The 71,736-nt window shown below is 44.7% G+C and overlaps 4 protein-coding genes and 1 long non-coding RNA gene across 6 annotated transcripts; 3 read left to right on the top strand and 2 right to left on the bottom strand.

The window, feature by feature from the left end:
* Window positions 1-31,918: 31,918 nt before the first annotated feature.
* LOC127305673 (alpha-aminoadipic semialdehyde synthase) lies at window positions 31,919-42,750 on the top strand. The gene is made up of 26 exons (XM_051336183.2): window positions 31,919-32,065; window positions 33,170-33,243; window positions 33,338-33,601; window positions 33,704-33,790; window positions 33,884-34,013; window positions 34,236-34,409; window positions 34,630-34,709; window positions 34,883-34,999; window positions 35,463-35,538; window positions 35,837-36,008; window positions 36,219-36,315; window positions 36,412-36,575; window positions 37,225-37,279; window positions 37,438-37,578; window positions 38,615-38,926; window positions 39,097-39,177; window positions 39,500-39,565; window positions 39,648-39,765; window positions 40,005-40,134; window positions 40,255-40,334; window positions 40,831-40,989; window positions 41,066-41,324; window positions 41,537-41,645; window positions 42,096-42,257; window positions 42,345-42,414; window positions 42,532-42,750. The coding sequence occupies exons 2-26, from the start codon at window positions 33,223-33,225 to the stop codon at window positions 42,585-42,587; spliced, it is 3,180 nt and encodes a 1,059-aa protein (XP_051192143.1). The 5' UTR covers window positions 31,919-32,065; window positions 33,170-33,222; the 3' UTR covers window positions 42,588-42,750.
* On the bottom strand, window positions 36,531-42,597 carry LOC127305674 (uncharacterized). 2 transcript variants are annotated; one of them, XR_007854063.2, is made up of 4 exons: window positions 42,460-42,597; window positions 42,078-42,291; window positions 38,022-38,253; window positions 36,531-36,668 (listed from the first exon to the last, which is right to left on the bottom strand). It is a non-coding gene; the product is annotated as an uncharacterized lncRNA (long non-coding RNA). The 2 variants fall into 2 exon arrangements; XR_007854062.2 differs by lacking the exon at window positions 36,531-36,668 and having other exon boundaries at window positions 37,578-38,253.
* A 12,335-nt stretch (window positions 42,751-55,085) lies between the features above and the next one.
* Window positions 55,086-55,803, top strand: LOC127309913 (very-long-chain 3-oxoacyl-CoA reductase 1-like). Its single transcript, XM_051340624.2, has one exon. It carries the CDS (start codon window positions 55,198-55,200, stop codon window positions 55,801-55,803), a length of 606 nt encoding a protein of 201 aa, XP_051196584.2. The 5' UTR covers window positions 55,086-55,197.
* A 943-nt stretch (window positions 55,804-56,746) lies between these two features.
* Window positions 56,747-58,035, top strand: LOC139832672 (uncharacterized). Its single transcript, XM_071822485.1, has 2 exons — window positions 56,747-57,188; window positions 58,007-58,035. Exons 1-2 carry the CDS (start codon window positions 56,747-56,749, stop codon window positions 58,033-58,035), a joined length of 471 nt encoding a protein of 156 aa, XP_071678586.1.
* Window positions 58,036-66,331: 8,296 nt separating this feature from the next.
* Window positions 66,332-67,318, bottom strand: LOC139832673 (uncharacterized). The gene is made up of 2 exons (XM_071822486.1): window positions 67,167-67,318; window positions 66,332-67,095 (listed from the first exon to the last, which is right to left on the bottom strand). The coding sequence occupies exon 2, from the start codon at window positions 67,091-67,093 to the stop codon at window positions 66,332-66,334; it is 762 nt and encodes a 253-aa protein (XP_071678587.1). The 5' UTR covers window positions 67,094-67,095; window positions 67,167-67,318.
* Between the last annotated feature and the right edge of the window lie 4,418 nt (window positions 67,319-71,736).

Genomic DNA, 71,736 nt, shown 5'->3' on the forward strand with positions numbered 1-71,736 from the left:
CAGTGCGGCCCAAGCGCACCCGTGGCTTGTTGGGCTGTGCAGTGAAGTTAAATCCCGTTTCGGCCCAGTAACTCTTCCCGCCTAAGCCCACGAATTCAAATATGGATTTATTCATATTTCAAATGTGCTGCAGATGGTTTAGTAAATTTTGAATAGTTTGAAATCTGCCAAACCAAATTTAGCAAACTTTATACCGTTGGAAAGCCCATGAAATTATCTAACTAATGCCACTGGTCCCACCTCTATTTTCCAAGTAGAATTAATCTGATAAAAATAACAAGACATGGACTTTTGTACATTCAAACTTCATTTAAAATTCAACCATAATAGCTTTTGAATTGATTCCAACTCTAATAAATCACAAATGATGTCCTCAAATTGATTATGCAATAATATAGATATGTTATTTGTATGATCATGGACTAGATCAAATAAAATAGCTATGTAGTCAATACTAGTGAAACTAATCTTGGAATTCAAACTCAACAAATAATATGAGAGCTACCCTCTCATTTAAATCTTGATCCTAAGTGATATAACCAGGGGGAATGACTTAGTCTAACGAACCCTAGATAAGTATTACTTAGAGATTTTAATTCATTTAATGTTGGTATAAAACTATGTGAAGTATAGCACTTCTATTCAAAATTACTCACATGTAATAGATATGGAATGTTGACTTTAGTCAACCTATATTTCATACCTGATTATTATATGAAGAGATTAAATCTTATTAAGATGTAATGAGAAGAAATTAATTTCTCTAAGGATCTAAATAGCAAATTAGAGAAATAGGAATAATGAGAGGAAATTATTTTTCTCTTAAATAAGAACTAATCAAATAATCTACCATGCCATGTTTGATTGATGATAGGATTAGTGTGTGAACTCTTTTGAGTGTTTCTAGTTTAGTATGTGAGCTTGGTTTAGTATTTATACCTCGTATTCGTATATAGACGCTAGTAACGAGGAATACCAAGAGGAGGAGGCCTACTCTCAGGAAGAAGAAGAGAACTTCGATAACTACTCAGCTCAAGGCAAGCTAACCCTTGCTAAACACAAGTGCTTAGCTCTACAAGAGCAAAGGCACCATCACACTTTATTTTATGTCTTACCTATCCCATGTTTTTACTTACATTTACTTTTGCTTATTATTTCAAAGTACGTTTTGATTTATGATTCACTTGGTCTAGAGTAGAACAATACTGGAAGTTAGATTAGCACAACTCAAAGCTAGATAGCACCCCTCATATAGTTGCTAGTGCTAATCAATTAAAATTGACTACTCTAGATGGGAACATGGTGAAGTGAAATGGCTTTGAAAGAAAGTAAAGTGGAGGTGGATTTGAACAAGAGAAGATGGTGATTTTTGATAAAATTGATGATTGGGTTTGAATGCGATACCCTTCCAATTATACAAGTACCCCCACAATACCTGATTATGGATAGGGCTTAACTAGAAACTTGTGTATTTTAGTATGAGTTCCCTCTAAACAAGCATCATAGGGGTTACGCCGAGGCTGCCTCCGTTAAGTGTGGAATGATGTTAATATGAGGTGAATGTACGGCCCAAGCCCTGTGCAGTTCCCGGGTTGACTGCGGTTCTCACCGGGAGGCCAAGCTCATGGGGAGAGGTGCTCATACTAGCATATATAAGTGAAAGGTTATGGTTGATGATCCGCGTACTGTGTTACGAGGATTCGGGGTTATCCTCGACGGATGTACTCAAAAGTTGTGGCACAAGAGTACAACCTCTACAGAGTGTTAAACCTATTCGAATAGCCGTGTCCACGGTTACGGACGATTGGAAAGGCCATACTACCTCCGTTATCGTAAGTTTTGATCTTAAAAAGGAATGGTGAATTGAAAGGTGGTATTAAGGTGAACCGTAATGAGTGGTGGGAATGACACTAATGTTCCCACTTGAGTTAGTCTAGCACATGATAAGGCTTTACTAAATGTTTATCAAACTAAAACTTGGCTTTATGCAAATAAACCTAGAGCTTAGCACCCCCCTTACTACACTTAATAAGTAATTACTCTAGTGTTAGTTTGCGAGTACTTTAAAGTACTCATGGCTTTGCCCTGGCTATTCAAATGCCAGACTATGAAGGAGAGCACCAGTATCAGGATGACGGACAACAGGACGTCTACGATAACTAGGATCGTCTTCTAAACGTCAAGCGTTGCCTGTGGAATAGATAGTCCACTACTATTTCGCTTCCGCTACTATTTGTGATGTTGAACAATATATTCGTGTAATATTGGATCATGTGATCTATGGTTGTAAGACAATATGTGTTGTAATAAATGATGACTCTATGCTACTTACTATTATGTCTCGCAAAAACATTATTCCTGGGATTGCGATGTACGGCATAATAGGCACCTGGACTTAAAAATCCGGGTGTTGACAAGTTGGTATCAGAGCCATTGTTTGACCTTAGGAGACCCTAGTTAGAATGGACGTTAAAAAACTTAGCTTCAAATTCCATGAATTGACTAGTTACGAAAACTTTACTCACCCTCTTACCTTGAAGAGTCTTTGGCAAACTTTAAATTCATGCTCTTTCTTATGAGTGAATTAAAATTTGGAACACTTGCACTCTCTAACTTAATCATCTAATCCCTCTACAGATGGATCACGTCGTCGATGCGCAGCCCTTCCTCCAGACTGAGTTCTATCAGTTAGGGAATGGTGGAGAGATGATTTTCGAGAGGGATCTCTTCTCCCTCTCGGAATTCCTCGGACGCCCACCACCGGAGATCTTTGGTGGAATGGTGAATGACCAGCCCGGTGGTCAACTCCAATGGGTCATCATGGTTGACCTCTGTGGAAGGTTCACCCTCCCGATGAGCCAGAGGATCCAGTTCTCCTTCCGGGAGAACAACTGGGCGGATGGTCTCGCCCGTGGACTTCAGGAGGGGCTCGCACGTCTGTGCGGGCAAAACTTCATGGACCTCGAGGGTAGTCGCTTTGCGCACTATGCAAGGCACAACTCTCTTGGGGTGCCCATGAACCTGCCGTCGCACCCGCAACTGCGCCACCATGTGGAGCATCTCGACTTTGTGTTGAATGAGACCCGCATCGACTTGGACAACTCCCGTGAGTATGCCAATCACACCCACCTTCAGTTGGCGCAGCAGGCAGAGACCATCAAGGTCATCGCCGGGGAGCGCAGGGCTCTCCGCCGTGCCAACCAGAAGAAGGACTACGCCATCAACCGCCTCAAGGCCAGGATCGCCACACTGAAGGCAACCATCGCCACCCAAGCAGAGCAGATCCAGGAGCTGGAGGGCGAAGGCGAAGGAGAGAACATCCAGGGGACGGCTGCCATCGCTACGTCGACGCGGACGACTACGAGGAGGAGGAAGACGACGACCTGGAGTTCCACCCTTACGAGGATGGCCACGAGCACCTTGCTGCCGGGGTAGACAACGTCTACCCGATCAACGTCGATGGCGAGTAGTCCCGTCTGAGCACTTGCGTCCCGTGACATGTATCGGTCCCTTGTATCCGCCCCATGTATCGTAGATTGTTGAAAGGGTTCTTCAAACCCTCCGGATTGTTGGCTTGTAATATTTGCTACCTCCATGACTATGTTTGTGTGTGTAATATGATTATTATTTTATGAATCAAGTTTTAAATTGTGTGAAATTTTATCCCCAAAATGAGCCATAGAAATTTCCCTCCCATCTCATGATCCCTATCCCTGTTCAGATGGCACCCCCAACCCGCAACATGACTCAGGAGGCAATGCTGCAGATGCTGCAACAGATGCTGGCAGATAGAGAAGTTGAGAGAGCTGAACGGCAAGCCAACCTAGCTGCACTTCAACAGATTGCTCAGGGCAATCCAGGCCACGGAAACCACGACCACCCAGGGTCGAAGCTGAAGAACTTCCAAAACACCAACCCACCGGTGTTCAGCAAGACGGAGGAACCCCTCGATGCTGATGATTGGCTCCAAACCATGGAGAACAATCTCGAGGTTGCCGGAGTGGAGGACAACGAGAAGGTGTTGTTCACCACCCACTATCTGGCTGGACCTGCACGTGCCTGGTGTACAAGTGCTCGCGCATTGAATGCGGGGCAAATGATGACTTGGGAAGATTTCAAACTCAAGTTTAGCAAGTATCATGTGCCCCCGGGCCTGATCAAGAAGATGAGGGACGAGTTCAGGGAACTGAAACAGGGCAGAATGACCGTGGTAGAATACCGCGACAAATTCCTCACTTTGTCAAGGTACGCCCCGGATGAGACGGATACCGTCGAGAAAAGGAAGGAGAGGTTTCTGAATGGACTGCATGATGAGATGCAGACGGTGCTGATCAATATCCCCTTTGCTGATTTAGAAGCCCTCGTTGACTCCGCCATTCAAAAGGAGGGGAAGATACACCAAGCCAATGAGAATCGCAAGCGCCGCATGATGAACCAGAGTGGGCCCATCAATAACCACAAGTATCGCCCCAGCTCAAGTGGAGGGTTCGCCCCAAGAAACAACAAGCCCCCAATGCAGAATCCACGTCCGAGTTATCAGAATCGGAGTGGAGGAAACCCCAGGCCAGGAGGCCACAACAACTACCACAACAACAACAACAACTTCAACCGCGCTCCACCCCGCGCCCCCAACAACAACTCCAACACCGCTCCAAGGACTGGGAGCAATGCTGTTCCCATCACCCCCAAGGACAAGTCCACCTACAACTGCTACGAGTGCGGAGTGGCGGGGCACTTCTCCTATGAGTGCCCCAAGAAGCTCGCCAAGACTGCCGCCAACACCTCGGGCCCTGCTCAGCAGCAACGCCGTGTCACCACCAACAAGAAGTTCGCCCCCAACAACCCGAACAATCGCAATGGCCGCCTCTACCACATGAATGCAGAAGAAGCTCAGGAAGCCCCAGATGTTGTGATGGGTATGTTCTCTGTTAACTCAATACCTGCAAGAGTGTTGTTTGATTCTGGAGCATCGCATTCCTTTGTTACCGAAGATTTTGCATGCACTAGTAAGATTCAACCCATCAGTTTGAAGCATGTCATGATAGTTCAAATACCTGGATCAACAACTAAAGCTAGAAAAATTTGCAAAGATGTTCCTATCAGAATTCATGAAATAGAATTTTATGCAAATTTGATTGTTCTGGGAGCCAAAGGTTTGGAAGTAGTCCTGGGTATGGACTGGATGGCGAAACATCATGGACTGATTGATTGTGCCAAGAAGGCCATCACCATGACTAGTAGCACCGGGATAATAGTCGAACACATATCTGAAAAGATGCCCAGAAAGTTTACCTGCAACCAAAGTCTAGCCAAACCCACCTTGGATCAGATCAGGGTCGTTTGTCGATATCCTGATGTGTTTCCGGATGATCTACCCGGTATGCCCCCAGATCGGGATATCGAGTTTATCATCGAGTTAATCCCTGGAACCGGACCTATAGCCCAGAGAGCCTATAGCATGAACCCGGCAGAGTTAGTGGAACTGAAGAAGCAACTGGATGATATGCTATTCAAAGGTTTGATTCAACCAAGTGCGTCGCCTTGGAGATCCCCAGTTTTGTTTGTGGACAAGAAGGATGGTGCAAATCGTTTATGTACGGATTACCGTAAGCTTAACGATGTCACTATCAAGAACAAGTATCCATTGCCCAAGATAGAAGATCTGTTTGACCAGCTGACCGGAGCCCAAGTATTCTCGAAGATTGATCTGTGGACAGGATACCATCAGCTGAAGATTCGTGCCACCGATATCCCCAAAACTGCCTTTACCACCAGATATGGATTGTACGAGTACAATGTCATGTCATTTGGATTGACCAATGCCCCCGCTTACTTCATGAATCTCATGAATAAGATCTTTATGAACTTCCTAGACAAGTTTGTCGTTGTCTTCATCGACGACATCCTCATCTACTCCAAGTCCGAAGAATAGCACGAGCAACATTTGGAAGTGGTCCTAGATACCCTTCGGGAGCATCAGTTGTATGCCAAGTTCAGCAAGTGTGAGTTTTGGTTGAAGGAAGTAGGATTCTTGGGCCATATCTTGTCAGCCGGAGGAATTGCCGTTGACCCCGCAAAAATCAAGACTGTTGAAGAATGGAAAGCCCCAACCACTCAGACCGAAGTCCGTGCATTTCTCGGATTGGCGGGATATTACCGCCGATTCGTTGAAGGATTCTCGAGCATAGCAAGACCGATGACTCAATTGTTGAAAAAGGACAGGAAGTTCGAATGGACCGCCAAGTGTGAAGAGAGCTTTCAACAGCTCAAGAGCAGATTGACATCAGCCCCAATACTGGTTATGCCGGACATTACCAAGCCATTTGATGTATACTGTGACGCCTCCAAGATTGGTCTTGGATGTGTGCTGATGCAAGAAGGCAAAGTGATATCTTACCTGTCAAGACAGCTGAAGCAGCATGAACAGAACTATCCAACCCATGACTTAGAGCTAGCAGTCGTGGTTTTAGCACTGAAAGTATGGCGTCATTACCTCATGGGTAATCGATGCGAGATTTACTCGGATCACAAGAGCCTGAAGTATATCTTCACGCAGAAGGAGCTGAATATGAGGCATCGCAGATGGATAGAGTTAATCAAGGATTACGACATGGAAATCCACTATCACCCCGGCAAGGCCAATGTGGTAGCGGATGCTCTGAGTAGACTGCCGTGTCAGTTAAACTCCATGATAGCAATTGGGCAACCCAGCCTGTTTGAAGAGTTTGAACAGTTTAGACTGGAACTGGTTAGCGAAGGATACCTCGCCAGCATTGAACTCCAACCCACCTTGATTAGCCAGATCAAGGAAGCTCAGAAAGGGAATGCTAGTATTGAGGGGATCAAGAGCCAAATAGCTGCCGGAAAAGCACCGGGATTCACCGTAGATGAAGAAGGAGTACTATGGTATAACAAGCGCCTTTGCGTGCCGTCAGACTCAGAGTTAAAGCAAGTTATTCTGAAAGAAGCTCACGACACCCTATACTCCATTCACCCCGGAGGAACCAAGATGTACCAGGATTTGAAGGAACAATTCTGGTGGCATGGAATGAAGAGAGAAATTGGAAGCTACATCGCCAAGTGTGACATCTGTCAAAGAGTGAAAGCAGAACATCAACGCCCCGCAGGACTGTTGCAACCCCTACAGATTCCCGAATGGAAGTGGGATTCCGTAGGAATGGACTTCATCACCGGACTGCCCAACTCAAGTAAAGGGAATGATTCCATCTGGGTAGTGGTCGACAGGTTGACCAAAGTCGCCCACTTCATCCCCGTCAAGACCACCTATCAAGGACCGAGACTCGCAGAGTTATATATCTCAAGGATAGTTAGCTTGCACGGAACCCCGAAGTCGATAGTATCCGATAGAGGATCCCAATTCACCTCCAGATTCTGGCAGAAAGTACATGAAGGACTCGGAACTCGCCTGAATTTCAGCACAGCCTATCACCCGCAGATGGATGGACAGACTGAACGAGTCAACCAGATACTAGAAGATATGTTGAGAGCCTGTGTGCTAGAGTATGGATCTAAGTGGGAAGACTGCTTGCCGTACGCAGAATTCTCGTACAACAACAGCTATCAAGCCAGCTTGCAGATGGCCCCCTTCGAAGCACTGTACGGAAGGAAGTGCCGTACCCCTCTGAATTGGTCGGAAGTAGGAGAGAGTCAAGTCTTTGGACCAGATATTCTCCGGGAAGCGGAAGAGAAGGTTCACAAGATCCACGAGTACCTCAAGACAGCCCAATCAAGACAGAAGAGCTACGCCGACAAGAGACGTCGAGAGATGACATTCGAGATCGGAGATTTCGTATATCTCAAAGTGTCCCCCCTTAAAGGAATGCAGAGATTCCAGCTTAGAGGAAAGCTTGCACCCCGATATGTCGGACCCTTCAAAGTCCTGAGCCGCCGAGGAGAAGTATCTTATCAACTGGAGTTACCGGAAGAAATGTCAGCGGTACACAATGTGTTTCACATCTCGTTACTCCGGAAGTGCTTAGAGGTACCTGAGAAGACAGAGGTTTTCAAGAACATCGATCACCGAGCTGTGGATATCAACTCAGATCTGACATACCGCGAAGTACCTATTCGCATCCTGGAAGAAGCCTTCAGAACCACTCGTACCAGGAGTATCAAGTTTCTGAAGATCCAATGGAGTAACCACACCGAAGAAGAAGCCACTTGGGAGAGAGAAGACTTCATGAGGACTGAGTACCCAGATCTCTTTAGTACATAGTTTTCCCGCAGATCTCGGGACGAGATCTTTTGTAAGGGGGAAGGGTTTGTAACATCCCAAGTTTCAACAATATTAAATAAGAAAGAAAATTTCCCAAACTCAAAATTTGCAATTAACAAAAAACTTTTTATATGCATATAATGCCACATATAGTTTCTTGCATTTGAGTGATTTCCTTTTGTGCAATTGACATGATGAGTGTTAGTATGTTGAACAATTGCTAAGGAACCCTAAACCAAGATCATCAAACCCTAGTTTGAAAAGAAATGAAGAAAATGGGAAAAACCCATATTTCACTTACATACACTTTATGCCAAATTGCAAATCTCCACCCTAGGCCATAATTGCTTGCTCCCTTGCTTGTAAAATACTTAGATATGATAAACTAACACAATTGCACCCTTGGATCAAGAATCAAACCAAAGGAATGCTCAAAATCTTCACACATATGATAATGGTCATTTGGCCCCAAAATATTTTCTTCACTACTTTACCCCTCTGGTTTTCTCTATTCCTAAACTAAACTTGGTCAACCAAAGCCATTTCATCCAAGACCATGTCAAGGTGAGTAACTTTCATGTTGACCACCATGGCTAGAGTTGACTAGGTTGACCAGTATGTTTGTGACAAGTAGTGATGTTGAAATAGAGAGAAGATCATGTCACTTTTGCCATTTTGCAAAACAACTCCAAATTGAGCAAAACCACCACCAATCCAACACATTAATTATATAAATGAGATCCACCAAAAAGAAAACCAAAATTCCAACAAAAGTTTCATGCGGCCATTTAATCAAACACTTGGCAGGCATGATTTCCATTTGGTGTTACATGCTTTTATCCATTGGTTTCTTGCCTAAACCAACTTTCTCTGGTGATCATTAGCTACCTCTATGATCCCTGCATCGAGCTTGGTACTTGCTAGGGATGGGGAAAGTGGAAAAGTGAGAGAAATGTCCCATGCCAATGCACACCCGGCCACCTTTGGCATCCCTCCCTCTGGCCACCATCTCGACGCATCTCCTTGTCCCAGAGCATCTCTGCATCACGAGGCACCTCACTGTACACGCCCCAGCAACGCCGAGCCACGGCATTGGCCAGAACGCGCGCGCCCAAAGCATGCCAGGACGTGCCAGCACGCGCGCTCACCGCGCTCTGGCCGCGCCAGTACGTCGCGCGCTCAAGCGACGTCGTCCTTCCCCTGCATCCCTACCACTGCACGAGCATCTCCTCCCCGCCCTCTACACGCTAGACACTCGCCCAGGCCTGCCCCTGCTCCGTCGCCGTCGTCCTCCTCACTTTTCTGCCGCACGCCTCGCCGCAGACATTGGATGTGATCGAGCTGTCTCTTCACGCTTTGGCATCGCCAGCTACACGTTGAGCATCGCCAGGACACCAGCTAGCCCTAGCCGTCCTCGCCTTGCCCTTTCGCTCGCCCCAGAAGCCACGCCATGGCCGTTCCTTCTCAGCACCCGCGGCCACCTCCCTCCCTCTATAAATAGCGACGATCGGCACCTCCTCTCTTCACACAATCCACTCCCCTCTCCTCACTGAGCCTCCTCCCCCAATCAATTTCACCACTCGCCGCCGGAGCCTCTCGAATCGCGAGCTCAAGTCCGCCGGAGCTCGCGGAAGATCTGCTTTGCCTGGAGCCTCCCCGAGCGCCGCCGCTGCACCAGGCTCTTCCCCATCGACTACCACTTCTCCGCGCACCCTGCCAGACACCTGCAACGGCCTGGTACGCCCTCCCACCCCCTAGGCTCGCCGCCAGGGAGCTCGCTGCTCGTCGGAGACGACGACGTGCACACGCCGTCGATCTCCATTCTAATCCTGCGGTCTAGATTTAAAATACCGTTTCGCTGTGTTAAAACACATTGACGGGTGGCCCCCACCTCGTCAGTGCGGCCCAAGCGCACCCGTGGATTGTTGGGCTGCGCAGTGAAGTTAAATACCGTTTCGGCCCAGTAACTCTTCCCGCCTAAGCCCACGAATTCAAATATGGATTTATTCATATTTCAAATGTGCTGCAGATGGTTTAGTAAATTTTGAATAGTTTGAAATCTGCCAAACCAAATTTAGCAAACTTTATACCGTTGGAAATCCCATGAAATTATCTAACTAATGCCACTGGTCCCACCTCTATTTTCCAAGTAGAATTAATCTGATAAAAATAACAAGACAGGGACTTTTGTACATTCAAACTTCATTTAAAATTCAACCATAATAGATTTGGAATTGATTCCAACTCTAATAAATCACAAATGATGTCCTCAAATTGATTATGCAATAATATAGATATGTTATTTGTATGATCATGGACTAGATCAAATAAAATAGCTATGTAGTCAATACTAGTGAAACTAATCTTGGAATTCAAACTCAACAAATAATATGAGAGCTACCCTCTCATTTAAATCTTGATCCTAAGTGATATAACCAGGGGAATGACTTAGTCTAAGGAACCCTAGATAAGTATTACTTAGAGATTTTAATTCATTTAATGTTGGTATAAAACTATGTGAAGTATAGCACTTCTATTCAAAATTACTCACATGTAATAGATATGGAATGTTGACTTTAGTCAACCTATATTTCATACCTGATTATTATATGAAGAGATTAAATCTTATTAAGATGTAATGAGAAGAAATTAATTTCTCTAAGGATCTAAATAGCAAATTAGAGAAATAGGAATAATGAGAGGAAATTATTTTTCTCTTAAATAAGAACTAATCAAATAATCTACCATGCCATGTTTGATTGATGATAGGATTAGTGTGTGAACTCTTTTGAGTGTTTCTAGTTTAGTATGTGAGCTTGGTTTAGTATTTATACCTCGTATTCGTATATAGACGCTAGTAACGAGGAATACCAAGAGGAGGAGGCCTACTCTCAGGAAGAAGAAGAGAACTTCGATAACTACTCAGCTCAAGGCAAGCTAACCCTTGCTAAACACAAGTGCTTAGCTCTACAAGAGCAAAGGCACCATCACACTTTATTTTATGTCTTACCTATCCCATGTTTTTACTTACATTTACTTTTGCTTATTATTTCAAAGTACGTTTTGATTTATGATTCACTTGGTCTAGAATAGAACAATACTGGAAGTTAGATTAGCACAACTCAAAGCTAGATAGCACCCCTCATATAGTTGCTAGTGCTAATCAATTAAAATTGACTACTCTAGATGGGAACATGGTGAAGTGAAATGGCTTTGAAAGAAAGTAAAGTGGAGGTGGATTTGAACAAGAGAAGATGGTGATTTTTGATAAAATTGATGATTGGGTTTGAATGCGATACCCTTCCAATTATACAAGTACCCCCACAATACCTGATTATGGGTAGGGCTTAACTAGAAACTTGTGTATTTTAGTATGGGTTCCCTCTAAACAAGCATCATAGGGGTTACGCCGAGGCTGCCTCCGTTAAGTGTGGAATGATGTTAATATGAGGTGAATGTACGGCCCAAGCCCTGTGCAGTTCCCGGGTTGACTGCGGTTCTCACCGGGAGGCCAAGCTCATGGGGAGAGGTGCTTATACTAGCATATATAAGTGAAAGGTTATGGTTGATGATCCGCGTACTGTGTTACGAGGATTCGGGGTTATCCTCGACGGATGTAATCAAAAGTTGTGGCATAAGAGTACAACCTCTGCAGAGTGTTAAACCTATTCGAATAGCCGTGTCCACGGTTACAGACGATTGGAAAGGCCATACTACCTCCGTTATCGTAAGTTTTGATCTTAAAAAGGAATGGTGAATTGAAAGGTGGTATTAAGGTGAACCGTAATGAGTGGTGGGAATGACACTAATGTTCCCACTTGAGTTAGTCTAGCACATGATAAGGCTTTACTAAATGTTTATCAAACTAAAACTTGGCTTTATTGAAATAAACCTAGAGCTTAGCACCCCCCCCCTTACTACACTTAATAAGTAATTACTCTAGTGTTAGTTTGCGAGTACTTTAAAGTACTCATGGCTTTGCCCTGGCTATTCAAATGCCAGACTATGAAGGAGAGCACCAGTATCAGGATGACGGACAACAGGACGTCTACGATAACTAGGATCGTCTTCTAAACGTCAATCGTTGCCTGTGGAATAGATAGTCCACTACTATTTCGCTTCCGCTACTATTTGTGATGTTGAACAATATATTCGTGTAATATTGGATCATGTGATCTATGGTTGTAAGACAATATGTGTTGTAATAAATGATGACTCTATGCTACTTACTATTATGTCTCGCAAAAACATTATTCCTGGGATTGCGATGTACGGCATAATAGGCATCTGGACTTAAAAATCCGGGTGTTGACACAACTGCTCTTTACTTATTATACAACTACTATTCCTGGGTGTGTATGATTGTTATTATGCATTTTACCACCTGCTTATGATTCTAAAACAACACAACCCTAAATAAGAACCTTGTTTGTGAATCACTCTAAAAGTGCAACACACCCTGAATTAATCATTACCACTCACTAATCCTAAATCATCAGGGTTAGGTCACGCTTAGAGCGATTGCATCTCATACTTATGCATTATTGCATCCTTGCCAATCTTTTAAACATCGTCCTTACCAGACGATGATGCTATTTCAGAGTTTGGAGTTATTGCGTATCGAAGACCTTGCCTGCATAATCTTGCAGTCAAGAAAGGCAAGTTCATCGCTTGCTCATGTCATTTGAGTATTTTTACCAAATTACTTGCAAAGTACTATGTTTATCACTATTGGATAAAAAGCAAAACCACTATTTTCATAACTATGAATATGACTATGTGGTGGGCAATGGAACCATGGATTGTGTTGATATGGTGGAGGTTCCATTGCAAGGGTTTATATCCATCTAGGATTAAACAACAAATGTCGTCCAGTGATTCTTGTGCCGTAAAACTCGTGTTAACCATAAGATCTGGAATGGGACAGACTAGTCAATCGTATTTCCACCTCTTGTACATCAACGGATGCGCTTACCGTAGCGGTTGTATCTTGCGGAGCAACTTGAGGGTGGGGATCCCACTCTAATTCCCCACGGTTATGTTGTGCATACCGTAGCAGTTGCGGCTTGCGGAACAACTTGAGGGTGGGGATCCCACTCTAATTCCCCACGGTAATGTGGTCTATGATGGGTTGCAGCTACCGGCGAAGGAGTTTGGTTCGATCCCAGACTGTCGTCGTGGTCGGGGTCCATCCTTAATTGGTATAAGAGGACCGTCGAGGACCCAGGGTCGGGGTATGCAACAAAGGGTGGGTGTGCGAGGTAGCGGAGGAATACGATTGGCTATGACCTTATACCGGGCCTCACACCAAAGGAAGTGTGGACGGGAAGATCACCCGGTTGGCACCAAGGTTAAGATCTCTTATGGGTAAAGCAACACACCTCTGCAGAGTGTAATGAATCGTGACCTGTCACTCCCTGTTCCGGGATATGGAACTGCGAACGCTGCCGGAAAGGAACTCCATGAAGTTCTAGTAAACCGGTGAAGGCTGACGGACATAGTTCTTCTGAATAAAAGCAACATTTTAAAGAAATGGTTATGAAAACCTGCATTGGTATTAGACTTTCTGGTCTAATGCTGTAGCTAGTACATTAAACACCTCTTTCCTATAATGAACTTGTTGAGTACGCTCGTACTCATCCCACTCTTAAATCCCGTTCTTAGATATGGAGGCATCAAAGGAGGATCTACAGTGCAACTCGAAGACCGAGGAGTCAACAACTACTTCAAGGGACAGGAACCTGTCAGAAGAGTCAAACACCACATCCAACAAGGATAAAACCTAGCTTAGCAATAGAAAGAAACTAGTTTCCTAAACCTAGCTCCTATTTAGCTAGAATCTATTCATAGCCTCTATAGCTAGTTAAATACTCTATAAATAGAGTTCGTGAAATACTCTATAAATAGAGTTCGTGATAAGACTTCTGGAGTTTATTTGCAGTTTTACCTCATTGTAAAGTAGGAGGCTGTGATGATCTTATGTAACAGAGTCAAAGTTGTAATTCTATAGACATGCCTTGGACCCGCATATGTTTCTGTTGTACCACTCTGAGCGATATAATACTAGTGTAACGGTGTTTCATTGGTGTTATACCAGACTTGCATACTACACCATGCAGTGGTATGCCGGGTCACCACACCAGCCCCAGACGCAAACGGACAAGCGACCATTTCCGCGTCCGTCAGGCGACGCAAACGGATACCCGCGGACATTTTGGGTGTCCGAAATGCGTCGCGCTGCTGGAGATGCCCTAACACCACATCCAGCGAAAATAGGCAACTGTGTCCTACGGGACCATAACATTGTCTCTCTCCTCCCAAAGGGCCAAAAAAGCCAAAATGGAGGCGGTGACTTGGTCCATACTCTCTCCTATAATCAACCCCTCACCCCCACCGCCCCCGCCCCGCCCCCACCAATACGACCAAACGTTGGATCCGTATGGGGGTTTCAAGTGTTGATGCTCTAAATCCTAAACTTGTACTTGTTTGACAAAATAAATCCTCGTTTGTACCCTGAACTTACAAATCTTGGTGTAGATCGCCCTTCTGAAGCCGGCAACATGTGCAGCTCGCGACCACCACCGCTCATGTGGCCGCGGACAGCAAAGGCGCGTGGAGCTGCTCGCTTTGGCTCACTAGGACCGAATGGCAGGGCGGTGTGGTGGTGAAGCGGTGGGACAACTAGCCGCTCCCATTGCCGCGGAGGAGCGTGACCTCCGCGTCCGCGACCAAGGAGCGTGTCTAGGTGCCAGTGAGGAGGAGCGCCTTCCGGGAGGACAAGGTCAACACAGGTTGAACCCTGGCGGTGCAGCCAAGAAGGGCTGATTTGGTGGTGAAGTAAACATAGAGAAATCAGGGGAAGAAGATCAACAAGACACACATGGGACCCACTGTTGGTGAGAGTAGCTTCCTATCCGGAGTTAGGATTATCTACAAGCCCACCTTGGTACTATCTCTTCTTGAACGGCAATCTTCTGAGATCGTGGTCACCTACACCTTTTGGTCTACGTCGATGACTTCTCAGCCGCTTCTACGTTGGAGGCCTAGAGACAACATCGATCTTTGCTCCCACTGCGTCGTCGAGTGGTGTAGAAGGAAGAAGGTGCTAATTTTTTCAAAAACTTGTGTTTTATTTTCATTTCTTGTAATTTATTGTGTGTGTAAAGGCTGGTTTCATCTAAGGGTATCTCCAACATCCGTTTGCGTCTGCGCGGACAAAAAATGCGTTCCAGCGGCTAGATGCAAAATGACCGCAGCGTCCGTTCTGACGCAAACGTGGACCAAATATGCGTCAAAAATGCGTTTGCGCGGATGCATTCGAGCGTCCGTTTGCATTCGTTTGGCTTACATGCCTTCCTCTCTCTCCTTTTTTAATGCAGGACAGACACATGTGCTGGCCACTCTTGTCCACACAAATGAAATTTTTTTCTCTCTCCTCCTAATTAATGCATGGCATACCCTTGCGGTTAAAAAAATACGTTTATACCGTTGGAGAAGCGACAGACGCATGCGAATATGTAACCATTTTTATGTCCATTCCCAATATACGAACATAAATTGTGTCCAAAATAGGTCGCCCGTTGGAGATGACCTGATATAAGAGTCTTTTTTCCAAACGAAACAGGAACCAGCACAGGTTTGGGTTTAAAATATATTTTCCAATTTGTTTATGTACTGCGTAGCTACTTTTGCCAACTCGGTACGTTACGATACGGATCATGCGCCACGCAGCATGGTGCCCACATTGTCTTCTCTCCTTAGCTGGACCATCGATCACTTTGAGAGTACGTGATAAGTGATAAGGGCATCTCCAACCGCGTGACCCAAACGGACGCGCTGGGCTGTCCGTTTTGGGCCGTTTGAGTGGCCGGACGTGCGGACGGAGCCCCGCGTCCGCGCGTCCATTTGGGTCGCGCCCTGCGCCCAACGCGGCAGGTTTGGGTCGCGGCCACGTACAGTACTTTTTCTTGTAAATCCACTATAAAAACACAAAATAAATTGTAGAAAATATATAAAATAGTTCAAATGCTCAAAATTTATTACACATTACATTGTCCACGTAATGAAGGATAAAGTATTATTCAAAAAAAATGAAAAAACAATACAAATGATCTAGGCTTCCGGATTTCCTTCATCATCGTTGTTTGCAGCATTGTTGCCTACATCTTTGCCCAGGGCCGTGCTCGATCAAATCTGCCTGCAGCTGGTTGTGTACAGCTAGATCTCGAATTTCATGGTGTGCATGAAGAACTTCCTGGAATGATGCCGGGCCACGTTGAGGAGTAACCAACTCTCCCTGGCCCTCCCAGTCATTATCATAGAGTGAATCATCCCGCTCTACCTCAACAATCATGTTATGCATGATTACACATGCGGTCATCACCTCCCACAGAGTTTGCACATCCCAGGCTCGCGGGGTGTCGACGATAGCCCAACGAGCTTGGAGGATGCCAAACGCCCGCTCGACATCTTTCCGGGCTGCCTCCTGCTCTTTGGCAAACCTTGCCTCCTGCACTGAGTTGGGTTTTCGGATTGTCTTCACGAGTGTAGCCCAAGGTGGATAGATACCATCAGCAAGGTAGTACCCCTTGGTGTAGTGGTGGCCATTGATCTCAAAATCCACATCAGGGGACTGACCGTACGCTAGCCTATCAAACACCGGAGAGCGCTGAAGCACGTTGATGTCATTGTGCGAGCCAGCCATTCCGAAGAATGAGTGCCAAATCCATGTATCCTGTGAAGCTACAGCTTCAAGAATGACTGTGCACCCCTCAGAATGGCCACTGTATGCCCCCTGCCAACCAAAGGGGCAGTTCTTCCACTCCCAGTGCATGCAGTCTATGCTGCCAAGCATCCCAGGAAACCCCTTGGAAGCGTTGATTGACAACAGACGAGCTGTGTCCTCTGCAGTAGGTTGCCGGAGGTACTGTTCTCCGAACGAACCGATCACAGCTCTGCAAAACCTGTACATCGCTTCCAATCCGGTAGACTCACTCATGCGCGTGTACTCATCTACGAAATCACCGGCAACGCCATATGCAAGCATCCTAATCGCTGCCGTGCATTTCTGGTACGAAGAGAGGCCTACCTTGCCAATTGCATCCACTTTCGCGTGGAAGTAGTCGTCGTAGAGCTTGACGTCATCCATTATCCGGCGGAACAACGGTCTGGACATCCGAAAACGACGGCGAAACATGGCCGGCGTGTACAATGCCTTGGGGTGGAAGTAATCGGTGAAGAGCTGGTCGTGGCCGCGTTCTCTTTTGCGGTCCAAGGCGGCGGCGCGCCCCGGCAAGGACCCCCGGTGCACGGGGATCTGCGAGACAATGTGATCATGGATGATCAGCGCAGCATCCGTGAAAAATTCGTCGTCCGAGTCCTCGTCGGACGACGTGTCGATGAAGTTCTTGAAGAAGTAGTCGTCGTCGCTGTCCACCATGATCTACAGATGAAAAGAGACAAATTTTAGTATGCCCATTTCATCGAACACGTCGCACGCGGAGGCCATCCGGTGCGTCCGTAGGGACCTGCTGGCCATGGCCGTCTCGGCCGACTTGCGGTCTGCAAACACGGTGCACGAGAGCTCACCTCCGGCGGCAACGGCGCAGCTGCGAACGGCGGGAGGTCTCGCGACAGTGGGAGGACAGCGGCGACGGCGACGGCGTCCTCCGACTCTGCTACGACGCGGCGAAAGCAGCGCGGGGCCGCGACCTATGCTTCCGCCCTGCTTGCCAGCGTGTCGACGACGGTGGCCGGCGTCGACGCCTCTCCCAAATCGCCGGTCCTTGGCTGGCGGCGGAGCGCCGGGAGATGTGTGCGAGGGGTTTGTGTTTTGGGAGACAGACAGGCGAGCCAGGGGCGGACAAGGGGACGACGCGAGCGACCAGCATCCGGCGTCCGCGGCCACGCAAACTCGTCCTAGATTTGGGCCGGGTTTGGGTCGTCCCGGACGCCGCGGCCATCCGTTTTAGGGATAGATCCGCGCGCTGGGACGCGTTTTTGGCTCGATCCAAACAGACGCACGGGCGCGGTTTAGATCGCGCGGTTGGAGATGCCCTAACACACAAATAATGCCACGGCGCGGCCGTGTCGCACGTGAGCGGCTATCATGGTTATCTTCCACGTCAGCAGGAACGTCCCGTTCTGACTTCTGAAGCTTCCCGCCATGTCACGGATCTGATCCTCTGAACTAGTTCTGCATGGAGACGAAACGTGGGAAACGCCAACGTGTGCGTCATCGGTTTTTCCTTTGGTGTTGGACGCGTGCAACTATCGACGGAAAGATCCTCCTTCGAGGTTGACTCTATCATGAATAATCATTTTGCCGAAGAACCACGTCAGAGTTTCACGAACTCAACTCATTCTACCTAGCATAGCAAAGGACGATCGCGAAGGCTAATCTGATAAAAATAATTTGAGGTGCTCATAAGAAAATTAGAAGTTGCCATTATCTTCAATAGCTCCCCTACACATTAGGATGGAGCAAAGTAGTATAAAAACAAAGCAGCTCAAGAGATAAGATGGTTAGGAGGAAAATGACACCTACAACCTACCTACCAGAGTTTCAACTCTAGGTTTGACATTCTCGTATCTCGTAAAAGTAGAATATTCTTTTAGTGAGAGGTGAGGTTTCCATCAATAGCAAAACTTTTGTGATGATTTTGGTAATCTCAAGAACCGCCAAATCAGTTTTTTCAACTTAGCCTCTCAAAAATGCTCAATAGGGATGAAATGTGCGTATGTAAATTTATAGGATGTATATGTATTTATAAGCATCTACATATGTATTGTGTATCACACAAAAAAAACTAGAGCTTTCGCAAAAAAAAAAAAAAAAAAAAAAAACTAGAGATAGTCGTATCCCAAACGTGGATTTTCTTTGTGCTACTAGTTATTACTAATGCTAATGTTTACTAGCACATCGTTCGTGAGATCAACTCTTTGCAAGGAGATGCCCACAAACCATCGATGCGGATATGATGACTAGCTTTTTTTTTTTTTTTTTTTTGAAATGGGAGCATTGCCCCAGCCTCTACATCCAAAGTATAACTTTTATTTATTAGATTATTCACAAAACCTTATAAGTGGAATACAAAGATCAATTTGAAGCCACCTTTCTAGCGACAACTCGCTAAACCTATAAGAACGGTGAAGGGGGTGTCCAAGAACAGAGCTAGTACCCTGACCTCACACCAACGTACATCATCTAAAAACCGAGTGTCTGCCCAAGCCGTCCATTGGTGGGTGAGAAGCACAATCAGTCTAGCAGACCCTCGGCGCACACCATTGCATACACCATAGAATCACCACCACCGTCTTCCGCGAACCCATCTCCAAGAGAGATCAACGCATTGACCTTGTCAGACCTGCCATCGACGTCGCCACGGCGCTAGACCACACCGCCATCCTGCGCGCGTCTATCACATTGCGTCCGTCTCTGGGACTCCACTGACCATGCCGCCGAGACTCGACGACGCCGGCACAGCAGAAACACACCGCTCCACCTCAACACCACCACCACCGTCTGTTGTCTTCTCAAAAAAAAAATGCCCCCAACATGTAGAACGATGATGCGCGCCGCCATCGTCCGATCCGAGACACCCGGATCTGGGGTTTCCCCCGAAGCAGCCCAGGGGAGCAGAAAACGCAGACGACAGAGACAATGCATTCAACAAGGTAGCGACGAACAGACGCTGCCATCGTCCGCCATGACCGAAGTCAGGGTCGGCTTTCACCGGCAGCCACGCCTCGCCGTCGGGAACTAGATGACGGATCGCGAGACCCGCCAAAATAGCCACAAACTAGCTAATCCCCTCCGGCGAAAGAGGAGACCACCACCGCCATGGATTCATCATGCCTCAGGCTGACCACCTCCGGCGGAGGAGATGGACACCGCCACTTCGGAACCCGGCCATCCTCAGTGATGCAGAGGTAGCCATGGAGAAACTCCGCGCCGCCGATGGAGAAAGAAGGAGACAGCCTGCCTGTCCAGGCCCAAACGGACCCAGATCGGGGCTAAACTCGTGCCACCCACACGTATGCATGAAACTAGAAAGTACATAACTGATGTAAAAGAACAAAGTATTAAGTATATAAGGAATAATGCAATGGCCCGGATTTGTACCATGCAAACAATAGAAGGGTCCATTTTCTCTTCTCGTTTGTAGTCCACATACCATTTTATTTTATTTGAACCTTTTCAGAAGTAAGTATCAAAGCAGTATGCTTGCACACGTGATTTATTCCAAAAAAAATTGAAACCTCCATCTATGATTTATGAGTTTTTCTAAATATCGGCCTGTCTGTACCCGTGTTCTACTCAGTATTTTCGCTGCCTCCATGTCCTTTCTGTTTCAGCTAAGGACCCATCAAACTAATGATTAATAAATATAGTCTTTTTCCTTGCAAAAATAGACGTTGGGTTTCTAGTTTCATGGAATTTCATTAGACGGTCAACATGGCATCTTGACAGGACTGGTTAGCTTCACAATTTTCCAAGCTCCAGGTCAGATTCATTTCATAGTTATGGATAGTACGTACCACTTAGGGCATCTCCAACGCGGCGATCCAAACGCGCTGGACCGTTCGTTTTGGGCCGTTTAGGTGGCCGCACGGACACCCGGACAGCGGCCCGCGTCTGCGTGTCCGTGTCGCACGCTGCGCCCAACACGGCGACCAAAAAAGGCGCCACGTGGTTCATCTTCAACGCGTGGCGTTGCGTCATGGCAGGCCTCGACATGACAACAATGGCGGGCGGGAGAACGCGCCGGAAAGTTCCCGCGCGCACCAGGGTTCCCGCGCGCGCGAAAAGGTCATGGGAGCGCTCTCGCGCACAAGTTTCCCGCCAAAGTCGCCGGCTATAAAAGACGGCGCCAGCCTTGCAGACTCACACCCGCTCTCCGTCCTCTACCTTCTCTGGCGCCATCTCCACCTCCATCGCCATGCAGCGCTCCCTGCAGGCCACGTGGGCCAAGCTCTCCCTCGCTGCCCGGGCCAGGTTCCGCGGATGGAGGAGGAGGAGCGGTAGGACGCGCGTTGGGTCGCCGACGACGAGGCCATCCGCGTCGCGGCCGAGGGGGCGGCGAAGAAGGAAGAGGATGCGGAGCTGGTGGAGGCGGCCGCGAACGGCTGGCACGAGGCCGCAGACGGCTGGTACGAGGCCGCGGAGGAGGAGGCGGAGCCCGCCGCGGAGGAGGAGCCCGTCGACCCGGAGGACTTCTTCGATGACCTCGCGATGGCGAACATCAACGCCGCCATCGAGGAGCGTCTCGCCGACCTCACGTGCGTGACGAAGGAGCACGAGGCCACCTGGCGGGCCGGCCACCGCCGTTTAGGCGACCTCCTCGGCCAAAAGAACCAGCTCCTCGCTATGCGAGAAACCCGCGAACTCATCCAGCTGCCCTCGCCCGAGCGGTGCTTATGACGGCAAAGCACACGTCCGTTGGGAACCCCAAGAGGAAGGTATGATGAGTACAGCAGCGAGTTTTCCCTCAGTAAGAAACCAAGGTTATCGAACCAGTAGGAGATGAAGATCACGTGAAGGTTGTTGGTGACGGAGTGTAGTGCGGCGCAACACCAGGGATTCCAGTGCCAACGTGGAACCTGCACAACACAATCAAATTACTTTGCCCCAACTTAACAGTGAGGTTGTCAATCTCACCGGCTTGCTGAAAACAAAGGATTAAACGTATGGTGTGGAAAATGATGTTTGCTTGCAGAAAACAAAAAAGAACAATAATTGCAGTAGGTTGTATTTCAGATATAAAAGAATGGACCGGGGTCCACAGTTCACTAGTGGTGTCTCTCCAATAAGATAAATAACATGTTGGGTAAACAAATTACAGTTGGGCAATTGACAAATAGAGAGATCATAACAATGCACATACATATCATGATGACTACTGTGAGATTTACTTAGGGCATTACGACAAAGAACATAGACCGCCATCCAGCATGCATCTATGCCTAAAAGGTCCACCTTCGGGTTAGCATCCGCACCCCTTCCAGTATTAAGTTACAAACAACAGACAATTGCATTAAGTACTGTATGTAATGTAAACAATACAAATATCCTTAGACAAAACATTAATGTTTTATCCCTAGTGGCAACAGCACATCCACAACCTTAGGGGTTGCTGTCACTCCCCCAGATTCAATGGAGACATGAACCCACTATCTAGCATAAATACTCCCTCTTGGAGTTACAAGTATCAACTTGGCCAGAGCCTCTACTAGCAACGGAGATCATGCAAGATCATAAACAACACATATATGATAGATCAATAATCAACTTGACATAGTATTCCATATTCATCGGATCCTATCAAACACAACATGTAGCATTACAATAAGATGATCTTGATCATGATAGGCAGTTCACAATATCTAAACATGATGGCACAAGAGGAGAAGACAACCATCTAGCTACTGCTATGGACCCATAGTCCAAGGATGAACTACTCACGCATCAGTCCGGAGGCGGGCATGGTGATGTAGAGCCCTCCGGTGATGATTCCCCTCTCCGGCAGGGTGCCGGAGGAGATCTTCTGAACCCCCCGAGTTAGGGTTGACGGCGGTGGCGTCTCTGGAACTGTTCTGGTGTTTTGGCTCTCGGTGCTAGGGTTTTCGCGGACGAAGGAATAAATAGGCGAAGGGGCAGAGTCGGGGGAGCCAGGGGGCTCCCTCCCCACATGGCGGCGCGGCAGTGGGGCCCCCCGCGCCGCCCTATGGTGTGGGCCCCCTGCTGGCCTTCCTCGACTCTTCTTCGGTCTTCTGGAACCCTCCGTGGAAAATAGGGCCGTGGGCTTTTGTTTCGTCCAATTCTGAGAATATTTGTAAACTAACTTTTCTGAAATCAAAAACAGCAGAAAACAGGAACTGACACTGTGGCATCTTGTTAATAGGTTAGTCCCAGAAAATGCATAAAAACATTATAAAGTGTGAATAAAACATGTAGGTATTGTCATAAAACTAGCATGGAACATAAGAAATTATAGATACGTTGGAGACGTATCAAGCATCCTCAAGCTTAGTTCCTACTCGCTCTCGAGTAGGTAAACGATAAAAAGAATAATTTCTGAAGTGACATGCTACCAACATAATCTTGATCAATACTATTGTAAAGCATATGAGATGAATGAAGCGACTCAAAGCAATGGTCTATAGTTTGCTAACAAAAAGATAATGACTAAACAACTGAATCATATAGCAAAAACTTTTCATGAATAGTACTTTCAAGACAAGCATCAAAAAGTCTTGCATAAGAGTTAACTCATAAAGCAATAGATTCTTAATGAAAGGTTTTGAAGCAACACAAAGGAAGATTTAAGTTTCAGCAATTGCTTTCAACTTTTAACATGTATATCTCATGGATAATTGTCAACACAAAGTAATATAATAAGTGAAATAAGCAAGCATGTAAGAATCAATGCACACAGTTGACACAAGTGTTTGCTTCTAAGATAGAAAGAAGTAGGTAAACTGACTCAACATAAAGTAAAAGAAAGGCCCTTCGCAGAGGGAAGCAGGGATTAAATCATGTGCTAGAGCTTTTCAATTTTTGAAATCATATAGAGAGCATAACAATAAAGTTTTGAGAGGTGTTTGTTGTTGTCAACGAATGGTAGTGGGCACTCTAACCCCCTTGTCAAACAGACTTTCAAAGAGCGGCTCCCATGAAGGACGTTATCTATCTCTACCAACAAGGTAGATCATCCCTCTTCTCTTTTGTTTACACATGTATTTTAGTTTTATTTATAGATGACACTCCTCCCAACCTTTTGCTTTCACAAGCCATGGCTAACCGAATTCTCGGGTGCCTTCCAACATTTCACATACCATGGAGGAGTGTCTATTGCAAAATTAAGTTGCTTACTGATAAATCAGGGCAAAACATGTGAAGAGAATTATTAATGAAAGTTAATTAATTGGGGTTGGGCACCCCGTTGCCAGCTCTTTTTGCAAAATTATTGGATAAGCGGATGTATATGCCACTAGTCCATTGGTGAAAGTCTGCCCAACAAGATTGAAAGATAAAACACCACATACTTCCTCATGAGCTATAAAACATTGACACAAATAAGGAGTAATAAAGTTTTGAATTGTTTAAAGGTAGCACATGAAGTATTTACTTGGAATGGCAGAAAAATACCACGTAGTAGGTAGTTATGGTGGACACAAATGGCATAGGTTTTGGCTCAAGGTTTTGGATGCACGAGAAGCATTCCCTCTCAGTACAAGGCTTTGGCTAGCAAGGTTGTTTGAAGCAAACACAAGTATAAACCGGTACATCAAAACTTACATAAGAACATATTGCAAGCATTATAAGACTCTACACTGTCTTCCTTGTTGCTCAAACACTTTTACCAGAAAATATCTAGATCTTAGAGAGACCAATCATGCAAACCAAATTTCAACAAGCTCTACGGTAGTTCTCCACTAATAGGTTTAAACTACATGATGCAAGAGCTTAAACATGATCTACTTGAGAGCTCAAAACAATTGCCAAGTATCAAATTATTCAAGACAGTATACCAACTACCACATGAAGCATTTTCTGTTTCCAACCAAATAGCAATAAGTGCAGCGGCTTTCAGCTTTTGCCATGAACATTAAAAGTAAAACAAAGAACACCAGTGTTCAAATGAAAAAGCGGAGCGTGTCTCACTCCCACACAAGCATGTTAGAATCCGATTTATTAAGAAAATGAAAATAACAAAACGAAAATAAAAGCACACAGACGCTCCAAGTAAAGCACATAAGATGTGACGAAATTAAAATATAGTTTCACTAGAGGTGACCTGATAAGTTGTTGATGAAGAAGGGGATGCCTTGGACATCCCCAAGCTTAGACGCTTGAATCTTCTTGAAATATGCAGGGATGAACCACGGGGGCATCCCCAAGCTTATACTTTTCACTCTTCTTGATCATATTATATCATCCTCCTCTCTTGATCCTTGAAAACTTCCTTCACACCAAACTCAAAGCAATCTCATTAGAGGGTTAGTGCATAATCAAAAATTCACATGTTCAGTAGGGACACAATCATTCCCAACACTTCTGGACATTACCCAAGACTACTGAAATTTAATGGAGCAAAGAAATCCACTCAAACACAGTAAAAGAGCCAATGCGAAATAAAAGGCAGAATCTGTAAAAAACAGAACAGTCTGTAAAGACGAATTTTTTTGAGGCACTTAACATGCTCAGATGGAAAAGCTCCAGTTGAATGAAAGTTTCGTACATATCTGAGGACTACTCGTGAATTGTTTCAGAATTTTTAGATTCTTCTACAGAGAGAAAAACTCAAATTCGTGACAGCTAAAAATCTGTTTCTGCGCAGAAATCCAAATCTAGTATCAACTTTCTATCAAAGACTTTACTTGGCACAACAATGCAAGAAAATAAAGATACAAACGTATTGCTACAGTAGTAACAAGCACCTTGACTAAAAAATAAAACAAAAATTGCAGAAATAAAATAATGGGTTGTCTTTCATAAGCGCTTTTCTTTAACGCCTTTCAGCTAGGCGCAGAAAGTGAAAATCAAGTAACATCAAGAGAAGAAACATCAACAGAGGAGTTGGGAGTATTCTCAACGATGCATTGTATCTTATCTATGTAAGTTTCAGAAGCTCTTCTTCCATTACTTTTAGGCTCACTATCCTCCTCAAATAAATTTTCAGGAACAATCCAATCAAAATTCTTTTCTAGTGCCTCATGCATTCCTATGAGCTTATAAGATATTGGTACTTTAGTCTCCCCCCTCACAATTGGCTTCATTAGTGTACTTTAGCCTATCTTTTTCCATCCTTTCAAGGACATTTGCAACATTGATATAAAAGCCAAGCATCTTATGTTTAATAAAGATTTTCCTAGCTTCACTAGCTACATCACCAAATTCTTTAAGAAGGGTTTCTAAAACAAAATCTTTCTTCTATCCTTCTTCTATATCACGGAGTGTAAGAAACATATGTTGCATTATAGGATTAAGATTAACAAATCTAGCTTCCAACATGTGCACTAAAGAGGCAGTAGCAATTTCATAATTAGGAGCAAGTTCTACCAAGGATCTATCTTCAAAATCTTCAACCTTACTAACATGATTGAAAAATTCTTCTATATTATCTCTTCCAATGATAGACCCACTCCCTACCGATATATCTTTCAAAGTGAACTTAGGGAGAAGCATGGTGAAATAAACAAGGGTAAACCGATAAATAAAGTAAATACGAGTAACTAATTTTTTTTTGTATTTTTCATATAAAGAAAGCAAACAAGACAGAAAATAAAATAAAGCAAGATAATAAACAAAGTAAAGAGATTGGGTGTGAGAGACTCCCCTTGCAGCGTGTCTTGATCTCCCCGGAAACGGCGCCAGAAAATTAGCTGCTTGTGACGGTAAAGCACACGTCCGTTGGGAACCCCAACAGGAAGGTATGATGAGTACATCAGCGAGTTTTCCCTCAGTAAGAAACCAAGGTTATCGAACCAGTAGGAGATGAAGATCACGAGAAGGTTGTTGGTGAAGGAGTGTAGTGCGGCGCAACACCAGGGATTCCAGTGCCAACGTGGAACCTGCACAACACAATCAAACTACTTTGCCCCAACTTAACAGTGAGGTTGTCAATCTCACCGGCTTGCTGAAAACAAAGGATTAAACGTATGGTGTGGAAAATGATGTTTGCTTGCAGAAAACAAAAGAGAACAATGATTGCAGTAGGTTGTATTTCAGATATAAAAGAATGGACCGGGGTCCACAGTTCACTAGTGGTGTCTCTCCAATAAGATAAATAACATGTTGGGTAAACAAATTACAGTTGGGCAATTGACAAATAGAGAGGGCATAACAATGCACATACATATCATGATGACTACTGTGAGATTTACTTAGGGCATTACGACAAAGAACATAGACCGCCATCCAGCATGCATCTATGCCTAAAAACTCCACATTCGGGTTAGCATCCGCACCCCTTCCAGTATTAAGTTGCAAATAACAGACAATTGCATTAAGTACTGTGTGTAATATAAACAATACAAATATCCTTAGACAAAGCATTGATGTTTTATCCCTAGTGGCAACAGCACATCCACAACCTTAGGGGTTGCTGTCACTCCCCCAGATTTAATGGAGACATGAACCCACTATCTAGCATAAATACTCCCTCTTGGAGTTACAAGTATCAACTTGGCCAGAGCCTCTACTAGCAACGGAGATCATGCAAGATCATAAACAACACATATATGATAGATCAATAATCTACTTGACATAGTATTCCATATTCATCGGATCCCATCAAACACAACATGTAGCATTACAATAAGATGATCTTGATCATGATAGGCAGCTCACAAGATCTAAACATGATGGCACAAGAGGAGAAGACAACCATCTAGCTACTGCTATGGACCCATAGTCCAAGGATGAACTACTCACGCATCAGTCCGGAGGCGGGCATGGTGATGTAGAGCCCTCCGGTGATGATTCCCCTCTCCGGCAGGGTGTCGGAGGAGATCTTCTGAACCCCCCGAGTTAGGGTTGACGGCGGTGGCGTCTCTGGAACTGTTCTGGTGTTTTGGCTCTCGGTGCTAGGGTTTTCGCGGACGAAGGAATAAATAGGCGAAGGGGCAGAGTCGGGGGAGCCTGGGGGCTCCCTCCCCACATGGCGGCGCGGCAGTGGGCCCCCCCGCCCCCTGCTGGCCTTCCTCGACTCTTCTTCGGTCTTCTGGAACCCTCCATGGAAAATAGGGCCGTGGGCTTTTGTTTCGTCCAATTCCGAGAATATTTGTAAACTAACTTTTCTGAAATCAAAAACAGCAGAAAACAAGAACTGGCACTGTGGCATCTTGTTAATAGGTTAGTCCCAGAAAATGCATTAAAACATTATAAAGTGTGAATAAAACATGTAGGTATTGTCATAAAACTAGCATGGAACATAAGAAATTATAGATACGTTGGAGACGTATCAAGCGGCGCGCCCGGCAGGATGCTGCATCGGCGGAGCGCGGCCGCCAAGAGCGCATGCATCTCCGGGAGGAGAACCGCGAGGCCCAGGCCGCCATCCGAGTTCGCCTGGAGGCACAGACCGCTGTGGAACGCGCCGCCTCGCAGGAGCTCGAGTTGTGCGGGAAGCGGATGGTGCTGCCGCTGGAGGCGGAGCGCGAGCGCGCCCAAGCTGCGCGGGCGGAAATGAGGAGGACGACCGCGAAGGAACACCGCAAGAGGGCCACCGCCGAGCCACCCAGCTGGTAAGATGGAGTGGAATCCTCGCGCGTACAGGCCGCCCGCGTCGAGTGAAATCCACGACCCCCGCAGCGAGTCGCCGGCGAGGCTGCAGGCCCCGTACATAGCTAGACTATTAGTAGTAGGTAGATTTAAGAAATATGTAATATCTAATTTTAATGGAAAAAGATGATATCTCCCTATGACACACGGGCCATAGGCGGACAAGGGGCGGACGCGAGCGGGCCAGCGATCATCATCCACGGCCACGCAAACTCGGCCCAGATTTGGGCCGGCTTTGGGTCATCCCGGATGCTGCGGCCATCCGTTTTTGGGATGGGTCCGCACGCTGGGCCGGGTTTTTGTTCGGTTCAACCCATCCGGGACGCGCGGGCGTGGGATGAGTCACCGCGTTGGAGATGGGGCCTTGTACTATTCATTGCTCAATTTTTTTCATAGCCCTCTAACAATTTTGAGTTTAAAGTTGAGCTTTATGTGTCTGTAAAACTCCACCTTCCCAACCTAATGTATATTCTTGAGGATTTTTTAGAACTTTTAAGCATGGTTTTACGTGAATTTTACCACTTTCTACTGAATAATTTCTTCATCGATTTTCATCGGATATATTCTCAACGAAAAAAGTAGGAAATGGCAACCTCTCCACGTCATTCTTTTCTTTTTTTCGTTTTTTTTTTCTTTTAGCGTTGGCATACCGGTGCAATTCAGCAACTACTACTCCCTTCGTGCACTAATGTAAAATGTTGTAGATTTTTTGAAGTAGATTAGATATAAACTAAAAGGAGTGAACCTACACACTGAAAATAGACTAGATATACACAAAAGTGAGTTTACTTATAAAATGGCTAAAATATCTTACATTTCTGTTTGGTTGCATGGAGAGAGTATCCGTGAAAAGCCAAGTTGACTCGTCATGTATCAAGTACTACTACCTCCGAAATCGTCTTACATTTTGGAACAGATATAGTATATCATTGCGCCGAACCTTGTTAGAGCATGTATAATGGTTGATAAGACGGTCTTATCTTATACCTTTTGATATGACAACAAAACATGGTATACAATGGATTATTTTTTAGTTTTATCTTTAGCCTCGTGTATTCCTAAAAATATGATGAGACATATTATGCTAAGAATCATCTCTTAGCTAAGAGAAGGCAGAGATCTTTTTTTTTTGTTTCTCTCTACTCCAACTCAGCAATTATCTTATGTGGCATTCCTAAGATAAAACTAAGATAAGACTATTGTACATGCCCTTATCATTGACGACCGCGACCGCTATTACTTCTGACCAGGATGTAACATGTGAATTGTGCAAGGAAGTCACCTCGGATATCTTCCCGTGTCGTTGTATACTACTAATAGTGCCATATATGAAAATGGCCCACTCCAAGTCTTCAAGAGGTAGTCGTATCATAAAAGTGGAATCGTTCGATCCCTCTCTCTCTCTATAGATGAAAAACGTTTTCTCCCTACTACTTCACATTATATACTACTAGTGTCATATAAAAACGACGCACTAGAAGGGTTAGTCGTATCATACAAGAAGAATCATTTTTTCCTTCAAAATATAGTATACATTATCAGACCTTCTCCAACCGGTTCTAGCTTTAAGTGAACTGGCTAACTTACCAATTCAATATAGTACAATAGTCAAGTGGTCGCATATTTAAGACCTAGCCAACGCATTATTAGTCTAAATATAGTTGGCTACATTGTACCTATATGTCCAACCTTAACGTGAGAGAGCGTGCTAAAATATAGATATTATCAGCCTTCTCTAGTAATTTGAACTTTTGGGTGAACTAACTGCCTCATCAGTTCAATAGTTTTTTTTTCTATACTAGTTAATGTTAATGGTATTATTGGCCTTGTACTCGTGTGTGAGACCAAACTCTTGACAAGGCTACACCTATGTATCATCTCTCTTTATCAACTATAAGTACCATATGGTCCCCAATTTCATTTGTCATGGAATTTAATATAGCAACACAATCTTTATCTCATGCTTTCTCCGTTCACAAATAAATGTACTTATACTTGTTCAAAAAAAATGTACTTATACATTTTGTCTTAAAAAAACGTAGGAACGGCTTCTATACTTAATTAGTACTGATAGATCCATTTTAAAATGTAATTTCATAATATATCAATTCGATTTTAATACTCCCTACGTTCGTAGATATAAGGTGTATAGCTTTTGGCATGAAAATTAAGAAACACACATGAAGAGAAAACTACGCAAGGTTTTGGTAGGATTGATCTTGGACAATTAACATCATAAAATAGAGGAGCTTTCAAAAGATAAGAAAACACAAGAAAATCCCTTAAAAAAAATATCCACACAGGTTTTCCAAGGCAATACACCTTATATTTTGGAGTATTTTCTCAAAAAACTATACACCTTATATCTAGAAATGAAGGGCGTATGTAAGTAGTTTCTATATATTTATTAAATTTAAAAGTTTAACTACGGAGAAAAGTTGAAAATTATTCTTATTTATAAACAGAGGGGATAAAAAATGGCATGGATTAGGATTTTCTCTATTGCTCGTCTGATATCCCGAGGCATGCTAAAATTAAGCGGGATGATCTAGCATGTTATCATTGGTGTCAAACAAGCCTCATGAATGCTCCTAATCATTGGTAAGAAAATGATCTCTTAATTATATGATGATGATGATATACCACTACGCTTAGAAGCTTAGAAGAATGACCGAAACAATATTTTGTCCCGGGTTCCCATGAAATTAAGCCATATATGGCCAGAGCTTTTGGAAGTGGACAAATGGAGGCCAAACTGCATGTAACTCTTTATTTTCAAACATTCAAATTCGTATTTTAAAGTTTCAAAAAAATCTAGAAAAAAAACGTCGAGGCAGCCAATGATGTACACTACAAACTTGTAAAATCTAAATAATCACTAGCATAAAATCTGTTAGATTTTGCCCATTTTGTGTAGGATAGAATATAAATGAGTTTGTAATAAGATTTTACATGTTTGTAGTATACATTAATGGCTACCTTCGGAAAATTGTATCAGATTTAAAAAAAGCTAAAATACGAATTATAAATGTTTTAAAATAAAGGGCTGCGTAGGACTTGAGCCAACTGAAGTGACACCCATAGAAGAACACACACAGTACACCGCAATCAACCAAAAGCATTCCACCCCTAACAAAACACACACTGCACCGAAAAGAAAAGCACGCTGCCGTTTCAGCTCAAGAAGCACGTACTCGCCATCTGCTTCGTGAGTCCACCGCACATACTCTGCAGCCTGCCCATCGTGTCTCTCCGTCGCTCCCCCTCTCCTACCTCCCGAGCTCAGCTCTAGTTCCGGTTGCCCGCCGTCGCCGTCGCCGTCGCCGTCGGCACGTCGCCATCCATCCTCGTGTTAGTGCCCTGCCCCCACCTACTGAACCCAAATCCTCAGCTATTCGTATCCAAATCGTGCTGCTCTACTACGGGCCACCTTGCTCCCTCTCCTCTCCATCGGTATATGTACCACCCCCTGCCTCCGCGCTCCATTCCTGCCATTCTCCACTTCCGTCCTCGCCGTGATCTCCGCTCCGCCGCAATCACAGGTACGCACGAGCATGCACGGACGGCCAAACCAGCGAAGCTTTTTATTTATTTTGGGTTGCCCCTCTCCCCTTCCTTAGTTCAATTTTGATCGGCTTGCTTGTGGTTGCGGCGTGGGTAGGCGTGAGTTTACGTCTCGAATTGCGGGCTTCAGAGCAAGCGCCGCCGGTCCGGGCTGGTACCGGTCAGCTGGCCGGGGGCAGCGAGCGGCGGGGTCCTTTGCGCCGACGGCATTTGCTCTCGTCGGTCGATGGCATGGCACGTGCCACGCGCGGCGCGAGCGCTCAACTCACGAGTGGCGTGTCTGTGTGGCAAACAAACACGCTAGCTAGAGAAACCCCAGGACAAGTGTGACGTTCACCAGTGGTTGTGAGCTGTGATCGGCGAAGTCACGGACAAAAGGGTAGTGTGTGCACACTAGCTAGTACGTGCGTGTCAGCGTCAGCTCGTGGCTGGCTACATGCGTGCGTGTCACTGGAGCCCAGGCTCCACGGGCCGGGCGGCGGGACTGTCTGAAAATGACTGATATGCTGCCAGTTCGATCAAAATTCAGGCTCAAATTTCAGTCGTGTTGGGATGGAAAAGAAGAGCGCTAGTAGTATTTTTTGAGGAGGGTGTTGCCTTGATTTTGACCTTTGATTGCTTGATTGGACAATACATCCAGCATGACCATGGAATGGGTTTGTACCTAGCTGATGGGTTTGTTTTACTTTTAGTCTGGGTGATTAGATTATGTACCGTCTGTGTAGTATCATCAGGCGACTACTCCTTTGCAACCCAATGACCATCCACCAATGGCTTTTCCTTTATGGAGTTTTCTTCTTCTTTTATAAAAGTCAACAGCACTTTCCAATTGACAGGGAGCGCCCAGTTACTTACCATGTTCTTTTTCTGGCCAAATAAACAGAAGCACCTTTTATTCTGAAGATGAAGACTGTAAATATGTTTGAGAAAAAAAAAACTGACCAAATAACGGTCTCTAGTTCTCTACCGCTGCGCTGTCATGCGATCTTTGTTGTGAATCCTATCCGTATGATAGAAGACTTAACTGTGATAACTTTTTGGCAACTGTGTTAACCTGATTCAGTCGTTCATTTCATTTTCAGGAATAGCAGGTAACAGGTTCTCCATCCTGGCGCCTTGATTCCGCCCATCATCTATGGGGTCCGAGAGAACTGAAGTGCGTTACTCAACCCCGTTGGTTATTAAATTGTTTGGTTTCTGGTAGCTGATTCGTTAACATTGAGAGCATGTTCATTCATTTTCACTCACAGAGAAATGACAGCTTGGTGGGCAATGGAGTTGTCGGTATTCTCGCTGAGACTGTTAATATGTGGGAGAGGAGGGCACCATTAACTCCTTCCCATTGTGCGCGTCTTGTGCTCGGAGGGGGCAGGAGCACGAGTGGCGTAAATCGAATCATCGTGCAGCCAAGCACAAAGAGGATTCACCATGATGGTCAGTACGAGGATGCTGGGTGCGAGATTTCAGACGACCTATCAGAGTGTGGTCTTATCATAGGCATCAAGCAACCGAAGGTAATAGTATAAACCATTAAGTAGATGCTCCAGTCGATTTTGATTTGTAGTCTATGACGGTATCATGATTATGAAAACTTCTTGAGGTGTGTTTCCTTGCAGTTGGAGATGATTCTTCCAGATAGAGCATATGCGTTCTTCTCACATACTCACAAGGCCCAGAAAGAAAATATGCCTCTATTAGATAAGGTAGCTACCATATCGAGCATAAACATTTCTGCAGAGGAGATGATATGCGTTTGTTATGTTGCTATGCACTAAATTGTTACTTCATATTTTCAGATCCTCCAAGAAAGAGTGTCCTTGTTTGATTACGAGCTAATTGTTGACGAGAATGGGAAACGGTTGATAGCGTTTGGAAAATTTGCTGGAAGAGCTGGGCTGATAGACTTCTTGCACGGTCTTGGACGGCGTAAGAACACCGTCATTTCTCAGTTCATGTATTGACCTGACATTATTATGCATGTGATGCTATGATTTGCTATCTGGACTTGTAATGAAGGGCAATTTGTTTTTTCACAAGCAATTCTTCATGCCTAAGTGAATTACTAGTTCATATTACATATCTTAACAATTTAGTGATGTTGAATTGTTGATTATGCATTCAGCTAAAGTATTTCACTTGGAATTTTAGGATATTTGAGCCTTGGGTACTCAACCCCTTTTCTCTCTCTGGGGCAGTCCCATATGTATCCTTCGCTCGCTGCAGCCAAGGCTGCAGTCATTGCCGTTGGTGAAGAGATAGCAACATTCGGACTTCCATCTGGAATTCTTCCAATAATATTTGTGTTCACCGGAACTGGAAATGGTAATTCTAATGTTAACTTTCTCTTTTATTTGGTCGATTCTAGTAATAAGAAGCCATTTATACAAATACAGTGCAAGGAATAAACATAGATGAAAAATGGGTCTTAATAAAAAAACATTGCCTTCAAATTTTAAAATTAAAATCTCAAGTTGTATTGTTTTAGGTAGGTTATTGATAACAGCACACTAACGTCTCGCATATATAACTTCATATGGAACAGTTTCTCAGGGCGCACAAGAGATATTCAAGCTATTGCCCCATACCTTTGTTGGTGCTGAAAAACTTCCTGAGATTTCTGCGGTATTACTCTTTTTATCTTAGAAGTTTCACATCCAAGTGTTTAAGTGAGCTAATGCTTTTGTAAGCTTCTTTTTGTCTTCATTGAAGTACCCATGGAAGACATGCATCTGATATTATTTGTAGGTATAGTTTCTTAATATAACTAAGTTTGCGCTATTTCTCAAATTATACAGGGCAAGAGTCTGTCACCACATTATCAGTCAACCAGGAGAGCATTCCAACTATATGGATGTGTTATCACATCTAGGGACATGGTCTCACCCAAGGATCCCAGCAAATGTTTCGACAAAGTAATGCACATTTATTGAATTTATCAAATATAAGTTTATTTTTTAGTGCCTAATAGGGAATGCTCAAGTATAATTACATTGCCATATATCAAGGTCTACATGATAATCAAATTTTATCATGTCATAACAAAATCCCCCTTCTCTTAGAATACATTTTTTTGTCTTAATGTCATCAATTCGTTCAACTAATTTGCTACACAGGGATGTTAAAATGTTTTGCATGTCAGTTCACATTACATTGATAATGCCCTTGTATTTCTAATCCTACTCACCAATGCACTGGTGGTCATTTTAGCTTCTCTCAGGCACTGGTGATCATTTTAGCTTCTCTAAGTAAATTTGTATTAAAATGTTAACCATACACATTCTCCAGCTCTTTAGTTTCATTATACATATATCTTTAGCATTCCCTCACTTTTCCATAGCCTAACTGTAAGAACTTTTTTATTGACATCATCTGTAGGATGACTATTATGCTCACCCGGAACACTACAACCCTGTTTTCCATGAAAGGGTTGCTCCATATGCATCTGCCATTGGTATGATCTGTAGCTCATTGTTTACATTTTATACTCTGTATCTGGCACAATCTGTAAAACAAGTCTCAACCATAGAACCGCCACCATCTATTTAGTTTAATTCAAAAAAATCAGTAAGTACAACTTGGTACTCCCTCCGATCCACAATAGGTGTCGGGGATTCAGTACAAAGACAGTACAACTTTGTACTAAAGTCCTGACACTTATATAGACCGGAGGGAGTAGTTTAAACTATAACTGATGCTGGCATTGATAAAAGTTACTAATGTAATGAGGTGCTGGTTGCGGATTTCTGCAGTTAACTGTATGTACTGGGAAAGGAGGTTTCCACGGCTATTGAGCACTGAACAGTTACAACAACTGATGAAAAATGGATGCCCTTTGGTTGGCATTTGCGATATAACTTGTGACATTGGAGGTTCCATAGAATTTGTGAATAAGAGTACATCAATAGAGAGTCCTTTCTTCAGGTAATGCGTTCCTCCTCTTCTGCTTCATATACTTATTCTGGATGTTCATCACAGATGCATAAATGTAAATTGTGTGTGATCTTCTGTTTACTTTCTAAGATAGGTAAAACCGTCTCCGATAAATAGTATTACTTGGTTGCTACTTCTTCATAATTATTAGCTTTTCTTCCGCACTGAGATTTTGACAAATTACTGGATATGCAAATCTAGGTACGATCCTTCAACTAATTTATGCCATGATGATATGGAAGGCGATGGTGTGATCTGCTTAGCTGTCGACATTCTCCCTACAGAGTTTTCTAGAGAGGTGAGAGATTCATATAAAACAAATAAAGCTATCCTCGTTGAAGTTCAATTTGTTGCAATGAGATGACTCCTACTCTACTGTAATCAAACTCTGTAGGCCTCCCAGCATTTTGGAGACATATTATCTAGATTTGTTACTAGCTTGGCCTCAACTAAGGGATTATTGGAGCTACCGTCCCACTTGAGAAGAGCCTGCATTTCATATTCTGGCAAGCTCACTCCTCTGTACGAATATATTCCTCGGATGAGAAAGACTATGATGTAAGTTTCAAATATTTCTCATTGTCACCATCATAGTCCTTTGCCATAGCTTGCAGGACATGCGTTTCCCTTGTTCCTCGAGTCCTTGAGCTCCTAGAAAATAAATTACAAAAGGAACTAAATACCTTATCTTATTGAAATATATGTTTCATACCAAAAACCGATATATAGTTCCAATCTGAAACAGTTCGCCTATCCTTCTCACTAGCGTGTGTTAGAATATTTTCAAAAAAATGGTATTCTTTTGTACTACCTCCATCCCAAGGCTTAACGCTTATATCTTTTTGGAAAAGTCAAAGCAAGTAAAGTTTGACCAAAATTTTAGAATAATCTATCAATAAATATGATATTTTGTTGATAGCACATGAAAATATATTTCATTATCTATCTAATAATATTAATTTTGTATTTGACATGTTAATGATTTTTTATAAAAACTTAGTCAAACTTAACATAGTTTGACTTTCTGAAAAAAAATATAGGCCTTAAGCCTTGGGATGGAGGTAGTATCTGTTATGTGTTCTGTTTAACTGTTTGACATTACCACATACTAGTATTTGGTTATCACTGATACTTACTAGCTCCAAGCATATTTATTATTTAAGTGGTCCATAGTGTTATTCTAAACATTATGTTTGTTCTTCTGCAGAGAAATGTCACCAGCTCCAGCAAATTCACTGCCTGATAAGAAGTACACCCACCTGGTTAGAAATATAATTTCCAAGTATTCTGGTGTACTTATGAGCTAACCCAAACTGCGCTTATATATTATGTATATATATATAGTTTGTAATTTGCGTATGCTCTATACTGAAATAATTCTCAGTTGATCTCTCTAACAAGTTGTCGATTAATCGAACAGGTATCCCTCAGTGGCCACCTCTTTGATAAATTCCTTATAAATGAAGCTTTGGACATTATTGAAACAGCGGGGGGTTCTTTTCACTTGGTTAAGTGTGATGTTGGACAAAGCATTGACGATATGTCCTACTCAGAGCTTGAAGTAAGAAATAAAAGTTCTTATTGATGCAAAATATTTTCAGTACAAACTAAATACAGCATGTTGTATCTTGTTTGGTAATTAACATTTTGCTCTTTAGAGCAATTTTTTGCAAGAACGCATCAAAAGATTTATAGTCAAGAAAGCTAAATCGTCTAAAACAAGATGTTCCATTTTGTCAGTAGTCACATAATTAGGAAAAGTGTGCTGGCCATGCCAAACTGCTAGTGATGCATGGTAACTGCTCATGGTCATTTTGTCCATTACTGAACATAATGATGTAAATAGAATCCAAATTGTCCAAGATCATCTGATGGAAGATTTGGATCTGGTACGTAGCTTCTAGCCCACCACCACCCATCCCTATCAGTCTACCACCCCCCCAAAGAAAAAAACAAAAACAAGAAGGACAGATCAGTACGTCTATTGCAAAAGCAAGATCATACCCTTTAGATATTTCCACTCAATCATTGAGTAGGTTATAAAGTTCAGACTCCAGTCCCCTTAGCGTACCAGTCTGCCCAGCTTCCACTTCGACTAACTGGAACTCTGGACTGCCATCAATCAGTATGTGCTTCTCTTCCTTCCCTTTTTCTTTTAGAACTGCGCTCCTTTCAACGATTTTTGGGCATTGCTCTCTGGTATGCTAGTGTTTTAAGTATCTTGCTGCCGTTGCTCCTGTAGTGATTCAAGGAAGAAACATAAGGGCACTATTTCTTGGAGCATTCTTATTTCTTTTGGCAATTATTCCTTTGATTCTTAAGCATCCTTGTTGATGCGCACAGATTCCCATCCACTGCTCTAGATTTTCAAATATGTCAGCTATTTTATGAACATATTGAAAGTGTTCCTTTAAAAAAATCAGGAAGTCTTCCTCGGAAAAAAAATTAGGTCCCTAAATGCTCTGCTACATCATATAAACTACCTGAATGTTAGATCAAAAAAGATACAGATTTATTTTACCTTTAGCATCCCTCACTAATGAATGCCCTTTATTTGTTTTTTTTCTCAAACATCTGACACGTGTTCCTTTTTACAGGTAGGAGCAGATGAGACTGCTACATTAGACAAGATTATCGATTCCTTGACTTCTATAGCCAATGCACATCGTGGAGATCCTAATGCAACCGAGATATCTCTGAAGATAGGAAGAGTCAGCGAACGCAGAATTGATGACAGCATGGATAAAGTAGGACCAAAGGTTTTGATTCTTGGAGCTGGAAGAGTTTGTCGCCCAGCTGCTGAGTTTCTATCATCTTATCGAAATATTGACATCAATGGTTGTAATGACTATAAAACTGACCAAGTTCATGTTATAGTGGCATCTTTGTATCAAAAAGATGCAGAAGAGGTGAGTCTCGTTGTACAGTGGGCTCCTTAGTTCTCATGCAAACCTTAATTTGGAAAAATTGTGTGTTGCTTTTAACATGTTTGTTGATACTAATAATATGTGAATAATTAATTGCATAATGCAACCACTAATCCGCTACTTATCTCGTGTTTTTGTTTCTCTGCATGCAGACAATTGACGGGATAAAGAATGCAACAGCAGCTCAGCTTGATGTTTCAGATATTGGAAGTCTTTCAAACCTTGTTTCACAGGTATCTTACTCTGATATTTAATTCTTCTGTGAACAGGTGCTACTTTTGATGGTACTGTAGTTATGAGCATAAGAGGCGAGACTTGTGTCACAAATAAAAATACCCTAATTATGTTGGCCTTACTTTTTTTTTTACCGTGAAAACGTTGGCGAAACCCCGCCTTACTTTGTTTCAGTTCCTATGGTTGATTTTTCTTGTACAGTATTTAAATCTTGCAGTTTAGGATATGGATTTCTACTCTTTCTTGTCAAAAGATTTTTAGTAGCTGCTGCACTAACTTACAGGCGGATTAAGAAATTAATGATCTGAGCTGCTCTTACAGGTTGAAGTTGTAGTTAGCTTGCTGCCTGCTAGTTTTCATGCTGCCATTGCAAGAGTATGCATTGAGGTAAACTTAAACCACTACGGGTGCTATATGGAAAATGAGGATCAATTGCTTCAGCTGATTGAGTTACATTTCTCTATGATAGCTCAAGAAGCACCTGGTCACAGCAAGCTATGTTGATGATTCCATGTCAAAGTTGGAGCAAGCTGCACAAGGAGCAGGTGTAACTATACTCTGCGAAATGGGCCTTGATCCAGGCATAGGTACTTCCTAAATATAATGGCCAGCATATATAATGGCAATGATGTGCTTCCACACTGTACTCAAGTTAACTGTTGAAATAATATGGCCACCATTTTTTGGTGCATGCAATTCAATATATGAATGACAATAAGGCATGCTAAAAAAATCCATTGAGTATTATGTGATGAAGAAAATGGTCTTTTTTCATGGAGCAACTTTCCATGTTGGAACAATTTGTAAATATATTTTCTGTACACAGATCACATGTTGTCTATGAAAATGATTGATGAGGCACATGCTCAGAAGGGGCAAATAAAGGCATTTACATCTTTCTGTGGTGGACTTCCATCTCCAGCTGCCGCAAACAATCCACTGGCCTATAAGTTCAGGTAAATTCAATTTTCTTTAGTGACTAGCATGTAGCAAGGTCTCCACGTCTGGAGCTTGTGGTTCTGATACATGCAACAAATTTTACCAGAAACAATCATGGTTATTTTCCTCTTTCTTAGTTGGAGTCCAGCAGGTGCCATTCGAGCTGGAAGAAATCCTGCTGTCTACAAATTCCTTGGAGAGATCATCCATGTTGATGGTAAGTTAGGCCCATATCTCATCAATTGGCCACAGAAAAGGAGCACATTTTAATATCTGATCACTGATGGAACCATACTATACCAAAGACTAACCCTTAATCCATTGGGTGAATTGCACACCTACCGTTGGGAAAATCCCTCGACTTAGAAAACACCATAGCTGTGTGACATGTGGCCCCAGAGCCCACCTATCAGCCTCACATGTGGTGGTATTTTCCCAAGCGTACATCTTGACAATGGTGCCAAGCTAATTTTCTCAGTGCGTACATTAAATTTGTTACACACTGGACACATGAAACAGTTGCAATCCCCTTTTCACTTCATGTAATGTACTTGAATTGAAATAGCTATAAATGTTCTGTTCTGCGTGCAAATGTCTAGTGATATAAAAGTGCATATAAATACCAGGAACAGGGGTCTGTTTATTTTGTGGGAAGAAAGGTTCAATTATTACCTACTTTATATGTTGATATCATCTACTTACCACTTCCATAGGTAGCAAATTATATGAGTCAGCAAAGAGGATCAGACTGCCGGAGCTTCCAGCTTTTGCTCTGGAACACTTGCCGAATAGGAATTCCTTGATGTATGGAGACCTGTATGGGATTTCTAAAGAAGCATCTACTGTATATAGGTCCACTCTTCGTTATGAAGGTAAGTGTTGATGTACCTTTTCTTTTACCGAGTCTTTCTTTTTGCAGTGAGTAATATTTTTGTTGCATTTGCACAGGATTTAGTGAGATCATGGCTATCCTGGCGAAAATTGGGTTTTTTGATGCTACAAATCATCCACTGCTAGAAGAAACTAATCGCCCAACATATAGGACATTTCTCAGTGAACTCCTTAATGTCAATGATATCTCCCCACCTAACACAAAGGTAAATGGCGAAGAATCTAGAGGACATGATGATGAAGTGATTTCCAGACTCATGATGCTTGGGCATTGCAAAGAAAAGGAACTAGCTTTCAAGATACTCAAAACCATCAAGTCAGTTTCTCATTCATATGCTTTATCACATTATTTCCAAATTTCATCTCTTCTACAAACTACTTCAGTACCAGTTTAATCATCTCAGCTATTATATATGTCATGACTATTATGCAAGCAACAATTTAAGAGTATGTTAGGAACAAACAGTATTTCTTCTTAAATTCTGTGTTAAACTGACAAAATCACATAATCGGTCTTACACCTGCTAGGTTCCTGGGACTGCATGAGGAGACAGAGATTCCTAAGGATTGTACAAGTGCACTGAGTGTTATTTCCCAACGAATGGAACAGAGAATGGCCTATGGCCACGATGAGCAGGTGAGTCTTATTATCGTACATTTTCGTAATATCTCGTGTATTGCATAAAGCTGTTGAAATTATTTGTAGAAGAGAACATATCACGGATGCAGTACTATCTTTTCTGAACTCTCTGTGACCTCTGTTTTCTTGTCAGAGAAAAAGAACCTCAGAATGTTGCATAGGAGGCAATATCTCATGACTAATAATTTCATCTTTCATTTTTGGCATAATCAAGTGCGCATTTTTTAGCACCAAATTCCACACAGAGACACATTATTGGCCACTTATTAGTGTTGTAGTAGACTGACAGTTTAATGGCCAACCTAAACTTCTATATTTCACATTTATTTCCAACGCCATATCTCATTAACCATTTCCAGCAGGCTCGGAGAACAGGTTTAAAAAGCTGGCTCACTTGGACCAGCATATTTAGACGCACTAAACACTTACTTTGCTCTCATAATTCAGGACATGGTACTGCTCCACCATGAAGTCGAGGTGGAGTACCCCGACGGGCGACCCGCCGAGAAGCACCAAGCGACGCTGCTGGAGTTCGGAAAGTCCGAGAATGGCAGGTCCACCACCGCCATGGCCCTGACCGTCGGGGTACCGGCAGCGATAGGAGCCCTGGTACTGCACCTTCAACCGCATCACACGTACACACCTGCATCGGAAATAAATTAACATGCGTTAATTCATCACCATCTCTTGTTGCAGCTGTTGCTCCAGAACAAGGTCCAGAGGAAAGGTGTGATCCGGCCCCTGGAACCGGAAATCTACATCCCAGGTGAGGGCAGAACCAAGAAAAAATTAGAATGCTAGTGATGCTTACGACTAAAGTTTATGAATGAGGTATGTTGCCTATGATTCCAGCATTCTGACCTGTGTCTTTGCATCTGTGAAGCGTTGGAGATCCTGGAGGCGTCTGGCATCAAGCTGATTGAGAGAGTGGAGACTTGAGGATGGGATGAGAATTCTCTGACTACATAATACATATGCTGCTCAAGAGAGGCAGTCAGTAAATAAAATGATGATTCGTCGCTGTTCTATGTAATGAACTGTATGTGTATGTCCATATGTATTAGGTGTATATATCAATAAACTGATTGGTTCAGTTTGGGAACTTCCTCCGTACTGGCGAAATATCATAGGCGACTGGAATTTTCTGAAATTGCAGTCACCTGTCTTCTTCTTCCTATCTTGTGACGCACGAGCATGTGCCAGCGACGGCCGATTGAGGAAATACGGTGGTGGAGGTCATCGGAGGCAGGAGAAACGCCGCCGCCTGGTCAGAGCTGATCCGGAGCCTGCGAAGACGTGGCGGGCCGCGGTGGCGACGGCGATGTGGGGGGAGGGGGGGCTGGTCCGAACCGAAGGCGAGAAATGAACTTAGGGGGTGGGTTGGGGGAGCATGCCGGCGAGGAGATTGCCAGTGCTCGTCTGGCTTAGAGGGAGGGCCTGGGCGGCGGCCGGACCGGTGGTGGTGGCGGTCATTCAGGGCGGTGCGGCGAGACGGCGCGGTAGCGCCGCCGGCCGTGGGTGGGAAAGACTTGGGTAGGATCAGTTTTTAGATAGGATCTATGAGAAAAAAAAAAAAAACCTGTTCAAATATTGTGAAAAAAAAAACACATCTCTTTTTCATATGCAAGGCCAAAAATTTGCAGCTTCAAAGTCCACATACACTTAGAGAACCAAAAATAAGAAATTTGGGTGTGAATAGTGTGAAATACTACTATTCAACGGACACTATTCATAGTTAGATTTGTCTTTTTTAGGAACCTTGGACCCGGCTCTCTCCCCCGCTGCCGTAGGAGAGGCGACTTTTTCACTCCTCCGTTCGATCCAGCTCGCCGGCATCGATCTGCTGGTTTCCCCTCCCTCTGCCGGCCGCTCCGACAGCGGGAGGGTAGGGAAACCCCGGATCTCGCATGTACATAGTCTAGGGTTGAGTGGGTTGTCTGCCGGCGACGTCGGGGATGGCGCGACTGGTCCGACATTTTATGGAGGCGGAGATCTCCTCCGGTGGTGGTGCTCCGCGGAGCGCGGCCATGGATCTGCCTCCTCTGTGGCGCTCACACCTCGGTAGAGCTGTGTTGCGCTTCTTCTCCGCACCGAAGTTCGAGCAGCAGCGACTTCGGCTTGAAGGGATCGATGGTGATGGTGATGGCGACCAGTTCGAGGGTGACGACGTTGCGAGGTGGAGGCTTTGTCGAGCCGAGTTCTGTCGACTTCCCGTCCGCCTGGGGACTCCTTCCGATCCAAGGTTGCAGAGGAGGAGCGGCGGCGGCGCGCCGCGGTACGTCTTCTTCGTCGATGGCGACCTCGTGGACTTGCAGGACCTATGTCTATTTTCTTTGATCTTTGGGTTGTTCTGTAAGTTTCTCACTGGATCTATCTCGCAGTCTTTTTTTTTTGTTTCTCCTGGTGTACATCATATTTTCAAAAAAATTGCATTTTCAAAATATTTTTTTCTGTGAGTTGATCCTATGATCCACCTTATGAAAAAATCCTATACAAGTCGGCCCTGTAAAATAACGGTTGTTACATCATTTTCCAAAAAAGAAACTGTTCCAGCAGATAACATAGATGTAAAAAAGATCCAAAATATTTACATCTTGATGTATATTTGCACCAGGCGATGCAAATATACATCACCCGTCCCCATAGACGACGATGCAGAGGCCATCGGGGGACCAACGAAGGTCGTCGAAGCGAGCGAAGATGGGGGACATGCTGGCGGAGCTGGACGACGGCAACCCACAGGTTAGGGTTGGCCTGGGCGCGGGCGACTCGTAGGGGCAGTTGTGGACGACGAAGTCGATGGGGTGGGTTTGCTCGAGGATGATGCCCTAGCTCCTCCACAGACCACAGTCGACCTGACCTCCTCCCCGTGTTCGATGACTCCGGCCGCATCCTGCGGCGTGGTACTTCCCTCCACCCTCTCTGCATTCTTCTCCCGCTCCCTCTCTCTTCGCTGCACATCCGGTCCCTCTTTTCGCTACACGAACAGCGTGTGCCACCTCCAGCCCGGCGATAGGCAGCGAACCGAAGTGGTGGATGCCAACGAGTCCTACATCATCTCGCGCTTCTTCCCTTTGACTTGCCCTTTTATATCTTGGGAGTTAGGCTGCTCATAGTGGGGAGTAACTTAGACTAGTAACATATGTCATGTTACTAGTCTAGGTTACTACCTTCATAGTGGGTAGTAACTTATATGTGGTGTCATGCATTGTATCATTTATTATGTTGTAGACTCATTTTGCCTTGGGGTGTGTGATGTTATGGTAACATAGCTAGTTACCACCTCACTCTCTTTCTTCATTTATTCGCATGCCATGTTACCAAAATGCTTTGAGATGTGTGATATTACTAGCTATGTTACTCCCACTATGAGCAGTCTTATGGGCGTTCGAGGAGAGGCATAATGGACGGAATTGTGTATGGGTCAGTCAATTATTGCTACCATCAAACCATTTATGCGATCTTTCTTAGATGAATTTTTGAGTAGCTTAGAGAAATTTGTGTAATTTGGATTTTTTTTGTAATTTCAGTTCAAATATGCAAAATTCTGAATTTATATTTGAAGTTTTGTAGCTCATGTGATGTATAATACATTATCTACTAGAGCGCTTTCAGAGAAGAGGTGATGTATTTTATGTCATCAGAGTTTTGAGAGAAAAAACAGATGATGTAAACACCTAAAAAAAAAGCTTCAAACAGGGACGTATAATCTGATGTAGATGCCCTCAGAAAATTGGCAGCGGCTCTTGAATTGGAGAATGGCACTGGAGTTAGAGAATAGGTGGTTGACTGGTACTTCTTGATGGAATGGGTGGGTCATATGGTTGACCCTTGGCAGGGGTTGTCTCTCGCCGGTAGACTTGAGTTGACTAATGCTTGTCTCTCCAGTTTCCCAATGTTTGCAATGAAATTGTATTTGCTTCATGAGTCAACCTAAGGTTGCATGAATAAATCGGGATCAGGATTGGGGGTGGGGGGAGAAGTGAATGCAAATATCATATGGTTGATGGGCCATGCTGTGTAAACCAAAGAAATTTGGGGTCTGGGGATCCTGAGTACTAAGCTCATGGACATAGGCTTAGGAGTGGATCTAGAAGTTTTACCAGCATGCTGATAGGCTCTGGGCGGATATCATATGAGCTAAGTACCTGGGCGAGAATGACTTATTCTTCCTGGCTGTCCCGAGATGGGTTCTCAGTTTTGGAGGGCCATTCAGCTGGGCATGGAACATCGAGTTCGCAATGGAGTCGGACATATTTTTGGCTCGAATGGTGGGACAGCCCCCCTTAGAGACCAATTCCCCAGATCACCTAGCTATCTTTCTTCCCCGGTGTAGTTTTTCATGCTCGTACGAAACATATTAAGGTAAATTATCATTTTGTTCGATAGATGGTTGCCCAAAAACTTCTTCAGATTAAATTTATATCTTACAAAGATCAATTTGTAGATATCTTCACAAAACCCTTGCCATTTCCAGCTTTTCAGGCATGTCGTCGCAATCTTTACCTCGTTTACTCAGCCGGTTAAGATTGAGGGAGGATGTTAGGGTGCGTATATTGGTGGTGTTTTGTCTTGGATGCAGTGTAGTCATCGGTTGGGTATTATTGTGAAGTGTATATGTGGATTGCCTAACTCTTTCCATCAGTTCGGACTTTTGGTTCAAGTGGCTAGTGCATGAAGCTTAACATGGTATCAGAGCCCCAGGTCTCGAGTTCAAATCCTGGTTTTCGCAATTAAGCCTAAAAAAATTGTTGTTGCCCCCCTCTTTAGCCACCGCTGTTTCGGTGTGCTCTTCTTCTTTCACGTGTTGACTTTCTCTTCTCCCGTCACACGCGAGTGGGGGTGTTGTGAAGTGTATATGTGGATTGCCTAGCCCTTTTCATCAGTTCAGACTTTTGGTTCAAGTGGCTAGTGCATGAAGCTTAACAGGTATTGTATATTTATTGTATTGTGTAAACTTTTGTTGCAGCTGAGCACTAGTGCTCTCATTTTTTAAAATGAAAAACATTATTTCTAGGTATAAAAAAATATTGAAAACAAATATATGTGTACATATACACATATAGTACATGCATTACAAGTTCAGTTAACATAAATACGTTGTATTTTGGCCTAGACAAATTTGGGGTTAAAATAAGAGTTTTTTATTCCTCTGTACAACCACATATTTGTTTTATCAGCCCAAAACAGAATGCCTTTTTAGTGAAACTTTGAACAGGGGTACAAAACATTCACGGAATTTTGCTTGATTTTTTTGAAAGTTCAAATTACCATTTTCATTTTTTTTCAAAATGCTGAGATCCAATGCTCCCAGGTGCCACAAATCCTCATAATTCTCCTCGTGTATATATCATCTGTGCCATGCCCTTTGAGCCGTTGAGCAACCCCACTAATTCCTAGTAAACCCTAATGTCGTACAGGGAGCGCATTGATGTTGGTTTGCTAACTGACAATCATGATCAGGTGTTACCTAAACTCCTTACCGCCTACAGCTTATACTATAGCTTGGCAGTTCGATTTGTAAGGATTTGCTCACGGATCAATCACATTAAAATAGATGAATACACGTGCACGAATATATCGTCAAAGACACGTATCGTGCCTTGTTTTTTTGTGTTTATTTATTTCAAAACTAGCGGTACAAATCTGGTGGTCTGCTTGTGTTTATATACACTTTTCCTAAGTAACAGTTAGCTGTTTTATAATTGGTGCACAGTCACTTTTTGAAACGTCCGATTGTTTCTCATTCACGAATCTCAGCGCACAGACTCCTCGTCTCATTTTTCTGGGATGTGTCAACAAAGCCTTTTTGAGTCCTTGGAAAATACGGAGTAATCATTTCTGTCCCCTTTCTGTCCGCTGCCCCGCCGTTCTCCAAAGCTCCTCCAGTCGTGCCGCCACCGCAAACTCTACCTAGCCACCTAGGTGATCACCTGCCGTTTGGCCTCGCATTTGTGGCGACGGCGGCGCCTCGGCAGCAGGTGGGGTGAGGCGGGGGGCGACCGGTTGGACCGTTCTGAGCAGATGCGTCCGGCCAGCAGGCCGCGCCCCTCACAGACGTCGGCGTCCTTCAAACTGCAGGGACGTCGGAAACCGCGAACGGCTCAGTGTCATCCGGTCCTCGTCGTCGTCGTTCCCCATCTCCAGGCCGGCCTTCCCAACAGAGTCGTGTCCAATTTTCAGCAGCCCCGATTTTTTCTTGTCTTACATTTCATTCCCTTTGTCCACTGCAGCGAGCCGAGAGAGAGAGAGGGAGAGCCTAGAGAGAGAGAGAGAGAGAGGGAGAGCCGAGAGAGAGAGAGACGCCGGTATACAATGTTGCCTTTGTTTTCATTTCGTTCGCTGAAGCTTCATGGTTGGAGTTGTTCAGATCTGTGGTTTCATCCATGATTTTCCTCAGTTCAGTCTGTATGGATTGGGATTGTACGTTGTTAGGTTACCTGCTAATGTGTGGGGGGTGAGGGGGGCTGGAGGGAGGAATCAGAACGGGGTTCTTGTGTAGTGTTTCTTCTTCAATTTTTGTAGCATCGCTTGTGATTTTAATTCAGGCTGTCGCTGAGATTGTGTTCTAGCTGCCACTGAACATGTTGAGGGGATGTGTTGTATTTGACTATCATTCACACTGATGTGAAAGCTGAACCTACTTCTAATGCTAATGCGGATGGTGTCATCGTAGGCATAACATCATAATCCTAGTTTGGATGATTTTTGAACCCAAGCTGATCCATAGTTGAAGGTTATCTCATAGGGTACCCCATTTGCTTTTTGGTACATATTTGTTCAGTAGCCAGCCGACATCAATTGTGAAATTGACTACTGTTGTTCCTTTTCGGATAAATTTTCAGTTTAAATTGTTTGACAAACATAGACATTATGTCTGTAAAGGGACTGGAGTTTGGCAAAGTGCATGGTAAAAGGCCTTTGAAAGGCCATATGTGGCAGCTTCTAATTTCAAGTTGTGTTAAGTCGTTTTGAAGTTTTCATATTCTTTCGTCCATTTTCATTCTTTCAATTAAAGGGTGTGCTCAGATTATTATTACTTCTGATAGGGTTATGCTCAATTTTAATGAAACAAATAGTGTGGAATCTCTACATGACGAAAGGTGATAAAGTTTTATTATTTTATAGCTTATTGGAATATGGGATTCCTCCGTCCATATGATGTCATAATTTGCTTCCCCGATGCTTACATGAGAATGACTTTGCTCCTACTTCCATTCAGGCCATGACTGATGCTTCTTCGTCCAACATGCATCCATATTGAAAACAAGGAACAGTCATTTTTCCTCTTTCTTCGTATTTCTTAAAGTATTTTATTTCAGCCCTTCAGTAGCTTCTGTCATCAGTACTATTTCAGTTTTTCATTCATTCTAACTTCGAGCTCTTAGTTTCAGTCTTACTAATTCTTTGCCCAGTCATGCTCTTTTATTATTATTTGTTCCCTCTTTTTATCATCTATCTTCAATCTCTTTAGTGCTGATGTTTTTTGAAGGAGATATGCCCTAGAGGCAATAATAAAGTGGTTATTATATATCTTTATGTTTATGATAAATGTTTATATACCATGCTATAATTGTATTAACCGAAACATTGATACATGTGTGATATGTAAACAACAAAGAGTCCCTAGTATGCCTCTTAACTAGCTTGTTGATTAATGGATGATTAGTTTCATAATCATGAACATTTGATGTTATTAATAACAAGGTTATATCATTATATGAATGATGTAATGGACACACCTAATTAAGCGTAGCATAATATCACGTCATTAAGTTATTTGCTATAAGCTTTCGATACATAGTTACCTAGTCCTTATGACCATGAGAACATGTAAATCACTTATACTGGAAAGGTACTTTGATTACATCAAACACCACTGCGTAAATGGGTGGTTATAAAGGTGGGATTAAGTATCCGGAAAGTATGAGTTGAGGCATATGGATCAATAGTGGGATTTGTCCATCCCGATGACGGATAGATATACTCTGGGCCCTCTCGGTGGAATGTCGTCTAATGTCTTGCAAGCATATGAATGAGTTCATAAGAGACCACATACCACGGTACGAGTAAAGAGTACTTGTCAGGAGACGAGGTTGAACAAGGTATAGAGTGATACCGATGATCAAACCTCGGACAAGTAAAATATCGCGTGACAAAGGGAATTGGTATCGTATGTGAATGGTTCATTCGATCACTAAAGTCATCGTTGAATATGTGGGAGCCATTATGGATCTCCAGATCCCGCTATTGGTTATTGGTCGGAGTGAGTACTCAACCATGTCCGCATAGTTCGCGAACCGTAGGGTGACACACTTAAAGTTGGATGTTGAAATGGTAGAACTTGAATATGGAATGGAGTTCGAAGATTTGTTCGAAGTCCCGGATGAGATCCCGGACATCACGAGGAGTTTCGGAATGGTCCGGAGAATAAGATTCATATATAGGAAGTCATTTTATAAGATTTAAAATGATCCGGAAGGTTCTACGGAATGTTCTAGAAGGTTCTAGAAAAGTCCGGAAGAAATCACTAAGGAAGGCGGAGTCCCGGAGGGACTCCACCTCCCATGGCCGGCCAACCCTAGGAGGGGGGAGTCCACCTTGGTCTCCACCAAGGGGGCCGGCCACCCCCCCCCCCACATGGAAGGGGGGAATCCCACCCCAAGTGGGATTCCCACCTTGGGTAGGTTTCCCTATCACATGGAAGGTTTTAGGTTCGGGTCTTATTCAAAGACTTGTAGTCCAACACTTGGGGCTTCCACCTATAAAATGAGGGGCCAAGGGGAGGGGGCCGGCCACCCCAACACCACAAGGTGGCCGCACCCCTTAGTGGCCGGCGCCCCCCTCTCCCAAACCCTAGCGGCCCTCTCTCCTCCACCACATCCCGCACGCTTAGCGAAGCTCCGCCGGGTTTCTCCACCACCACCGACACCACGCCGTCGTGCTGTCGGATTCAAGAGGAGCTACTACTTCCGCTGCCCGCTGGAACGGGGAGGTGGACGTCGTCTTCATCAACAACCGAACGTGTGACCAAGTACAGAGGTGCTGCCCGTTCGTGGCGCCGTGATCAAGATCTTCTACGCGCTTTTGCAAGCGGCAAGTGAACGTCTACCGCAGCAACAAGAGCCTCATCTTGTAGGCTTTGGAATCTCTTCAAGGGTGAGACTCGATAATCCCCTCGTTGCTACCGTCTTCTAGATTGCATCTTGGCTTGGATTGCGTGTTCGTGGTAGGAAAACTTTTGTTTTCTATGCAACGAATCCCTACATTTTTCTTATTTCCAATTTATATTTGTTGTCATTCCTGTGTTCATTTTTCATTCTCTTTAGTCATCCGAACTTCTTCATTTTTTTCATTCAATAATTCAGTCTGGCTGACAACTATCTCCTTATTAATTTAGTTATTCAGTCCTTGATTATCTATTCTTCATTTTGCCTTTGTAGTTTCTCATTGTTTCCTTAGTCTTCAGTCATATGTTTCAGTATTCATTCAATTTATTTGTCCGTAGTTTTCAATCATGAGTATTCCTAGTTCCTATTTTCAGTACAATTTCCTTAGTTCATCACTAACTCAGTTATTTTCTTAAGTCTCTCATTATTTCAGTCACTCATTTTTCGGCACTTACTCAACATCTTAGTTTTTCATTTTTTTTAAATATTTGTAGCTCAGTTTGTTTCGTAAGTCTATCAGTTCTCCATCACTCATTTCTCGGCAGTTAAGAGTTCAATCCTGATTTTTTTTGCTTTGAATTTCTTGAGTTTACTCTTCAGTTCATCATTCACCTCCTTTTAATTTAGTCATCAAGTATATATGTCTTAATTATTCTTAAGTTGCAAGCATCCTTTTTTCATTATAGTATTGGATCAGTATCTTCTTTCACTCCTAAATCATAATATTTCTCATTCCTCATTTATTCCTCATTCCTCATTCCTCATTTATCCAGTCTTCTTATTTCTTAATTGTTCTTTCATTCCTCATTTTTTCTGTCCTTTGATTTGTTTGGTGTGGGGGTAAGTCTGCCTACCTTTTTAAAACCTTTTTGGTAGCTAGTTTGAAGCCCGGAAAAAGGAGGAGGGGCCCTTTTTCAACTTTTTCTTTTTTCCATTTTATTTCTCTTTATCTCCATACTTTCAGTTTTACATCCTCAGCAGTTCCTAAGCATTATTTCTCAGTATCACCTTTTCAAGTACCTATATGTTTAGAAGTGCATACAAAACTATAGAAAGTAAGAGGACATAGGTAGGGATATTTTTCTAGAAAGGTGTAGGGATTGCATGACATCATTTTTTTGTTGCACTTCTATTGGTAGTTTTCTTGTCTTAGCCTAAATTTTCTGGGAAGTTGCTCGGTGCTAGTTTCAAGTAATCATTTTCAACTTTAGATCTTCGCTTAATTCTGATTCCCGCTGCTCAGTACCTTCTTTCTCATTCTCCCAGAAGTTATCAACATCTTCTTCATTTATCTCTCCAGTATGTTCATCTTTATTTTCAACAATTAAGTTGCGTTGGGTCCTCATCTGTTGCCAATCTATTATTTTGAGCATAAAGATTCCATGTATGGTCAACTGCATGATGGTTTGCTTCATTTCATTGACTGTCATCTTCAACAACCTAAGAAGAAAGTTATGCCACAATTATTTATAGGGTATATTTTGTATTTTTTTTGTCAGTAATACATGGTATCATAAGCTACACAATTTACCTCTTCAAGTATGATATCATGAAGCATATCTGCATCCAAGGGTTTTCTTTAATTTCTCCATGTCTAGTATTGTTTTCCTGATTGTTTGTTTAGGTAAGCCCTCTGTTATTTTAGTAGCGCAAAATAATGAGTTTTCTATGATGTGTATGAGATCTGTACCTGGAAATTGTTCTCATTCGGTCATTCCTTTGTTGGTGTAATTATTCTTAAATTGTGAGCATCCTTTTTTCATTATAGTATTGGATCAGTATCTTCTTTCACTCCTAAATCATAATATTATTCTTCATGAATCTCTCTCTCCCTCTCTCTCTCTCTCTCTCTCTCGCCCAATACCATCCCATCTTTGCATTGAGTCTTTAGTTTAGGGATCTCACTCCTTGCTCGTCAGATCTTACTCTCTCTTTTCCAGTGTTCAAAAAGTTCAAAGTTAAGACATTGTTGAGTTGAGCGTTCAGATGCTCTTTCTTTATATTTGGAGATTTTCTTCATTCACTTTTGTTTTTGAAGTTCTCTTCATTTTCCGTGTCTTCGGTCTTTTACCTATCGGTAAGTGAACACGGTGGTGTAGAAAGTATCAACCTGGACAAAAGGTAAACTCTTCAGTGACTTTTTTCTATGTAATACGAATTTTTTTTCTTACTTAATTTGTCCCTCTTAACACCAGTGCAACGCCACCCAAAACATGTGATTCATTGTCACTTTTCTTTCTTAATATCGGGAGAGCTGAAACTTCTTTATTTTCCCTTTTTTGCAGTTTGGGTACTTGTGCATTTGCATACCTCGTCATATCACCTTTGATCACCCTTGTTAAAAGGGTATCTCAGTGTTCAGTTTTTTTAGGGTAAGCGAGGCTTTCATTACAACAGTTTTACAATCACTCAATACAAGTTGATGAGCGTTTGTCGGGGCGTGATGGTGCCAGACTCCAGTGAAGCCTTGGCTATGGCACGACCAGCTAGTACATGTGCTACAACATTACTATCTCTCTTAATATAATGCTATGAAAAACTGAAATGACTTGAGGAAATCGGTGATTTGCCTGTGAGTAGAACTGGGATATGTCACTCGTTGTTTCAACCACAACAGCGCAACCACATTCTGCAGCCGGTTAGTAGATGTCATTATCCTTGCACAAGCTCAGATATTGAAGACATGCTAGAGCCTTGGCTTCTTCAGGTTCACATCTTGCCAAGAAGTTAATAGTTGACAGGATCGCTAAACTCTTGGAGTTTCTAGCATCAGGAAGAGCCTTGGATATCTCCGTCCATTCTTCCTGTGGGAGTGTCTCGATCTCCCATAGTTTTTGCACATATTTTGGACGAGAAGCAGTGGCAACTTTTTGCGTGGATCGTGTTGTTGTAGCATGTGAGGTAGTTCTCTTGCTGTCTGGTCTTACAAGGGGATGCCTCGTTCTTTTTTATGGGCTTCTGGCCTTTTTGTTTTGTTTTGTTTTGTGGATTTTATTGTTCTGGTCTTAAAGAAGCCGTTAGAATTCAATGTTAAATGAAAACTCAAAACTGGGATGCTGAATGTGGGGTGAACTAAAATCTGTATGTTTTCTCTGGGCGAAACAGATACTTTTTTAAACTGAGAATTATTCATTGAATTTTGTATTAAGTTGACAGTTGTCATCATTTCATTGGCTAGAAAATAGTGTCTGTTCCCCAACTAGAAAACAGACGGCTGTTGTCTAGTCACTCCCTTTATATATGCACACGCAACAAACAATACTAAACCGACTTGAACTAGGCTTACCTAACCTAGTCGAAAACCTTGTACTACAGACTACTTCCAATACCACTACTCCTAATCAGACTAGGACATTTAACTTGGCCTAATCTAGTTAACAAACTCTAACACGTATACTTGGACTCGTACTACACCAACTAGTACTAATAAGACCATTATAAAAGTAATGAAAGCATCCTTTATCGAAAAAGTACTAATAAGACCAGGGAGTCATGTTTGCATGTCCAGACCGGATAACAAACTTACTCGGTGATACGACAAACACAATCAGACACGACCAACACAATTAGAAATGATTATTGCTAATAATCACTCTCTAATCTTGACTTACCGTTTCCTTGTACTCCTTCTGATTTTGATTTGCGCAGCTTCACGTCATATATATTTATCGTCTTCATTGTCATGTCCACGCAGAAAACATGCAGTGCACCTCTTTGCTCTGCAATGTTGGGCCACCCTCAATGATATGGCTCCCGCACTCGGTTCGCACATATGTGCCAGTGCTATTACGGTCCTCACACTCAGTTCACACCATACTTCTCTTGTACTCGCGTCCAGTAGTTTCACCTTCTATTTTCTGAACAGCTCCTTGCTTTACGATAGCTTTTCATACCACTGTCTGCCTTCGACATTAAACCGAACTTGCGGAACAGATCTGGTGGCCTGAATGTATTGTGCCCTGTCTTTTTTATCTTTATTTCAGTCAAAACTTGCGGTACAAATCTGGTGGCCTGCTTGTGTTTATATATGCACACGGCACAAACAATACTAAACGAACTTGAATTAGACTTACATTTACCTAACCTAGCTAGTCGAATACCAGGTACTAGATACAACTCACGTACAGACCAATACCATGCCCTAATCAGACTAGGACGTTTAACTTAGCCTAATCTAGCTAGCTAACAAACTCTAACAATCAGGAAAGATTATTGCCATTTGCCAACACCTTTACGCACTCAATTTGTGAAACCAACTTATTTCTACTCCCTCATTCATAGACGTTGCACCCTCGCAGATTCCATGCCCATGGCTGGCTTAGAAGAGATGATCACAACTACGGGCGAGCCGGCGTGGACAAGCTCGTCGCCACCCGTTCATGGCCCTTATCGGTATCGGCCTCCATGGCGTCGCTGGCTCCGCGGCAGCCTTCATCACGTGGCTTTACCGAGCTTTTCTCCGGCCGGGGAAGGATCTTGTTCGCCGCTATGGCGCGTGGGCGGTGGTCACCGGCGCCACAGACGGCATCGGTCGGGCGATGGCCCTCGAGCTAGCGCGCCAGGGCCTGAACCTCGTCCTGATCGGCCGGAACCCCGCGAAGCTCTCCCGTGTCCGCGAGGAGGTCCAGAAGGCCGCGCCATCCTGCAAGGTGACGAGCGTGGTGTTCGACCTCGCCGGCGACACGCCAGATATGTGTCGGGGCGTGGCGAGGGTTGCTGCGGCCGTGGAGGGTCTGGACGTGGGCATCCTGGTGAACAACGCCGGCGCCACCTACCCTGGCGCGGCATACTTCCACGAGGTGGACACTCAGGTCTTGGAGACGGTGGTGCGGGTGAACGTGGAGGCGACCACGCGGATCACGCGCGCCGTCGTGCCGGCGATGATGAGGAGGCGGAGGGGCGCCGTCATCAACGTGGGGTCTGGATCGTCCGCCATGCTGCCGGCCTTTCCGTTCTACGCTGTGTACGCAGCGAGCAAAGCGTAAGTAACCCCTGGAACATGGGATCATATGCTCCCTATATTTTAAAATGCATCTTACACATATTTTAAATTTCAAAAAAATTGAAACAAAAAATTCGCACGTACATATTCATGTGCTACACGCTCACAAAGTCGTTTCATAAAAAATGAACTTATCATGTGACGTGTGTAAAAAAGACAAAATTAAGTGCTTAAAAACAATGCTTTTCACAGGATAAGTTTTCTCTTTTTTACATAAGTCACAAAAATATTATTTTTTCGTGAAACTTGAAGCGCACACATATATTATGGAGATGTATATGTAGAATTTTTTTTCAAAAATTTTCCACACTTTGAAATATGTTTTGTTGGTAGAGGGAGCATGTGCACCCGGGAGCCGAATTGAATTTCCGCTATATATATATATATATATATATATATATATATATATATATATATATATATATATATATATATATATATATATAACAGTACTGCTGCTCCGTTGGTCCATTTTTGATGGCCTATTCGAGTCGAATGATTTTAGAAGCCAATGAAGTAGGAAAAACACATGAACAATATGCATGTTATGGCATGTGAAATCTTACAGAAACAATAGACATAGGAATTAGTTTCAGAAATTGTTTGGTTAGATCACAGAAAAACATACTCTTCATAATAAACGTCAGGAACTTAGTACCGCCGCCGGTTCAATATAATTTCCCAAAAATGGATGTATGTACACATTAAAATATGTCTACTATATTTGAGCAATTATTTTGAACCGGGATGTACTAAACTTGTGTACTAAGTTCCACAAACTTATTATGGATTGGAGCAAGTAGAAAATTTCTATAAAGATTTAGTACATGGCGTAGCTGCGCGCTTGCTGGATGTGGTTGCAACGCACGGATCTCACCAAGTCTTGGACAGGGTTTAGGTTCGCCGTTCGGGCTGATGCTGTTGCCATGTTTAATGCTTCGGTGGTCATCTCTGTTGGCTCCAGCGCTAGTCTCTTGTTTTGGGAGGACCCCTGGATCCAAGGCCTCTTCGTCGCAGCAGTGGCTCCGGAGGTGCTCAAGCTTGTTAGGCCGGGCGTCGTCAAGCGAAGATCTGTGCGAGATGGGCTGCTCAACCATGCATGGGCGACAGATATTGTGGGAGAGTTGTCGGTCGATGCAGTTGTGCAGTACCTACGGCTCTCGGCCGCCGTTGTTGTCGTCCCTATCAACGGCGGGGCTGACACTTTCCGGTGGAAGTGGACGGAAGACGGTACTTTCACGGTGCGGTCCGCTTATCGTATGTTCTTCCATGGCACGACCACCCTCCCCGGTGCGGTGCATGTCTGGAATTCCTTCGCGCCATACAAATTCCGCTTCCATGCGTGGCTATCTCTTCGTGGGAGGTGCTGTACGGCGGACCGTCGGCTTCGGCGAGGCCTTCCCTCTCACGTCTTGTGCCCCCTCTGCTCCGTTGCCGCGGAGACGGCGGACCATCTTTCTCTGCTCTGTCCCTTCGCTCGCTTGGTTTGGGATGGCTTCTCGAGGCGAGCTCGAGTGCAGATTCCGGCGCCTACGGTCGGCAGCAGGTTGCCGGCATGGTAGTCGAGTGCGGTGGAGGGGCTGTCTACGGCGGATGCTAGAGTCACCAATTCCGCTATCATGCTCATCCTGAGATCCCTATGGCTCGAGCGGAACGCCAGAGTCTTCGAGGATACATCATGTTATTGATGTAGTTTGCCAGGATTGGGGCCTGTGGCTTACTTGTAGAGGTGGGTTGGCGAGAGGAGTAGTGTAGGTGTTGTCCCTCGCATTTCTGCGGCATGGTGGATGTTTTGAGCCCATGGTTCGGTTGTAATCGTTTTCCCCCTTAATCTTAATGAAATGCCGCGCAGATCTCCTGCGGGTTCTCAAGAAAAAAAACTTGGTCTACTAGAAATCATATGAAATTGTACTATATGAAAGCAATCCATAAAAATTATGGAGGGTTTCCTATTTGATATCCAAAGGATTTTCAAAAGAATTTCATGGTATTCCTACCCATAGGAATTTTTTCTATAGAGGCTATTTGGTTCAAAGGATTGAACCCTCCTAAATTTCCATGGACTCATATATTATAATCCTACAGGATTTCTAGCAAGATATTAGACATCTTGAAAAAATTACTATGTATCAACGAAAAATATGACATGTATTTAATATCTATAAAAATTTCCTACATTTTTTCAGTGCTGGTACCAAACGATTTCTCCACCTAATTTATGCATTTTTTATTCATGTAGGATTTCATGTGCCATGACATATTGTTTCTAGTTTTTTTTTCTATTCTTGTTCTTTTAGAATCTTTTGAATCTGTTTCAAAAAAAGAATCTTTTGAATCAACCAGACCATCAATCCTTTGAATCAAATTGCCTTTATGAAAAATTCGTATGAATGAAAATCCTACAAATTTTGTTTGGAAATTCTTTGAATGAAACAAGCCGTGTTAGCAAACCGGCTATGCAGAATATTTAGACATGATGAACCAAAACCCGACGCGCAGGGTATATGTACCTATATGTATCGTGCAAGGTAAACTCAGTTTTTTTTTTTTTTGCTTAGGAGATCACATACGCTTATTAATGGAGAGCGGCGATTGTCTCATGCATGGGGGTTCCCTTACATGTGGTTGCCGTTGGATTCCTATTTTTTGTTTTACGATTCATGTTGCCAATTATCATTAAACTTTGTCATGTTTCATATTCTCTTATACGTATTATTAGTCCGGAACGAAACAAAACATACTGGTTCGTGCACGGGATAAAGTTATTTCTCAGTATTGCTGACCTAAAAGATAGAAGAAGCTACTCACTCCTTTCAAGCTTTGTTGATAAAGTTATTTCTCATTATATCTGACCTAAAAGATAGAAGAAGGCTACTCTCTGAAACAGGCTTTCGCCCCGCTATATTAATATAGCACACAACCGATACACCATAGGAACCATGGCTGGAGCAAACAACACAAGCATGCTCAAAAGAAAACGCAAAAGAAAGAACAGAGAAACTAATACCAACAAGGTCAGACCAACGAAAACGAAATGCCTCGCAAGTCGCAACCGCTGCGTCCGCCAGAGAATTCCCACCACTCTGAAGCACCGCGTACCAAGCAGTACCTTTAAGAAGTGATACGACGATGCCACCGATGCTGCCCCGAGTGGTCCTAGGGTTTCCCCCGGTACGCGCAAGGACATGGAACATGGCTTCACCCAACGCCCTTCAAGAAGGAGCGGTGGCGTCCGTGAACGTCACCGCGTCGATGTCGGCTAAACATACAGGGATTTTTCCCGGCCCTTGTAACCCCACCTTGGACGCTCCATCGTGCTCCACCATACTCGCCGCCAACCACCTCCCGCCACCACGACCTTGCAGGCACCACCGCCGTCTCACCGTGACCAACGAACCAGAGTCATCACGAACAAGACGGGGCATCCGGGAGCGAGAGGCAGCATGTTAGAAGCCACGTCGGAGGGAACCGCCTCCACCGCCACCTACGGACACCGACCGGACGCGTTGACTGGATCACACCGGGCCCACCTGGCCTGGCTGAGCCTGAGCGGGCTCGTGAAGTTCCGGTCTCCACCCTGCAGCATACGCGTCGCCGACATCGCCACCCCCAACTCTGGCCGCCCCTCCATCCGCCACAAGGAACACCGTCGGGCAGGGAGCCGGCTCGCCCGGACCCATATGGAGCCCAAAGGGCCTAGAGCCAGGCAGGCGCCGCCCCGAGCCACCGCGTCGTACGGGGCCAAGGAGCCACGCTACCGCCTCGTCGGGACCCGCCGCTGTGCCGCCTGGGAGGATGCGCTGCCGCCGGAACCCCGCCGACCTAGGAACACCGCCGCCTGCCCGCTAGCCCCGCCTAGGGAGGAATCGCGCCTGGTAGAGAAAGGGTCACCGCCGCCAGCACCGCCCGAGCTTTGCCCGGCGGCTCCCACCGGCGGCGGCGATAGGGGGAGAGTGGAGGATGAGGGTGGAGGGGGGGCTAGGGTTGGGCGTCCTGGAGTCGCCCACGTGGGAGCGACCCGAGGACGAAACCGTTCTGGGTGCTGACCAAGCTTTGTCCTTGTCAGACTTCGCTAAGTTTGACTCTTGAAGAAAATAGATCTTTATTAATTTGTAACGAAGCCCCCAGCAGTAACGCGTAATATAAGATGCTTTTCTCGTTGCCGTTCCACCTCAATTAAAATATAACGCGCGCGCACACTATTGTACTTAGGACCAACGATCTCAAGTTTTGAATTTTGATCACTTGGTAGGTAAAGATAGTTTTATTATATTTGTCTTAACGAAATCTTTTACTGCTTATGTCATTTTACTAATTTTTAAACAGAGTCATTTTACTAATCCCAACAATGATAACTTGCGTCGGGACTCAAGATTAACACAACACAGGCATAGTTAAGAAAAATGCATTTGCATACATCGAAATGTGTAAGGCCCTAACATGTTATATACTTCTAACTTTTGTTCTGTCATCTTGTCAGGTATATTGATAAATTTTCTCAAAGCCTAAGCACTGAATACAAACAATATGAAGTGGATTTGCAGTGCCAGGTATTCAAATTTATTTCCGTACCACCACTTTCATCGTTTACGCGATTAGGATACTAGATGAGAACTTCTGTGAAACCCTTAGAGCATCCCCACTCGTTGGCGCTCCCCACGCCCAAATCCGGCGATATTTTCGTCCGGATTGGATGAAGTTTTGGCGTGGGGAGCGCCGAAGTTCCAGCCGTCCCCCCGGCAGGAAACCCCCAACCTCGACCATTTGACATATTTCAAACAAATTCAACATAAAATTTAACAAGTTCGGCAAACAAGAGGACGAAAATTGCTGAAACAAATTCGGCGATAACAGTACAATGTTTAACAAGTGCTGAAACAAATGAAGCACACAAATTTCACAATTTTTCAAACAAATTAAGACAGACTAGTTGGCGTCGGCGTTGGCGTCGCCTCGGAGCCTCCATATGTGCTCCACCAGATCATCTTGCAGCAGCTGGTGCATTGTAGAGTCTCGAATCTCCTGGCGCATAGCAATGAAGGCGGCCCATGATGGAGGCACCTGGTGATTAGGCTGTGCAAGAGGACCCTCTCTCTCATATGGTGCTTCTTGCTCAGCCAGAGGAACCGGATGCTTTCGCTCATCTTCAATAATCATGTTGTGTAGGCACACACAGCAGTTCATCACCTCCCACATCTGATCTTTGGACCAAGTCATAGCGGGGAACCGGACGACAGCAAATCTCTGCTGTAGGACACCAAATGCTCGCTCGACGTCTTTTCGGCAAGCTTCTTGTTTCTTGACAAACTCGCAAAGTTTGGGGGTGCTAGGGTTGGAGATCGTCTTCACAAATGTTGCCCACTTTGGATAGATACCGTCTGCAAGGTAGTATCCTTTGTTGTAGTGCCGACCATTGATCACATAGTCCACCGGGGGAGCATGACCCTCAACAAGCTTGGAAAAGACGGGCGTGGTCGAGGCAACCCGAGCCGCGAGCGACGACGAGCAAGCAGGCCGGAAAACAGGCCGGCGGAAGAGCAGCCAGATAGGCCGTCGTCCAAACACGGCGGAATATAGGCAGGTGGGGAAGGAGTGGCGGCGCAATCTGGGCAACAAGCCGGCGGGGTGGTGCCGGCGGCGAGAGAGATACGAGGGGTGGGGGAGAATTTGAGCGACGTGGCGGTGGGGTTCGTGCGTCGAGTCACCGACAGATCGGGCCCTTCCCCGCTTTTCACTCGTCCGGAGTCCCCGAGCGCTCCCCGGGGGGCCGGGGGGGCGTGGGATCGCCGGATGAATTTAGGCCCAAATCCGGACGAAAACGAGGAACCGGGGGCGCGACTGGGCCGAATTTCGCCGTCCGGATGGAAAAAACGCTCGCCGGGGGCCTCCTCGGGGGGACGAGTGGAGATGCTCTTATGTGCTGCTACACTCGCTGAAAGCGTCCTCTACTTTAGCAATTCTCATCACGCATCACTTTTGAGCTTTGGTATGCAGATACCGCTGTACGTCGCGACCAAGATGTCTCGAGTTGACAGTGCCTCGTTGTTCGTGCCATCGCCAGAAGAGTATGCCAGAGCTGGTGTTCGCTGCATAGGTTATGAGGCAAGATGTGTCCCCCACTGGCGCCACTCGATCCAGTGTTTCTTCGCGTCTCTTCTACCAGATTTGGCACTTAATACTTGGCATCTCCGAGTTGGCATCCGCAAGATACGGGAAATGAAATCTCCAGTGGGAGAGAATGAGTCCGGTTGAACTCTCCTTGGTTCTTCATAAAAGAGCACAAAAGTTTACTGTGAGTTGGCTGTTGAATAGTAAATGATTATTTATAGGCATCACACGCGGTTAAATAAACCGTGTTCGCCCTAGACGCTCATCGCAAATCCTGGCATAGTGACGGTTAGATAAATCGTGTGTGACAAACCTATTCAGCCGTGTATGAAGGCCTATTATGTAATAGTGCTAACCTCTGCATCAACTGATGCATGCAACCTGTTATTACTCTATTTGTGTTCAGATCTTACAAAAGATTTGTTTTAGAAATGGCAGGTAAGACCTGGAGCTTCTACATCAAATTCGGAGCATTATTTTATTATATTATTCAACAAAGCCTTACAAGACTAATACATAAATCAACCCAAATCCACCATCCCAGCGACAGCAGCCGCTGCACCTACAAGGTCGATGAAGGGGGTAGCCATGCCGGGACCATATGGCCTGACCTCACACCTACGCGCATCATGTAAACCCCAAGGCCTCACCATATGCCCAATGGAGATCTAGTAGCATAACCGCTAGCCGTAAGCACACAACATGTGAACGCTCCAAAAATTTATAGAGCTGGCTGTAGGCTAAGACGTACCGAAACCCTACTAATAACAACAGTCTTTCTTTTTTTAGGGAACTGATAACAGTCTTCCTTTTTGCGGGCACTACTGATTAACAGTCTCTAGGCTATGCCGACGGACACTACTGATTAACAGTCTCTAGGCTATGCCGACGGACGGTTGAATCTATTTAGGCATATAAGACTGTCTTATTTTATTTTCGCCACGTAATGTAGATATAATTGAAAAAATGATGTGTAAGGGCATCTACAATGCAGGCGCTTAGGGGCGACGCTAGGATTCCTGTCCTGGCCGTTTTGGTTGATTCCCTGCCGATGCCAGGAATTTCCTTTGCGTCGACGCAAAACCAAACGCTAGGCGCTTAGTGATTTTTTTTCTCCACGCAATTTCCCTGGAGTCCGGCGCTTAGACAATCGCTAGTTTCTAGCTAATATCGTGCGGAGAATACTCGGGTTGTACGAGCGCTTGGAGTCCACGCGTTGGAAGAATGGGGCGCTATCTTTTTTCCTTTAATCGCGCAAGCGTCGATCGGTAGCGTTTCAGCGCTGGGGACATAGGCTCTTGCGTGGATGCTAAGCATTTAATCACTTTTTAATTTTACTTAAGCGTCCACATAAGCGCCTTGGCCTGTACATGCCCTAATAGGTTTTTTTTTTTGTTTTTTCTTGGTAATGAGACATTTCTAAATAAGTGGTGAGAGAGATTGTTTCTAAGAGATAATCTCTTAGCTAACAGAAGGCAAACCTTTTTTTCTATTTCTCTCTCCTCCACATCATCAATTATTCTAGGTAGCAATGCTAAGATATAACCATTATACATGTCCTTACACTTCCCATACTTCCTTTATTTTTAATTTTTTTCCTCCATTTTTCTAAATATGAATATATCTATCTATAACCAAACTTTGTTTATATACTTTTATATCCATACAAATATAAACGAGTTATTTTTGGAACAAAGGGAGTACATTAAATTAAAATGGCGATGCAAAGTTGTTACGGTTCTAGGTTTAGTCAATGTCAAACTTTAACAAATTTGGAAAAAAAAAATATGAAAACTATTAACATTCATAATATCAAATGCACATAATATCCATTATGAATATAGTAAAGTTTAATTTTAACGAAACTCCGAATGGGAAGTAGTTGCAACCGGATTAATTAATTAACCGTTCTACAAACCTACGCGATCGAAGTGATGGTTTGACGTTGTGACGTTGACGTTGCCCACTTCATACCACATAATGTAATCGGCAATTTACCACTTAATCACTCAACTAGAGATTCTAGCGTTGAGAAACTTTTTTTTTTTTTTTTTGCGAGAAAGATCAAGTGATATAGAACCAGAGATCATACAGAACAGTCCTTGAAAAACAAAAAAATTACACCCAAGTCCTGCAGGATCTTGAAGACGCCGTCGACGATGGAGACGTACCGCGGCGCGCCGCCGCCGCTCCTCCACAGTAGCCTTGGACACGGACGGAGACCCCAGGCGGACGGGAAGTCACGGACCTCGGCTCGAAAGAGCCTCCACCTCGTCTCGTCGCCATCGTCTTCGATCTGGATCGCAACCACCATCTCCTTCAAAAGCTTCACACCGGAGCCGCCGCTCCACGACCTCCGGGACGGGGAAGAGGCACCCCACAGCTCCACCGAGCCGCGAGCACCAGGAAGAGGCAGATCCGCGGCCACGCCCCGCAAAGCATCGCCGACGGAGAAGACGTCCGCCCCCACAAAAGGCCACACCGACCGCGCCACCGTCTCCTCCGCGCCGCCGGCAGCCCACCTACTGGAACCTACGCTATATACACACCGGGATCCGGCGATACCCCAACCTCCCGCCGCCGAAGCGGCCGGCGGAGGCGGAGGATCGACCGGATCACGCGGCGGCGAGGTGGTTCGAGAGGGTTCGCCCAGAAAATCGCCAACCGTACTGTAGCGGGGGTTGGGGACGGTCCAAGGTCCTCTAGCGTTGAGAAACTTGACGCGCACTCCTAATGACAAATGCAAAGCAAATTCTGACACGAGCTCTGTCACTATAGTAATAATTACTGTAGTTAAAAGTGGCCATCAGTTATCACTGGCCGTTGGAGAACCTTATCTATGATACTGTTTTAATTGTCATCCATCGGTCTTGATGGGTAAGTGAGGCCTTCTACGGTTAACCAAACTGTCTGCACTAGTGTAAAACAGACTTAGGCTAGTCATAGTTTTTTTTTAAAATGGAGGCTAAGCCTAGTCTGTTTAGGCTGGTAGTTACTAATCTATGTTACTACTATCTTTAACAGTGGGTAATATTAATTAAAGGTATAGTAACATAGAACACCACATTATTCTAAAGGTTAATCTTGTTTACTTACCCGTCTGGTGAGGCACCTCCAAGCTCAAGCGTCCTCAGCCACTGGCTAGGGAGTGTAAAGCCATCTGAACCGTCCATTGAGGCTTGCAACCTGTAACTTTTGTTACTACAACTAGAGTATCTTCTGTGATTGAATAGGGTCCATCTGCCAGCCTGGCCCACGACGCAATGAAGAACTAGGAAAAAACGGAAGTGGGAAAAAACAACTGCTGTAATATAGCCCTTCACGGTCGCACCAAACTCTCGCCAGGGCTCCGCCCTCGCAGATCGCCACGCCGATCACCTCTACCTTCACCCGACCTGGCGACGGCCCCTCAGCAGGCGGACGCAGTGGCCCATTAGTGGGCTCATGCTGGAGTTTGATCTACACCGGCGCGTCTTTGAATCCATGGCGAGCGGCGTGGCGCTGACGTAGGATGCATCCATGCCGATGAGCTCGTTGGCGGGGCGGTGGCGCTCGGCCTCGGCCGGATCTTAGAGCATCTCCAGTCGCGTCCCCCAAACCGTCCCCCAAACCGCGCCGGATCGATCGTTTGGGGGACGTGTTTTGTTCGTACCGCGTTTGGGGGACGTCGCTCCCCAGCTGCGTCCCCCAAACGCCGCCCCCAAACATTTAAAATATTTTTTTAACACAAAAACCATTTATATCAAATGTAGCATATGAAAAAAAATGTTTTCGAGGATTGTTTTCAAATTAAATTACAACAAACAATAAAACAAGTAATCAAATATAATAAAAAGGGCTAGATGATACATCAAGGTGCCACGGTATTTTCTTTGATCCTCCACAAATGCTCAACGAGATCAGCTTGAAGTTGCTCATGCACATTGCTGTCACGGATCTCTGCGTGCATGGCGAGAAAATCAGCAAAATCTGCAGGCAACTCATGATCAACCTCCGCGAGAGGGCCTTGACACTCATAGGGACCAACATGTGACCTAACATGATTCTTGCGGTCATCCTCGATGATCATGTTGTGCATGATCACACAAGCCTGCATCACCTCCCACATTTGGTCGTGAGACCAGCTTAGAGCAGGGTACCGGACAATGGCAAATTGTGCTTGAAGCACACCAAATGCCCGCTCGACATCCTTCCTGCAAGCCTCCTGTCGTGTAGCAAAGTGAGAATTCTTCAGACCTGATGGATTCGAGATTGTTTTGACAAAAGTGGCCCATTTTGGATATATACCATCGGCTAGATAATAGCCTTTGGTATATTGGTGGCCATTGATCTCATAGTTGCATGGTGGAGCATGCCCTTCCACTAGTCTGCTGAACACCGGAGACTGCCACAACATGTTGATGTCATTGTGTGATCCCGCCATGCCAAAGAAAGAATGCCAAATCCACGAGGTCATAATCTGCCACGCCTTCAAGCACCACACTGCAATATCCATGACGCCCTTTGTATATACCTTGCCAAGCAAACGGGCAGTTCTTCCATGCCCAGTGCATGCAATCGATGCTTCCAAGCATTCCAGGAAATCCTCTGGCAGCATTTTGTGTCATGATCCTTGCAGTCTCTTCCTCAGTTGGCCCTCTCAAGTAGTATTTGCCAAACTTTCCCACCACAGCTCGGCAAAACTTGTACATGCACTCAATGGCAGTAGACTCACTCATGCGAAGGTAGTCGTCCTGTGTATCGGCAGGTGCTCCGTATGCAAGCATCCTCATGGCGGCGGTGCACTTCTGAATGGATGAGAACCCGAGAACGCCTACAGCGTCGACCTTGAGCTTGAAGTAGGGGTCGAACTCTCGAACGCCGTGGAGGATATTCATGAACATGCCCTTGCTCATCCTGTACCGGCGCCGAAAATTGTCGGCATGTGTTGCGCCGTCGGCGAAGTAGTCGTTGTGCAGCATGGCATGCCCCTCCATCCTCTGCCGGGGCTTCGACTTCCTTCTTCCCGGCCTTGATCCTCCGCGGCGCGGCCTCTTCCTCTTCTCCGCCTCAGCGTCAAGCATGTCCTGGAGGGACGCGATGATCAGCAAATGCTCCCGCAGGTCGTCGTCGAACGCTTGCTCGTCCTCCAGCAGCAGGGCAACCATCTCATCGTCGCTGTCCATGGCTAAAGCAAAATCAATGGTTAAAATTGCGCCGAGGCAGACGACGCAACAAACAGCGACCAATCGCGCCTACCTGGCCAGTCGTCGAGCACCTTCTGTGCGCGGAGGTGGGGCGGATTTGACGGCGCGTTCTGGGAGGCGCTGGCGACGCGGCGGCGGCGGCACGACCGGCGGGAGCCCCAGCCGCGACAACGGTGCTGACTCGCAGCACAGATCAGACGCCCAAACGGCCAGGAAATCCAGCGGCGGCGGTGGGGTGGGAGGCGCGGGAAGGAAGGAGCGACGAGAAAAGAGGCGCGAACCAACGGTTTATGCAAATAGTCGCCGACATGTGGGAGCCCGCCTCGCTTTTCGTTGTGTCCGGCGTCCTCGGAGCGTCCCCTGTGGGACGGGGACGGGCTCGGGACGCCGGACACCGTATAGGGGCGCGCCGGACAAAAAAGGGCTTTGGGGGACGCGGCTGGAACGCTTTTTTTGTCCGGCGCTGACAAGGTATTGACTTGTCAATGCCTATGGATTGTAGGCTAGGGTTTAGTTAGAAGTAGAGGGCAAGTAGATCTCGAAGGTTTCAGCCGAAAAGTACTCGACGACTATGAAAACTAGGGTTTGCAGACAATGATTCCATTGATTCTTTGTCCCTCGACTCCCCTTTATATCTGAGGTGAAGCCGAGGGATTCGTGCTATACAAGTTTACAGAGTCCGGGACGGTTTCTAACTCATCCCGCCAGATTACAAACAACACTTCCTATTACAACTCTATCTTTCCTTAGTAAATCTTGGGCTCCCGATTCTTCTTATTCTTCGGGTATTGGGCTTCCAGTAAACCCCGGGTACCATCTTCGGCAGGCCCATTTGGGATGCCTATGTCAGTAGCCCCCGAGATTTTGCTTGAATCGTAGAGTCAGGGAAAATCTCCATTGTTTATTTTTACTCGAAAGCTTTAACCTTTTATATTTCTTCACATAAAATTCTATATTGTACAGGGATACTGGTAATTGGGGCTAGTTCATCTGACGGATCAGGTACTAGTTAACTGCTCTAGTGGCAATCCGCAAAAACCTACTTCAAAATCACGTCCCCGGACATGATCTCGGGATACTGGTGTAAACGTCGACAGGTGCCGCTTAAGGTCTTACCATTCTGTCGAGTCCCAGTCAAATTTATCGGGTACCTAACGCGTCCGTTAGGATTTTTCTTCGTATCTGTTGATACGGATAAAAGTAGCAGAGCGCAGTCTTTGGCGATGCCACGCCCAGCAGAACGGATCTGGGGTCTTACCTTCGCAAATTTTGCGGCATTCAGAAATTGTTCGCAACTTCGGCGTTCTGAGAATATATTGTCGAGTGCTTTTCCGGCTGTTGGAATGGCACATTTTATCGAGTCATATATGACTTATATTGTTCTCCCGATGGGAGTATATGTAGAGTTAATTATAACTCGAAATATACTCTCTTGTTTTTCTATTTTTGTTAATTTCATCGGGCACGCGAACAGCGTTCCCGATGGGAGTAGCCCCCGAGGCTACAACCAAGAACTTGTGCTTGGTTGTAGGCTCAACATTTTAGTCCACCTTGTCGCTATATTTTCATTACTTCCCAATATGATCTCTTTCTTCTTCTCTCTTTTTTTTTATCTCTCGGGTGCGCGAACAGCGCTCCCGATGGGAGTAGCCCCCGAGGCTACAACCAAGAACTTGTGCTTGGTTGTAGGCTCCCGCAATTTCTATATTTGTCATACTCGAAAATTTACTTTTTTCTGAAGTAGCCCCCGAGCATTTGGGCAAAAACTTGTATTTGATCAAAGGCTCCCGAAGTATTGAATAATTCTTGCTGTCGCCAATCTTCTTTTTATTTTTCTTGTCGACATTCTTCCCTTAATCAAATTTACTTCATCCTTGACGAGTAGTCGTGATTTTTCTGCCCTGTGGGTCCATTGCTCCCACCACGTTGACACGTCGTGCAAGTGGGGGACACACGTCCTCCACTTTTTCTGGCGCACGTACGGTAACGCCTATCTCAGTAAAAATACCTTTTTACCCTTGTTTCTAGAAGATCTATTCTCACCACACGATTTCTCCATCCAACGGCACGCTGCTTCACCCGATTCTTATATAAACCTTTCTTCAACCTCCGTTCATCCCCTCGCTTGCGCCGCTCATCTGTTCCCCTTCGCAAAACTTCTCCTGCGCCCGAATCTCTCCAAGCTTCCGCACTCACAGACCTTACTCTGCCCATTGCCATTGATGCCACCGCGCACGCGACTCACTCGCCACAGCACTCCGGAATCCAAGATGGCTGCCGAGGATCTTGAGTGGGAGAGATCCAAAATCTCCAACCAGGACACCAACATGCTGAAGAGGCTTGGCCTCATGAAGAAGGAGGACGCCATCCGCTTCCCAAATAAGAAAGCTACCCCAAGCCTCCAATGGAGTATCGGGTTAGTTTTGTTGATCACTTAATCCGCGGCCTTTCGACCCCAATCCACGATTTCCTCCGCGGCCTTCTTTTCGTTTATGGGATTCAACTGCATCAGTTGACCCCTAATTCCATCCTTCACATTTCTATTTTCATCACGCTTTGCGAATGTTTCCTCGGAATCCCTCCCAATTGGGTTCTGTGGAAACGCATTTTCTGCCTCCGCCGCAATGGCTCCCACAACGTCACTTATAACATAGGTGGCGTTGTTATCTGTGTTCGTACTGATGTCGATTATTTCGACGTCAAATTTCCTGATTCTGTCCAAGGATGGCGCAAAAAGTGGCTCTACATTCACGAAGAAAGCGCCAACTCCGTTGAACACAACATAGTTCCTTTCGACGGAAGTGCCAGAATCCAGCGCCGCCGCTCCTGGGATGCCGAAGTTTCTGAAGAAGAGAAAAAGGCGACAGAGGCACTCATGTCTCGTATCCATCAGCTGCAAAACACTCGAGGCAAAGAACTGTCTGGTGTTCAAATCACTGCCTACTTCCTTAGGATTAGGGTGCAGCCTCTTCAGGCTCGCAAAAATCCCCTCTGGACGTATTCTGGTGAAAACGACGCCAATAGAATCTCCGACGATCTTTCTGCAAAGGACTTGGAGAAGTTGATCCGAAGAGTTTCCCGCTTGGCAAAAAAGGATCCTATTCCTTCCGCTTGTCGCGTGGAACCATACAGCTCCGCCAATCCTCTCCCCGAGGTATTTTGCCTTCTCGAGTTTCTATCTTGTTCCGAATTTGCCCTGCATCTCATTGTATTTGTGTCACTCTAATTTTTCTTTTGTCGCTGTTTTCTTGCATAACCATCCTACTATGACTTCCCTTCCTCCTCTTCCTGAGGATGGAGAAGTCGAAGAACGGGGCATCGTTGCCGAAGATACCCCAGGTTCTTCTATTCCTGAAAGTGAAGTCGCGGGTTCCCACAAATCTGCGGCTTCCCATGAAAAGGAAGTTGAATCTGAGGCCAGTGAATCGACGCAATCCCTTCCTCCTGCAGTTTCCCCAAAGAACAAAAGGAAAAGGCATGATGCCGAGGATTCTGGCACTTCTAAGGCTGAAAAAGCTGGTCCTTCTAATCCGAAGGCAGCTTACGATCCTTATGTTGGATCCCTCATCAGCTCGTAAGTCACCTATCTCGCTATATTTTTGTACTCGAAATATTTATCTTGTCGTGCTTTTTATACTGCCGATTTTTTGATCAATCAGTGATGAGGAGGAAGAAGTACCAGTTACTGACGTGGCTCCTCGAACAAGCACGTCACGTACTGTACTTGCCTCAGACACGCTAGTTGAAGGAGAAGAAACGTCGCCTCCTCAACAAGACGTCATCACCACTACTCCGCCATCAAGCCCCCGTGTCCCTTCACCAAAAAGGGCAAGGGTTGAAAAGATTGTTGATTCTGCCCTCGGTTGGGCAGTTCGTCGACTCTGCTCTTAGATGATGTAAGTCTGTCGACATCTATATTTTCCTTATTTTATTTTTCCACACCTTTTCTCTTTTTCATGCCGATGTTTCTCTTACTGTGTTCACGCTGAACAGCCTATGATCAAGGATCTTCTCCGCATCGGGTCCCAATTTATTGGGTACCGTGAATATGCCGCCAGAGCCGAAGGTAACGACTTTTATACTTGCTATTTTGCACTGACTTTCTATTCCTGTTGCTCGTCGCTATTTTTTGATCTTTCTTTTCTTTCTTTTTCATATCTCGACAGAAAAACTTTCCGAGGCCAACGGACGTGTCGACGCACTTGCTCAAAAACTCGAGCAAAGTGAGGCGGCTCGCAAGAAAGCTGAACTTGCTGCTAGCAAAGCCAAGGCCGAGGTTGATGAAGCCAAGGTGAAAGCTGCTAGTGTCGAGGAACTGCAGAGAAGGCTCAAAGATGCCGAATCTGCCTTAGATGAGCAGAAAACTGCACAAACTGTGCGTGAACAAGAGATCATCAAGCGTCTGAAGTCGCAAAGTCGACGTACGCTGAGTAATATCATCAACCCCTTCTATTGTACTTCCTGTTTCTTGGTTTTTGACTAATGGTTCTTTGTTTTGTGTGGCAGCCCAAACCAACCAAGATTTTGATCTGGAGAATCCCGTCAATGACCCTCTCCTTGATGCACTTTCTCTTACGGAGTTCCATGGGCGCGAAATTCGTGAAGGCGTGGCCAATGCCGGT

The sequence above is a fragment of the Lolium perenne genome, chromosome 6, assembly GCF_019359855.2.
Source record: "Lolium perenne isolate Kyuss_39 chromosome 6, Kyuss_2.0, whole genome shotgun sequence".
NCBI classification, from domain to species: Eukaryota; Viridiplantae; Streptophyta; class Magnoliopsida; order Poales; family Poaceae; genus Lolium; species Lolium perenne.

Coding starts and splice junctions, on each gene's coding strand:
- LOC127305673 (XM_051336183.2), top strand. CDS start 33,223: ATGGGGTCCGAGAGAACTGAA. Junction 34,710..34,882: donor AACTTCCTGAGATTTCTGCG/GTATTACTCTTT, acceptor CAAATTATACAG/GGCAAGAGTCTGTCACCACA. Junction 39,766..40,004: donor GGGCCTTGATCCAGGCATAG/GTACTTCCTAAA, acceptor TTCTGTACACAG/ATCACATGTTGTCTATGAAA.
- LOC139832673 (XM_071822486.1), bottom strand. CDS start 67,093: ATGGACAGCGACGATGAGATGGTTGCCCTGCTGCTGGAGGACGAGCAA.
- LOC127309913 (XM_051340624.2), top strand. CDS start 55,198: ATGGCCCTTATCGGTATCGGCCTCCATGGCGTCGCTGGCTCCGCGGCA.
- LOC139832672 (XM_071822485.1), top strand. CDS start 56,747: ATGTTTAATGCTTCGGTGGTCATCTCTGTTGGCTCCAGCGCTAGTCTC. Junction 57,189..58,006: donor ATCTCTTCGTGGGAGGTGCT/GTACGGCGGACC, acceptor ACATTTTTTCAG/TGCTGGTACCAAACGATTTC.